The sequence below is a fragment of the Neolamprologus brichardi genome, chromosome 8 (assembly GCF_056152115.1).
Source record: "Neolamprologus brichardi isolate AB-2024 chromosome 8, ASM5615211v1, whole genome shotgun sequence".
In the NCBI taxonomy this organism is placed as follows: domain Eukaryota; kingdom Metazoa; phylum Chordata; class Actinopteri; order Cichliformes; family Cichlidae; genus Neolamprologus; species Neolamprologus brichardi.
Genome location: NC_142111.1, coordinates 27,419,675 through 27,487,069, shown reverse-complemented (window position 1 = coordinate 27,487,069; position 67,395 = coordinate 27,419,675). Strand labels below are relative to the sequence as shown.

The window sequence follows — 67,395 nt, the reverse complement described above, 5'->3', positions numbered from 1 at the left end:
GATTGATTGTTGCGCTTAAAAAATCCCAGTTTAGAGTTATTTTTTCGACCCCGCCCTCAGAGCATGGATACCCACCCTCGACTTGAATGTACGGTTCAGCCTGTTTGTTCGTGGCCGCCTGTGACGATCCAATCCCGTCTTTCAATCACTGTTGTTCTGAGCTGCTCCTGTGTGCTGTCCTGGTGTTAAAAAGAAGAAAATATATATAAATATATTAATCGCTGAGTGTTGAGCACGGAAACGGCCTCAGTCACTAAACAAAGACCACTAAAACCTTAAAACATGAAGTATTTTTATATTTTCAGGTTTAAAGACCAACTATTTTACCTGGAATGTGGATGACTAGTCGGAGCTGTATTTTGTTGGCATGAAGTAGTCTGTGGTGTTGTTTTTGTTTGTTTTAATCTTTGACTGAAGCTTTACGTCCAGTTTGTGCTCCCTTTCTTGTTCGGCATGATGATGTCAGGGAGTCGGTGGGTTTCGGTTTAGCCTTCGCCGCGTGGTCAGACCTGACGGTGTTTGTGCTGTGTTGACTTCTTGTTCAGCTTCTTCCACGATGGCGGTGTTTTCTCTTCTGTTTTTCTTTTTTACTTAAAACTTGCAGCAGCTCCATCTGTGTTATAGAGAAGTGATGTAGAGTGGAGAACGGATGCACAGATTCTTAACGTATGCACAGTATTTTAAAAGTGCATTTTTAACGTTTGCACATAGCGATTATGGAATTAAAGCTAATTAAATATTTGATTAAATTGGGCATTAACTCTGGCAGCTTCTACCACAGTGACTGTACAAAGGTTTAATGTCCTACAAAGGGTTGACGATAAAGCGTCAGTTTACAGGTTTGATTCTTTCTCCAGATGATCTTTAGTGATGTCTGAAGATTTCAGCTTTACAACCAGACGCGCAATAAATGTACCAACACATTCCTGCTGCAGCTGTCTCGTTAGCACAGCTCATGGTGTAGTTAAATCATATATTCGTTTTCATACTGAGAGTTACGGAGAAGATCGTTACCAAAATCATGTCCGTGCTAAAGGTTATCGCCAATATCTGAACGGAAGCTGAAGTCATTTAAAAATCAGATTATTGCGGTTTCTCGCGTGATGTCATGAACACGTCGTCTGCCGTGGACGAGATGCAACCACCATGGTTACTATGGAAATGTGTATTCCCGAACTGATTGGCCTTGGTTCCTGAGGTCTTTGGTTGAAATGGGTTGCCAAGACGGTGGAACACCAAAAACGTCTTAGCGATCACTTGTTGCTCACAGGTTGTCTGTAGTTTTTCACGTTTGCTAACTGTTAGCCCGGCTGTAGTAAAACCAGAAATGATGGAGAAGGTTTGTGTCATACTTTGGACGGTGTTTGTTTTCAGGTCTGTTTCTTCCATTCGGACTAAGACCGCAGCAACATGTTAGGAACCAAAGTCATCACAAGGAACTTTGGACAGTTGGAGAATGCACATTTTCCTTAGCAAGGGTTAGTTACCCCTGATCGGGCCGTAGACCTGCGTGGCTGACACTTTAGTAATCATTTACCCCTCGCAACTGGTCTGGGAATGATCAGGAAACAACCGGTGGACGGCAGATGGTTTCAGACTGGTCTCAAGTCTTATAATTTTCTACGCTGACTCCATGACTGTCATGTGTCTATAATGGTGAACCAGTCACATGGTTAAACCTCAGTAACCTGTCATTTCATAGACTAAAGTTCCCTAAAAAATCCAAAGAACGTCATGTTTATCTTTTGGCTCCACATGACGACAAAACGAACGTTAGCGCACTAGCTAGCATTAGCCAGAGGAAACACCAGTTTTATGTAACGAACATAGGTTAGCCAAACAGGAATATCAGACAATTTTACGATCTATCCACTATTTTAACGCAATTTAGTTACTTTAGCTAGCTAAACTAACTAGGACCGCTTGCCAATGTTATTGTGGGCAAAAACTGTGAATCCTAATTAGCCAGCTAGCAAAATTATCATTATTAAGTCTAAGATGATTGAGTTGAAGCAAAAGCATTAAATTAAAAGATGTGGTAACGTAGAGGGATTAAAGGCAGGGCGGTTAGCCAGCTAACTGTAACGTCACACCGGCTATTCAGTGGAGTTTAAACATTTACAGCATTTTCTGTCAGCACTAACAAAGGTTTCCTGGACCTGATAAACAAAAAGCCTGAAGTTCTGAAGCTCGACACGAGACATGATTTTGGTATCGAACATCTGACGGTCAGCATTAGGCTACGTCCTCATGTACATGGGTATTTTTTAAAGCCAGGATTTCTTTATGAAAAATATCAAAAGCATGCCAGCAGGTGGCGATATAAGCCTCCCTTATATCGCCACCTGCTGGTGGCAGCTCAAAAGAATAAACAATAATTGTTTACTTTGGGACCAAAAGGCCCAGAAAAAGTCACAGTAACTAAATGCCTGTGTACATGTGGACAGGACCTTAAGCTAAACCAGTTTATAACGATTTCAATTTTATTTTTGTACCTGTGGCCACATCTTCTGATTATGTACTAGCAAAATTAATAAAACCTGATCGTAGTCATTCGACCCGAAAATTCAACCCACCGCGTGTCGTACTGTGAATTTCGATAGTTCTACAAAATGTTTGTGTTTAGCTGTCGACGTTCACGTTAAACGGCTATTCTAGTTTTAGTTTCCTTGTGCACGAGTACAAGACGACGCCAGCTAACGTTACATTAGAAATGTCATTTCCATCCATGCAGCAAAACACAGCAAACAGGGAACGCCGTAAAAAGTTTCCGTCAACATTTTTTATTTGATGCTTGAAAACATGAAAGCTGGATGGAAACTTGGCTGATGACTACAAAGGTGTTGGCTACAGCTATGGAAATAAAAGTTGTAATAAACAGCAGGAAGGAGACAGTTTCAGCAGCCGGGTGACTCGCTCCACAGTAACTTGAGTTTATTGATTTTGAGGCTTTTATTCTGAAAGGCTGAACGCCTAAACTTTGTTTTTATTTATTTCACTCTGTCTTCATGTTTTCTTTCTGCTGTTTTCATCACGTCTGGTATTTTGTCGTGATGTGCGGACTCAGAAACGCCGAGTCGACCTTCTGTTTGTATATTTCTGGATCCATTTATCTAAAGATGCCTTTTGCGTTCACTTTAATGCCACTTTATTTATTTGCAGCAGACGTTGATGACGTGTTTTTTATGGACTGCTTTACAAAAAGTGTTCATGCATTTTGACATTTTGCAACCTCACAGGAATGGATGTATTTTACCAGCTGAAATAAACTCATGTTGATGTCGTGCACTTCAACCTGCCACCTGCTGTTTGTGAGGTTTGTGCGCCGTGCCTGTGGCATTCTGGGTAAACAACACTCTTTATTCCTCAGGTGGTGTGTTCAGTCGCAGCTTTGCTTCAGAAAGCTCGGGTTTAACGCAGGTCTGGTTTAATGCTGACTCTAAATCAGGTTTTATACTTCCATTAATGTAAGTGTAATTAAGTTTTTCAGTTGGGAATAATTTAGACGTGATAACAGCTTAATGTCAGCGTTCAATCTGAATTAAAGCTTAACTTTAAATCAGGTCTAATCTGAGCTTTAAGTATAAGTTTAATCCAGGCTCTAAACCACATTTAAAACTGGTTTTAAATCTTCATACAATCTTAAATTGGATTTAAGTGTCTTAAAGGAGGCTTTAATTCAGGTTTAATGTCAGCTTTTTCATTCTGGCTTCAAACTAGTTTCAGTTCAGGCTTCACTTCTGATTCATGTCTTGCTGTGAACCAGGTTTAGCTCTGCTTAGAAGGGATTTATTGTCTCTGCAAAATCTGAATCACAGGTCAGAACAAAGGAGTCTGTCACAGCGCGAGGAAGCATGAACACAGTTTCACGTTTCTGAGTCTTCAACTGTAGAGGGTTAAAGCCACCGAGCGTTACTGTGCACGCTGTCTGTGGTCGCTCAGAGGTCAGCCCGTAGGTGTTGGAGGAATCGGCCGAGCTCCTGAGCTGCACGCCAGGCGGCTGCGGTCACAGGACGCCGTGTGGGAGGGTGTGAACCAGCTGGAATCTCACACCACCGCTGCGAGGGAGTTTTCCAGCTGGAGCTCCCGGAGCATTCAGGAGCGTCGGTCCAAGCCACAGGATCACCGCTCTGCAGGCAGGACGGTCCAGCGGCTCAGACGGCGAGCTGAGCAGACGTCATTCAGTTTCACCACAGCTGCATGTTTCTGACAGCGGAGCAAAATGTTTCAGTGAAATTAGAGAAAGTGTCCGTTTCATCGCCTGCTGACGCTTGGTGGAAACGTTGTTATGGTCTGAAACAGGCGCCATGGAGGGACGGCGTCCTGTCCCGTCACTGACCAGTGTTTGAGGGCAAGATCACTAAAGGACGCCGATGCTTTGATATGCTATGATTCAATTTAGCTTTATTTATTTAACAGCTGTTCACAACAGGCCTGCAGGTGCAGTGATGACGCCACGCGCCTGCTGTAGTTTTAAATGACGGAGCAGGTCACTTTCAGCTCGTTCACTTCGAGTCACTGACGACTCTCCACGTAAACGCCCCCTGCTGCACTGCGGCTGAAGTGCAACCACTTCCTGTCCGACGGGGTTTACGGCGGCTCCGTCCTCGGCCTCTGATGCCGACCCTTGAGTACACTCGGTCCTCTTTAAGCCGCCTCTGTGATGTGGAAGTGGATTATTTTGTGTTTGAATCTGTTTTTCATTTCAAAGTCTCCGATACGAGCAGATGTTGCGGCTGATGTGAACGCGCTGTAACGATCCTTCTGCTTCCTGCTTTTCCATCAACTCTTCTGGAGTCTTCTCGTGTCCTCGAGGCTTTTGGGGTAAAAACATTACGTCAGCTTCTCGTTGACTTATCATCAAAAGCCTCGTCGTGCCATTAGCGTTCTCCATAGTTTCCATTTAGCCGCTGTGTTTCGTCTTTCCACTGCAGACAGATCCACATGTTCTGAATCACGGTTTCCTTTGATTTTCCGAAGCCGGGCTGCGATACGGCCCAGCGCAGTGGATCAGTGGGTTTGCAGCCTTCAGTCGGGACTCCTGCAGGTCCTAACGGCTCCTCTGATGTTCAAATATAACGTTAGCGTAATCTTAATAACGAATCAAAGGGCCTCCCAGGATGAGGAGAAACAGGCCGGCTGCTTCGTCCGTGACCCGGCCAGATAAAACCGGGAGCTGCTGTTTGTTGTTGAGTAACTCTGGCTTTGATGGCGAGATGACCAGGGCAATTTGGACGGTCCATTTGGGCGCGAAGGCTTCAAGGTGGCGGGATCAGTTCAAGCGCAAAAAAACAGACACGAAACGGACCGTTATCAGAGGTTTCAGCCCCGCCCTCCCACCGCCAGCATTATTGTTTCAAAGAAGCTGAACCCCGGAAACGAGTCAAAGCACAGACGTGCAAACAGATGTTTTTCTGATCACTTTAAACCAGAACACACTGAATAAATTTACCTGTTAAATCTCCTCAATTTCCCCAATAAATCCCGACTGATGCGTCAATGAAAGCACGAGTGCGTGTTTGGGCTTCAAAGTGAAAGCAGGAGGACGGACGCGGTCTCAAAGGTGCACGTTTCCACAATCACAGGGCTGTGAGGCCTGTTTAAGAGAAGACCAAGGACGCGACTCATCACGTCAGCAACAACAGCTCGAGCTGCAGAAGGAAAGCTGCTCTGCAGGATTCAAAGTTCAGGTTTTTACACCTGAGTTTAAAACAATCGAGTTTTTTTAGGTTCTTGAGGATGTTTGGCCTCCTTTATCCAAAAGGATAAAAATACAATCTCAGAGTCGTCACATCAACACCTAAACTCGTTTTATAGGGTAAAGACGCTTCAATCATACAGAGAAACTGTCAAACACTCGGCGACAGTGGGGAAGAAAAACTCGAGCACTGCTCAAAACATCAGCAGATACATGAGGAAGGATCTGGAGTTAAATCCTCCTCGTGCTGTGGGGCAGGTTAGCAGAGGTTCAGATGCTTGCACTGTGATGAGTTTAAAGAGGATTTCGTGATTTGAATCACGCTCTCAGCCATGAACGCTGAAGTCGCTGAGGGTTAGCCCCCTGAGCGCTGACGCCAGCATGACAGCCGACGCCACGACAAACCGTTTTACGGCGTTCTCGATCTGGACGCGTCAGTAATGCTCTCATTTGGGACGTGAAGGAGTGAAGCTGTCGTCTGAGCTGATGTTTGAACCTAATGTGTTTTTTCCCATATTTGGATGTGAAGCTCAGACAGTTCCTCGGAGCTCACTGGTGCCTCTCCCTCCGACCTGGAAGGTGCTTGAGGCGCATCCATCGCAGCTTGGACTCGAGTCCCCCGGGGCTCCTCTGTGGACCCGATGTGGAAGCGAGGGATCAAAGGTTTACAAAGAGAGGAAGTCTTATCTTATCTCACTGCCGCTGACTTCCTCCCCACATATGACAGTTTAATGGCGCCCGTCACACGCTGTCACCGGCCACAAAATTACCCAAAATTCAGCAGGAGCCGGAGGGGGGAGGACGGCAGGGGTCACAAAGAAAACCTCAACTGTTTAGGGAACCTTGCAGAGCTGGACGTGGATAAAAACCATAAATCAACATCTTTGTCATCCATCAGGATCTTCAGAGTCAGTTTGAACTGTGACGGGCGGTTCTGCATCTTTCCACATCAGGTTTATTCTGTCCACAGCGTCAGAGTGTTATACAGCAATCATTCGTGTGGTGTGAACCAGGGGCGATTCTAGAATCAGAGCTTTGGGGGTGCTGAGCACCCAGAGAGCTGCCCAGCCAGGCAAGATAAACCTGTCTCTGTCAGTCCCTGCATCCTTAAATGTTGTCCCGAGTTCTCTCTGACTGTCTCCTTGGTGCATTTAAACCTGTTCCTCCCTGTCCTCATCGTCTGTTGTATTCATCTCCATTATCAGTCATCATAATTTTACCATCTCTGTGTAAGTCTGCAAATTTCTTTATTAAATCATAAGATTCTTAAATTCATCAAGTCTCTCTGTGCCTGGGTCCTCGTCACAACATGACATCACTGTTTTGTACATTTTAACACAATTGAATCCCCACATTTGTGAAAGAAAAGCAAAACACTTTTTTGAAAAGTCTGTAACAAAACCATCAAATCTGATCAAGGTTATTTAAATGCTGCTAAAGAAGAATGGATTGGAATAAAAAAAATACATATCCTAACCTTAATTACTGGGTGAGAATAATGAATGATGCTCATAGTGAGTAAAAAGTAAACTGACTGCATTTTTTGGACAGAGATTCACATTTAATGTGTATGTATAATATAATACAGATACATAAAAAAACCTCCCGAAACAGAATAAATTGTTACAAATAAATTATTACATAATATTAATAAAAACTATAAAAATGGAGGCAACTTTGCCTGTGGTAGAATGTATACAATGTGTACAATGTATGCAGATACTAATTTTACTAATTTAATAATACTAATTTTCTGTTGTAAGATTTATGAGTTTCATGCTTTCATAGTGGTCCTTAGGAGAGCTTGACATTTTATCAGGTGGTCCACACTGTAAAAAGTTTGAGAAACACTGAGAAGTGTATGTGTGCTTTTGGAAAACATTTAAAGCTGCTGTACAGAATCTTTGAAACAAGCTTTTTAGAATATAAACAGAGCATCTGCTTCTCTTTACAGCTCCTCACTCCACCAGGGCTGTTTGGCACTTTCTGATAGTGCGCAAATGTGATGTACGTACTGTGGCAGTCATACAGACAACTGGACGGTCCAAAAGCTGGCCTACCTATTACTGGCTGAGGTTTCAGTAGAGTTGTGGCTGAACCACATAAAAATATATCATTAATTTTAATCTCCCCAATCAATTATAATGTTATGTTGGAATGTTGTTAAAGAGGGTCAAAATGTTTCAACCCAGTTTGTTTTGCAGATTCTGTATAACAGCTTTAATATAGGGAGAACACAACTTCCAGATTGTGTGAGTTTGTGTTGTGCCTGTCACTGTTTCCTGTCTGTTTTCTTACCTGGTTCTTCCTGACCTTGCCCTTTCTCCTCATGTTCCCCTCTTTCCTCTCTCCCTCTTTGGACTGACAATCATACACAAATAGATTGTATTAAATTAGATGAAAAATTACATTAATATGAAAAAATACTATTAAGATCACTAACAAAAAGTCCTCTCTCAGTGTACTTTCAACCAAAAGGCAAATAACCAAACCACATGAACATCTAATAAAAGATATAAATATTGAAACACTAATCCAACATTATTCTTGATTGACGGATCATTTGATTTTACACTTTTACCTGAATGTGGCTCCTTTTTTATGAAAAAACTTCCTCATATTCATTATGAACCTGGCTGTCTCTCTGTATGCACACACACACACACAACAGGAGTTATAAGGTTAATGGGCATTCAGTCAGTTAGCTAGTTAGTATCCATTTAAAACAGGACAGTGGTAACAACTTTAGGCTACGGAAAATTTAAAGTTTTAGATTTTTACATAGGCTGTATACATTTCAATGGGAGGAACAGGACGGTGAAATGTCGCTGAATTTACTACAGAGCAGGACGAATTGTAGGGTAGCAAACATTGTCGGGAAACACGTTTTCAACACTGCAGGTTACCTGGTGTAATGTTTTTCAGCTAAAAAGAAACATGGTCTGACTCCTACCTAACTATATAAAGAGTAACTGAAGGTTAAATGCAGCTAATATGTCCTGTTTTAAGTCAGACACTAACACCTCCGCTCCGCTGTGTCTCAGCCACCATCGCTCTGGCAGCAAGAGCGCTAGAGCCAGAGCAGGAGAGAGCTGGAACAAACCATTTTGGGAGGGGGGGTTATCTATACTTTTGTTGTTAAAATGTTACGTCTCAAACAAGTACAGTACTGTATGCTTTTTATATTTGTAGTAGTGTGTCACACAAACAGCAAATATTGTCAAAAAAAGTAAGAAATCTTTGGGGGTGCTTTGATTCATTTTGGGGGTGCTGAAGCACCCCCAAAAATGGGCTAAAATCGCCCCTGGTGTGAACGATCAGCTGTAAGACATTTATTTCTCTAAACACCTGATATGTACATGAGAATAATAACTTCATGAATTCAGAAATCACCTTTCAAAACAAAGTTTCTGAAGCTGGAGGTTCAGTGTCAGGTTTACAGAGTCGATGAAGCTGACAGCAGAAATCAAACAGGATGAAACACATTCATAGAAACACACCTGCTGCCTCGTCACAGCAGGTAAGGAGGCTGAAATAAACGGAGCGCTGATCTAAGCTGCGTTCATTAAAGAGGCGTGTCTGAAGACATGAGTCACAGCGAGCTGCTGGCTTACAGGTGTCCACGCTGCTTCCTGTTGGGAATCCTGGCAGGAAGCAGCGCTCCACGCTGCTTGACCTGAAGACTCCGTCAGGGTGGAGATCGCAGAGCTCTCACCGCACCTGATGTCCACTCTGACTCTGACCCTTCCTCACTTTTTCAGGCTGAGCTGAGGGTGACGAGGGTCTGCTGCACGTCGTCACCGGCAGTAATGAATGTGACATAAACATGAAGACATAAAGAAGATGTTAATCTGGATGAACCTTCTGGAACAAATGTCCTGCTTTATATAAACAACAGTAAAAACGGGGTTTCCTAAGGACGGCAGCAGGAGGTGCTGACTGAACAGGTTTGTGAGGAGACAGCGAGAGAAAAACTGATATCAACAGTGAGTTTACAGGTTTGGGACGGCTGCTGTTCTCTGTGTTATATTTATTATATTATTATTATATTATTATTATTTATTATATTTCTTAAATGCAAATCTGTTACTAAACAAGGTAAACAGTTGATTTAACAGGTAAATGTCAGAACGACATTTGACCCCTCGAGGTTCAGGTTGAGGGTGCAGATGAGTCCACATGTGCAGAGTCAGACATGTTTGTTTAGCTGCTCTGATCTGCAGAAACTACAGAAAGTAACCTCTAAAATATTTACATAGAAAATATTGGAGTGAAAGCAGAAAGTATCAGAGTAACTTACAGTAACTTACAGTAACTTACAGTAAAAGTACTGATTCCTTTCAAAGCTGGGGGGGCACCTCACATGGCGTTTGGTACTTCCACAGTACTCTGGAGTATTTGTACCACTCACGCTTTTACTTCATGTCTGTGCTGACTTTATGAGCTTTCATCACGCGTGGATTCCTCCTGGTGCTTTCCTCTCCTCCTGCTCACGGTCACGCGCTTGTGCGTGAACTTGGAGTTTTTTGGGAGGGGGTGGGCCCGGCGTGGATGACATCAGCACCCTGCATATCTGGCTGCAGCGAGCGGAGGCTTCACTCTGGCTTCGGGAGAACCAGCAGCAGCATGCGGACCGCGCGTGGAGTCCCGCGCGCCGTGGACCTGGACACGGACTGCGCGGACCCGCCTCTGCGCCCCGCGCGCTCTTAAGGTTGCTAAGGTCTTTCTGGATACCTGCGTGGGGGTGTGGCTCGTGGACATGGAGCCCTTTTCCCTCCTGGCCGTGTTTGCGCTCGTGCTCTCCGTGGGCTTTGGGACGGAGGAGGGGGCGTGCCAGCACTGCTTCCTGCTGCGGCCGGTCCCCGGGGACGGTCTGCCGGTGGAGGCTCTGCAGGAGGACCCGGACCCGGCGCTGGACCCCACGGAGCGGGACCTGAACGTCACGGAGCTGCGTGGGCTGCTGGGAGCCCGCTTCGACCCGCGCTTCATGTCCGCATCCCCGCCGCAGGAGCCCCCGGACTCCCCGGGGGTCCCGGAGCCGCCGCGCGGCCGGAAGCCGCGCCGCCGGCTGCAACAGTGGCTGTGGGCGCGTGCCGCGTGCCCGGTGCAGCACGCCTGGAGTGACCTGGGCGCGCGCTTCTGGCCGCGCTACGTGAAAGTGGGCAGCTGCTCCAACAAGCGCTCGTGCTCGGTGCCCGAGGGCATGCTGTGCACGCCCGCCAGAGCCGCGCACGTGACCCTGCTGCGGTGGCGCTGCCGGCGCAGGAACGCGCTCCGGTGCGCGTGGATCCCGGTGCAGTACCCACTCATATCTGAGTGCAAGTGCGCTTGCCCGAGCTGAGACTCTCCACTCACACCCGCATCACACCTGCACAGGTGTGACATCATCACAGGCGTGGACAGCAGAGAACTTTATTTATTCATCACGTCATCCTGTAAAATCACGTGTTTGACTTTGTCTTCAGTTCCAGAAACAGAAAAGTGTCAAATTTGTTTTTGCGAGAAATGTAAAATGTTTTCACAGCAGCCAAAACCCCGAACGCAGCGCGCGCCTGCGGGTCCACAGACCGGCGCGCGCCTGCGGGTCCACAGACCGGCGCGCGCCTGCGGGTCCACGTGGAGTCAGTCTGCTCAGGATCAGTGCAAAAGATCCAGAATCTGTTTTATGTCCTCAGAAAAGTACAGATGGGTGGAAACGAGCAGCACCGCAGGAACATTTGTCACATTCAGGCGACTTTATGTGTTTTTTCTGTTTGATTTTAAGGTGGAAAACCTGCAGATCAGGTTCCAGCTAAATGATGTAACCGAGAAAATTATTATCTTATTATCAGTGATTTATTCTTGTCATTTCTTTGGAGAAATAAACACATTTACCACAAGGTGGCAGCGTTTTAGCAGTTTTCTATCTGTGTTGTGTTTAAATGTTTGTGTTTAATAGAGACGCTGAACGTCGTTTCGGTACGAATGAGTTCAAACTAACATGAATAATGTGGGATCGTTATTTAAACCAGAGTTTCACAGACAGCAGGGAGGATGGAGGGGCGGTGGACGGCTCCGGCGGGCTCTCCTCTGCACGTATTCAGGTGGCGCGCACACCTGTGCCGCTGTTGCTGCTGAACATCTACAGATTTTCTTCATGTTCTTCCTGTAGGTTGAAGATTAATATTGAAAGATTAAATTCTATAAATCCAGCTGATTATTGTAGAAATACGTGCGCGACGTTCTCATCAGAATCACGTCACGCATTCAGCTTCGGTCTATCGTGAATATTTGATATAGTTTTATTGTTTGTTGTCTACAGACCTGAGTCTGCAAAATATTAGAAAACATCAAGTCTGAGTGGTTTACGTAGCGCAAAGACTAAACCAAGGAAATCTGTAAACATGTGAGAAACAGCATCAGTCCAGGAGCGCGCAGATCACTGAAGACCCACTGACACCATCAGTGACCCTGAGCTTTGAGACGTGCTCTTTCTCCTCGGGTGGTGCTTCATCTTGGCCCACGTGAGGAGCTCTACGGACCACAGCTAAACCACTGTGGAGAACTGAATCACATATTAAGTAAAATAAGGTCAAAATAATGTTCGTGAAACATTTCTGTCCGAAAGTGGCACAAAAACGTTTCAAATGATCAGTTGAACGTGAAAAACCTCCAACAGGAGCACGTCTGCAGCTCATCGTCCTCCCAACATGAGCTCAGTGAAACAAAGTGAAAGAATCTGCCATGTCTGACGCGTTTTCACGTAAATGATGAGCAGAGTTCACGCTGCGTCTGTGCAGCAGAGACTGGAAAACAGGCTGCAGGTGGGATGAGTGGGAGATGTCGGAGGTCACACCCACGTGCTTCAAGGGTTTCAATGCAGTGCGAGGAGACAGCCGGCATCTGTGGCCACCCACCCGGCTGCCCGGTCGCCGCCGGCGTCCCCGCCCACGCGTCATAAACCCCGGTGTTCAGAGGAGACTGCCAGGAGCCGACGCGTACACCGCAGTCCGCGCGCCGCGCTGGACTTCCTGTGGCGCAACAAACGTGTCAGTGCGTAAAACCTGTAAGCACAACATTAGTAACCAGAGACAGACGATGAGCAGCACACAAACACTCACGCTGTGGAAATATACTTTCATTTCTATATAAAAGGTCATAAACGTGCAGAGACTCTTTGTTTTAGAGTCGACACATTTTTTCCTCCATTTCTGGAATTTCCTGAATAGTTTTCCTGTTTCACAGCAGGCAGACGCTTCCTGCAGCACTTTATTCCACATCGAGTGTAGCCAAGAATATGTTTGTAGTTCCTCTACAGCAGCAGTTTACTGCGGTGAAGTGAGCCCTCACTTACAAAGTCACAGTCAAGCCAGCCGCACCGAAAATGTTGTTGCACTACTCTTACGCATATTACGGTATGGGTGGAGCCCGGCTTAGAAACGAAGTCTTTTGTGTCCTGACACTATTTCACTTCACAATCCACTCCCAGTTTTGGTTCATCTCCACTCTGCACCCTGTGATCCACAGCCAATATTACTGTATGATTCAGAGAAAATTAACAATAAAATTTACCCAGTTTACTCTACTGTACTTTTAATGTCCTCAACTTTGAGCTCAGATTACAGGAAAACTGTAAGAGGTGACGCAGATATCTCGCTGGATTCTGACTCCGGGTCAAATAAACCAGAAATGACATTTTTGACGACCAAAAAGAGACGGCCCAGGCACGAAGGACATTTGCACAGACAATACTTGAGGCCTCAGGTGTGTAATATCTTCTTCAAATGGACATATTTATTTGTGTCAAACTGATGAACACTAACATACATACATATACATATATATATATATATATATGTATATATGTATATATATATATATATATATATATATATATATATATATATATATATATATATATATATATATATATATTATGTTTTAGTATTTGACAGTGACAACAACTGTGCCATGTGTGCAACGGCAAAACCACCTAATCCAGGACCCTCCATCACTGACTGGGTATAGTGTTTTAAAAAATAGTTTTATGTTATCTACAACAAAGTATTTGACTCTGTGTCTTTAAGGATTGTAATTGATTAAAACATAGAGTTATTTACTTCATGTGTTTATGAAAGCTCATATGTTTTTGTGTACAGATCCAGTGTGATAACCGCTGGTTCCATTCTGAATGCCTGGACAAATGAAGAGCTCAGCAGTGCTCAGAGTGGAAGTGTGTGCTTTGTGTAACCTGATTCCACCTGCAGTGAAAGCTACTTGAATAATCTGCTTATAGTTGTTGTTTCTGTTTTGAGGAACACACGTGTAAAACACAATGTGTATAACATTCTTGCTTTGAGCACTTTAAGTATTTCCTTTTTGATTTTTTGGGTTGATTTGTGTGATGACAGATAAGGTTCAGCAGAGTAAACACAGTCAGGGTCTTCCAGTCAGAGGTCAGATCCTCGGGTCGTTGCTGGGTGATGCAGATGATTGCTGAAGGTCAGCTGCTGGATGTCTCACAGCAGCAGATGACAGTCTGGCTGTATTCGTGCAGGGAGACGCGTCCGTCTGCAGACACAGAGCTGCTGAAGTCTTTTTCAGGCTTTTATTCAACAATTATTATTTTTTTATTTCTAACATTTCTCATAACCCTTAATGTTATTCATGTAATATTACTTAATTTATTTATTTGATTTCTGACTAAACACAATGTGTCCAACGTTTAGAATAAATAACGCGCTCAGGTACAAATTTAATGAAAACTTCATATTTTTCATTTTCAGTTATTTGGATGCGACTGTAGCGTCAGGATTGGAAGAAACACACACAGCAGCCACGAGGGGGCAGTAGTGTGTAGCTGCCTGTGCTCCTCCATCAGTGAACCAACCGAGTCGTCAGGATAACAGCTGCATTACCAGGAGTCGGAGAGAAGCGGCGTCCTCCATCGCTGTAGGGGGGGGGTTACACCCAGCAGTTTACTCAAACATATTTTGGGAAAATTCCACCTCCCTGCTCGGCCCATAAATCACACACACACACACACACACACACACACAGCGACACATCAAGAAGAAACCGTTTCTTTATGGCTGCTGTGGCATCAACCTGACAACAGATTTGATTTCATTATTTATAGTTTCTGAAATCTCTTGAATGGTTTGCTTATTAAAATAAAAATTTACAAAAATCATTTTTAACTTTTATAATTTCAGTATTTTACTTTGTAATTGACTTTTTTTAATTATTAATCACATTCCCTGTTAATAATTATTATTAGATCACAATTAAGGCGGTTTTTTAAATTCTAATATTTATTCATGGTGTTTTATTTAAATCTTTTTAATATTGTTTTGAAAAATATTTTAATTATAATTTATTCATTTTAAATGTTTAAAATATTTTCTTTTTTATTTCAAACATATTTTTAAAACAATCAGTCTATTAATATGTAATTTTATTTACAGGTTAATTCATTTTTAACACAAGAAAAATCAATTCTGCGTTCATCACATTATTACAGGAGCTGATTTATTAACAGTGCTTTGTCTCAGTTGGACGCTCCGTCCATGTGACCTGATGATGTCACTGGTGTGACATCACGTGACCTACGTATGACCTGCAAACTTCCTGTTAACTGCATTCATTTAAAACTTTTCCTGGTCATCAACCCGTCAGCGAGCACCTGCATCCACTTCGCTCTCTGCGCAGCGCTGCCACCTGGTGGTGAAACACGGCAGCGCACAGACAGTTTCAGGTGCTTCTGGTTTATTTCCGGCTACAGGTGCGTGACGCCAAAATGAGCACCGCATAGATCATTACATATCACATGAAAAACATATTTACAAATATAAATTAACACATATTTCACCTCCAAAAGACACGGCGATGGTTTCAAATGGTACAAAACTGCTAAATATATATATGTACATATATAGAAGTGATTATGGGATGTCTCATGAGCTTATACTGCACGTAGTGCAAGAAACACTGTCGATACCACACTGAGAACGAGACACATTCGTAAGAGCTTTGGTCCAGAGAGAACTGAAAGACGACGGATGGAGGAAACTTTTAAACATGCTGCCCTGGAAGAAGCCGCGTACGTCCAACAAACACAAACATCCTACTGGAGCTAATCCTGCCAGCGGCGGGCCAACAGTCCTGCTGTGAGGGGGAACCTGAGGCGCTGTCTACGTCCACCTGTGCGTCCAGACCCCGTTTAGACACCGATCAGAGCTGCAGAGGAGGCGAGCACACAAAGCCTCCTGGAGGACCCAGAATAGTCGGACTGTGCTGGAAGCGGCGTAGCACCAAAACGCATCCGAGACGCGACCCGAGACGCTTCAGCGATGTGAGAAAAACCGAGCGGACGGTTTCCATCATCTTTTATTGGGCGACTGAACAAAAAGTATTTTCGGACGAGAAACAAACCAACTCATAGGGGCGTGGTTTCACGTCGCGCCAAGCGACCGCCGACACCTCGGAGCCGCTGTGACAGTCCGAGGGTCAGTGACAGCAGCTGTGGATGTGGGCGGCGTGTCGCGCAGAAACAATCGGATCAATAATTCTGTCTTTCAGGGTTTTTTGGCTGGTCTGTGTGGAAGCTTGAGCTGATCAGGAAGCTCCGAGGAGGACGTCACTTCCTTTTTAAGCAGAGGGTGCAGAAGCCTGCGCCAACCTTCTAGCCAATGAAATCAATGTGTTGATGTCATCCTCGTCATATTTACGACATCATCAAAGCCTCATCCTGACTTTGGTTTGGTCTCAGCTGCGTTGGGCCTGACCTACGTTCATACCTGAACACCTTCCTGACAAACACCTGACGCTCTGTGTTTAAGACAGAGAAACCAGAGGTGAGCCGGAGTGTTTATATGCAGACAATGAGCCGCTGTTTGTTTGCTCGCCCTGAGCATGCTCAGTACGAAACTTTAAACTGCGAGGACGACCCTGCAGGAACACACAGACTTTCCCTCCATGATGGCAGCAATCAGCTGTTCATTAGTGTGGAGTCAAACTGTGCTGCAAATCTTTTTAGAACTTTGTAAAGAAATGTTGTGTTTGTGCATCTATAGATGAGACTTTGTGTGTCTAAAAGTATTTACACAGGTTACACATTTTTTTGTTAAGGTTGCAGATCCGGAGCGTAAACCTCTCCACTCCCTCACTCTGTCACTTTCATCTTACAGGTACAAATTTTGACCCAATTTTTCTTCCTTCCAGCTGATTGGTCAATGTGTGAATCACAAATGTAACAATCCAATCAGAGAACAGATGGTTTGGCTGTCAGAGTGCAGCTTGACTGAGCTTCAGGTCCTGGAAGGGTGATACATTTTAAAGGAGGAGGACAAATTCTCATCTTTAGATACAAAAACGTTTTCACATAGTTTAGTTTAAAACTGTGTTTGTCGATCAGACGACTCAATATTTCTGAGCTTAATCTGAGCCCCGACATTAGCGCCCCCTCCTGGCAGCCGTAGTGTATTCTATCTCAGAGGAAGGGAACATTTTGTTATATTGACTTTTTTTAATACATTTTCCGTCCTAACAGGAAGGTAGGAAGGTCTAAAAAGGTATGAAAGTCGCCTGACCTCTGACCCTGTGAAGGTGACCTGTTTGCGGGTTAAAGGTCGGCGGACTGCAGCCTGATCACAGGTGTGAACGGGGTCTGAACGTCAGGGTTCCTACGACTGTGAGGAGCTTCCTGCTCGATCTCTCCACCGTGTTTTTGTGTCTTGGAACCGAAGGGTCGCCTGGAGGCGCCGGGAATGACTGAGTGTTGGATTTCCAGAGAGGTGTAGGAACCCTGAGCTGTTTTGGGAGGCGAGCGGACGCCGGCTCAGTGGTTCCGGGAGCTGAAGAAGCCCACGCTGGTTGGCGACTCCTTCACCGTCACCGTGATGAAGTTGGCTGTGACGTCTGTGACGAACACGTGTTCCAGGAGGCTCCGCGCCGGCCTCCAGTCCGTCTCCGTGTCAGAGTCGGTGGCGTTGTTGCCGCGGCTGGGTCTGCTGTTGCTAGGAAACAGAGCGTCTTCCGTCTCTGACTCGCTGGTGCTAGTCTCGTCGGAGTCGCCGGTGCTGAGCTCGTTCAGGTTCCTGTTCTGAGAGCCGAGCGCGTGTTTACGGCCGTCCTGCCTCACGCCACTACTCCCTCGAGCAGCGCCACCACCCGTCAGTTTGTCCTTGCCCTGCTCTGGAGCTCCGCCTCCAGCGCGAGCATCTTTCGCTCCTCCTTTTACGACCATCCCACTGCCACTACTCCGTGGGTTCGCTCTCGCTACCGCCACCCCGCTAGCGTTGCTTCCTTGAAGGCCGCTCGTGGGCGGCAGTTTGCCGACGCTCTGCAGGTTAAGGGCGCGGAGGCTCAGCGCCTGGCTGGCTCTGTCTCGGGGCGACGGCGATGCTGACGATGGCGGTTTGGACAAACTCGTGCTCAGATGCTTGTGTGGAGCCACCCCGCTCTGACCACCGCTGCCATCCTGCCTCCTCTGAGCCAGCAGGGGGCGCTGCACCACTGCGCCTCCTCCAAAGCTGCTGTGCAGTCCCAGCGACCCAGAGGCTCCGCCCTGCTTCAGAGGCGTCACCTTAAAGCCGTCCCCTCTGCCGATCTCCGGGACGGAGCGCTTCAGCTCTGACAGAGAGTTCTTATTCTGTGCGGTGGGCGTGGCTTTGTTTTGGGAGGTGGAGCCGGAGGACAGGGAGGAGGTTGCGAGCGAGCGATTGGTCCAAATGCAGCCGAGCCCACCGGGTTTGGAGGCCTGGGAGAAGGAGGCGGAGGAGGTCTGGGAGGCGGAGCCGGCCTCCTCTCTGGAGCTCCGGCTCAGGCCGGTGTAGGTGAAGCTGGCCGGCTGTAGCGGCTTCTTCACGCTGGCCCGCGGCTCGTCTCTGGGCAGCTGGTGGTGGCGTGGACCGGGTGGAGACGGCGGCGGGGGAGGGCGGCTCTTTGCCTGCCTCAGAGCCCTCAGGTCGGGGTGCAGCGGCTTCCTCCCTCGCTTCTTCTTTCGGGGGGTGTCGGGTTTGGCGAGCAGGATCTGAGGCCTCTTCTGAGGGACGGGGTGGACGCGGGGGGCGGGCTTCACCTTCTTTGTGTGCTCTTCATCCTCTGAGGAAGACGAGGAGGCGGTTGATGACAGGCCAGAGGAAGAGGAGGACGAGGAGCGGTCGTCCTTCGTGACGGTGGGCGCCGGCTGCAGAACACAAACAGAACGGGATGAGCAAGAGGGGTCAGAGGTCATGAGACAGAATCAGGAGGCGGGGTCAGCGTGTTTCACCTGAATCTTTCGAGGTCGTCCTCTCGGCCTCTTTCCCTTCTTCTGAAACAGAAGCTCGCGCTCCTGCTCTCTGGAACAGATCGAGACAAACTTTATTTAAACACGCAGACAGGAAGTGCAAACATTCAACACGTCGTCTTTTGTAAAAACAAGCGTGAACTGACGCGCGTCACATTTGACAAACATCTGTCAGTTTGTTCTTTGATTCTGCTGCTTTCCAGTCATTAAAATCAGAAATATGAAATTAAATAGTTACATGTTTATATATTTATATTCAGTCAGAGGGGGAGGGGCCACAGACCTGGGCGCCTGCTCACCCATCGATATGAAATTACATATCGAATATATATTTATTACATGTCCACATAATATAATTATTAAATTGTAATTTTATTATTAAATACATTCAATATACATCATTCTCTTATAATATTTGTTATTATTACTATTAGTGTTTAATACATATTAATTCTTTTATATATTATTTACATATATTTCTGTTTGAATACTAGAATAATAATTTATTAACATATAATATGTAACATATTTAAAATACATAACATATAATAACATCCATCCATCTGCTTCTCCTTTTCAGGGGCGCTGGAGCCTATCCCAGCTGTCATAGGGCGAGAGGCGGGTCCATCCTGGACAGGTCGCCAGTCTGTCGCAGGGCCAACACACAGACAACCAATCGCTCTCACGTTCACACCTATGGGCAATTTGGATTAATCAATTAACCTGTCCCCACTAACTGCATATCTTTGGACTGTGGGAGGAAGCCGGAGTACCCGGGGAGAACGCGCAAACACGGGGAGAACGCGCAAACACGGGGAGAACATGCAAACTCCACACAGAGACACCTTCTTGCTGTGCAGCAACAGTGCTAACCACCGTGCTGCAGAATATAATAACATATTTCTATATTTTTAATAATAAATTAAATGTATTAATTACATTATATAAACATGTAAAGTATGTAATAAACATATTTTTAGTCTTTTAATCATTTATTATTTATTGACGCCATCATTAACTTTTTAAAATATATATCTATACATTTATCTTACTGTGACAGTAAAGTTTACTTATAATGAAATGTATTATTTCATTAATTACATTTATTTAATATGTAATTAATTCATATGTATATTAGAGACAAAACACATTTTTATATTATTTTTTAAATCTTTTTGATACTAACAATAGACTTTTTATTTCAGTAATTATAACTATCAGTAAAATTAAATATATAATTTATAAACTCTGATATGACGTGTTTATATTTTTATAAATGTTAAATAATATTAAATAAATTTTGTTACTCTACAACCTTTCTTAACAAAGTTACTTTTAACTGCTTATTTAAATTATGATTAAAAACATTACAAATATTAAGGTGTTTAACTGAACGAGCGGCTGGGAGGAGCTCCCTGACTGCGCCCTGACTTCAGGTGAGCTTCCACGCAGGTGTTCGTGGAGCACACCTGCGTTTACCTGCAGTCTGGGGACAAACTGACCTCTTGTGAAAGGCTGCCAGCAGCCGGGGGTCCAGAATGTTCTCCTCGGGCTCCCAGCTGTTGTGCCTGAAAACACGACAAACATTTCACATTCAGGACGGACACGAGCGGGTTTTCTGTGTGGAGCCATCACGGAGGCCCACGCACAGCTGCCAGCGTTATCCACAAATACAAAACATGTCAGCAAATCAACATCAGGCTGCTCGGTGGCGCAGGACCGGCCGAGCCTCAGCCGCTGCGGCCCTGGAGCTGGACGTGTCCGCCGGCAGGCCGTGGATCGACGCCGGGCGCCGATGGGTCGGTACCGGCCGTGCTTCTCCCCCCGTGTGCCGCGGTAGGAGCCCCGGTGGCGGCGCGAACCGAGCCGCGGCCCGGCTTTGTTATGACCGTTAGCTGTTAGCAGCTAGCGAGCTACTTACTTGGAGGACCATCCTCTCCACTTCACCAGGTACTCGAACTTTCCCTGCGGAGACAGAACAGTCACAGCGGGCCGGGCCGAGCGGAACCACACCACACCCGGGCCACCGGCGCTGAGCTTACCTTCCTGGGCCGCTTACTGAGGATACACTCCGCGTCAAACACCTGGCCGACGGTGACCCCCTCCATGGCTGCAGCTCCCCGCACTACCAGCGCGTTTCTTCCTGCCGGCCACCGTACTTCCCCTCACAGCGTCAGCGACCGGAGCCAGGCTAGCCGGTGAATCGGCCTCCAGATTACTACTACTAATAAAGATAGCATTATAATTATAATATACTGTAATAATTTATATTATTGTTGTATATATTTAAGAGCGCTAATTAGAAAATACAAATACATATGAACATAAAAGTATATTTACATTTTTGTACATAATAAAAACACAGAAATGTAGATGAACATGTGCTTTTAACCTGGTGTAACCTGCAGCGGCTGAAAGGAGAGAAAAACTCAGAGGTTTCAAGAATGACTTTCTAACATCTTAAACTTCAAGCATCATTTCAGCTCAGAGAAAACAGCTGCGTTTCTCCTGATCCCCTGACGCATCATTAATGTGTAAATTCAGGATCCACTCCTGCCCCCTGCTACACCAGTTAGCGGCTACAAACCAGCTGATCCTGATGGGAGAAGCAGGAAATGCAAACATGTACAGGCAGAGGTGGAGCCTGTACATGTTTGCAATTTAGTTCAATGTCATTTTCCATCAGTGAAAGTAAACGTGTGAGGGAGCAGAGCTGCAGCTGCGTCCTCTTTGTCTCTGAAAGAAGATTCAGCCGAGTCCATCAGGTTTCTCTGAGCAGCAGTGCAGCTGATCGCTCTGTTCATCACAGTCACATTGGCTCAATAGAAATGTGCTCATACAGCCACAGATCCACTGTAGAAACATGGAGCTGCTGTTTAAAGGGTCTATGTGGCACTGCTCAGGACTTTGGAATAAACCTCTGGGTGTCCACAAGTACCTCCTATCTCATGTTCCTAACCTGCTTTCCTTGACCTCGATGAAAACACTGAGGTCAAGGAAAAGTTGGTAGGAGATATGATAAGGACGACTAGAAGACTAGAAAACGCTGATATTACTTAAACGGGTTAGGACACATGTTCCAACGTGCCGGTGTTTTATGGAGGTCAAACCAAACAAAAACCTAACAAAGAGGCTCAGAGTCCGTTTGTGAGTAAAAATTGTGAGCAGAGGTATTTTTGTAGCTGGCGTTACAGCCTGTGTGTTTGTAGGAGTTTCACTTTCAGGAGGACATTTAAATGAGTCATACAAAAATTTATTTGTATGACATTAAGTTTACAGCCAACTGCACAAAACCTATACCTGTTGTAGTTATGATATTTGCTGCTAGGAGAGTTTATTTTCAGGAGCGGTGTCATCAGAACAAATCATAATCAGCTCAAAGCTGTTATCATAGTGTTCAAACTAAAACAATCCATTTTCATGACTGCTGATCAAATTCAGGGTGCCAGATGAAACTGGGCGAGAGGCGGGTACACCCTGGACAGGTCCGACTGTGCCATTTGAGCACACACTAATAAAAAACTTCGCAATGCAAAAGACTACTTTTACAATTTTTTTTATAATATTAAATTCAATTAAATTTTATTCATACAGCTCAAATCACAACAACAGTCGCTTCATATTGTAAGGTAGACCCTAAAAAAATACATACAGAGAACAACTCAACATTCATAGTGCTTTGGTGACAGTGGGAAGGAAAAACTCCCTTTTAACAGGAAGAAACCTCCAGCAGAACCAGGCTCAGGGAGGGGCGGGGCCATCTGCTGTGATTGGTTGGGGTGAGAGAAGGAAGACAGGATAAAGACATGCTGTGGAAGAGAGACAGAGGTTAATAACAGATATGATTCAATGCAGAGAGGTCTGTTAACACATAGTGAGTGAAGAAGAAACACCCAGTGCATCATGGGAATCCTCCAGCAGCCTACGTCTATTGCTGCATAACTAAGAGAGGATTTAACAGGATTTAACTTAATTTAACTTAGGTTAAATTAAGTTAAATATTAAATTATTAAATTAAGTTATTTATTTCACTTAAATAACAGGCACTTTAAGTTATTTAAGCCAGAGAGTCGATCAACAGGAAGGAAAATATTATACTGAGACCTCAGTGTGGTCTCTGGACTGTCGCGCTGGGAAATGGAAATGAGTACAGCGCTAGTGCAGGTCTGTCAGGCTTTAAATATCAGGGGTGATTTCAGACAGAAGGAGCACAGCAAGAGTGAAAGAGATAGTTTAGAGATTGTTGGAGGCCAAGCTGAAGATGTTCCTAATTTGCATATTTTGGCTGTTTTCCTTAAAATCACATTTTAAATGTCAAATCTAGTTTATTTCTGTCTAATTTTCTCTTTTGTTCTTTAAAAATATTTATTTATTTATTAACTTATATATATTTTAGGTGCTTTTAATGAAAACCAATTAACTACAAACGACTCCTGTTATTCGGGTATTTTTACAGTGAAGTTTGTGTTAAACAACATTTCTCAGCGGATAAATTCAGTCACGTGATCCGTTACCCTGCGGAACTCCGCCGGCGGAACGCTTCGCTTGTTGCTAGGGGGCGGAGCGGACCACATTGTGTGTTACACCGAAGTGTTTCCGGAATCATGTTTGGTAACTGAGCAGAGGTGAATGCCGAAGAAACTCCACAGGTAACTAAACCATGAAGCTCCCACTGAGCGTCTGTAGTTAGTCCACAGTTAGAGTTTAACAACAGGTGAGTGAGCCGCGTGACGTGTGCAGTCAGCCGCTGCAGGTAGGTGTGTGTGTCAGGTGTCGTGTTTGCTGTCAGATCGCTTTATTTAAAATCAGATTTATTGAGTGCAGATCTGTGAAGCCGATGATCCCCGATAACGTTTCTGCTCTTTGTGGTTAAATCAGCGTCAAACCTCCAACTAAAAGTCGTTACATTCAGACTGGGCTCTGTTTTACGACGCGGACTCACACAGCAAAAGATCAGAGACACGTTTTCATGATTATCAGTGTCCGTGGAAATATTCGGCAAAGGATGCTTTTGAAAGGCTGAATAAAAGCAGAAAAAATCTGTTTCCTGTTGCGATGATCGGCTGGAAGAGAAGGTCATCGATACTTTCGACTCGGTTACGTTTAAGGAGTCGATGCTTGTCAAGTGTCACATTGGCCGAATTGAAGAGTGACTGTTTCTCTCGCAGGATGTGTATTTATTAAATATGTGTTTATTTTTACATTTGTTTGTAAGACAAGTGTCTTAAAAGTGAACCTTTTGTAAATGTAGTTTGGGGGTCAGTGCACTGCTTCCACACTAACACAGTGTGTAATGTGCGGAATTAAAGGGTCACTTTTAAAAATGTGGAAAAGCTGTTTGATAAACTTTTAGCACATAAAGAACTTTTGTTACCGGGCAAAGTTTCTAAATGTGCACATTTCTGAAGCAGAGTGCAGGTGAATATAAAATAACAGCTCAGTTTACAGACTGTGATGTGTCAACATAAAGTCACCAACATTCAAATTATTCTGTGAATAATAGTCGGTGCAGTTTGGCGTGGTGGCGTAAAATCGTGTAGTTTTTGAATGGAGTTTGGTTCATTGTGGTTTTCACCTGACGAGTTAAACATGTGGAGAACGTCTTCCTGTTTATTCCACACTAACACTCTGATTGTCGTGCAGGTGAGTCTCAGGTGTGACTGACTGCAGCCATGTTGCTGCCTCTGCTGCTGCAGCCGCCCCTCTGCCTTCCTCAGGCCTCGGTGGTATTAACGCGATGCGTCCGGACGCTTCGCTGTGGCGCTCCGAGGGGGCTGCGCTCTCAGGCTAAGAACTTCCTGTGGCGGTGGCGTCCTCAGCGCCTCCACAGTCGGGGGCGGAGCAGGAAGACCCAGAGTCAGGAGGAGGAGTGGAGGAACAGGAACAAGACTGCGCTGACCTACATCGCCGCAGCCGGCGTGGGAATGATCGGCCTGGCATACGCCGCAGTGCCGCTGTATCGACTCTACTGCCAGGTGAGCGCGTGCACACACACACACACACGCACGCGCACACGCGCACGCACACACACGCGCACACACACACACACACACGCGCGCACACACGCGCGCACGCACACACGCGCGCACACACACGCACACGCACACACACGCACACGCGCACACACACGCACACACACGCACACACACGCACACACGCACGCACGCACACACACGCGCACACACGCACACACACGCGCACACACGCGCACACACACACACACAGCTGCTGAGAGCTCGTTTGAACGCTCAGCTTCTGTCGCCAGGCAACAGGGCTCGGCGGCACGGCGGTGGCCGGACACGACGTGGAGCAGGTGGCGACGATGACGCCGGTGAAGGAGCGCGTCATCAAGGTGACGTTCAACGCCGACACGCACGCCAGCATGCAGTGGAACTTCAGGCCGCAGCAGACGGAGATCTTCGTAAGACTTCGCACTTTGTCTCCATCCTTCATCACTTCCTCCTCCTCCTCTTCCTCACGCACACGCTCTGTCCTCAGGTGGTTCCCGGGGAGACGGCGCTGGCGTTCTACAGAGCCAAGAACCCCACAGACAAACCGATCATCGGCATCTCCACCTACAACGTGGTGCCCTTTGACGCCGGACAGTACTTCAACAAGATCCAGGTAATCAATAATCAGTCACATGATCAATCACAACACTCGCCACACTGGACAGGTGAGCAGGAGGTTGAGAGGCGGGGCACACCTGGACAGGTGGCCTGTGTGTCGCACACACACACTAGATTCACACCTGCATGGATGTGTTTGGACTGTGGGAGCGAGCCCTACACGGAGACGCTCCGAGTCGGCGCGTAAAGCCGTGGCGTTGGCGGGTGATCCGAGCTGGTCGCTATCACACGTGTGACACGTGATCTCTGCTCGTGTGTCTGCAGTGTTTCTGCTTCGAGGAGCAGCGCCTGAACCCTCACGAGGAGGTGGACATGCCCGTCTTCTTCTACATCGACCCCGAGTTCGACAACGACCCGCGGATGGCGCGAGTGGACACCATCACGCTGTCCTACACCTTCTTCGAGGCCAAAGAGGGTCAGATGCTTCCTCTGCCCGGATACAGCTACAGCTGAGCGAGGGCTCCGCCTTTCTCCAAGGAAACAAAGGAAAAAACTGTTCGGATAATCGAGACTCTTCACTCTGTCGGACGTCGCGTTAAAAGTCTGATCATCAAACGTCCCGACGGAGGAGCTCTGTGCGCCGGAGGGTCGAAGCATTTCCAGGAAGTTGCAACATGAAAATGTACAAGGAAAACATTTCTGTCAAAAATAAGAATCACAGATGTTGGAGAAACATTAATTGTACATGATAAAAAACAAAAAGAAATAAAACATTTACAAGTGTAAAAAAGTGTGAAAAATATGAAAAGTTATAAAAAAGAAAAACCAGAAGAGATCAAAGAAAATCAAATTTATGGAAAAACTTTAAACCTGAAACAAACACGTGAAACTTACCTTCATGTGTTCATTAACAGATGCACCACTAATCTTTATTATTCTGATGATATTTATTAATTTATTTCTTACTCTTTGTTTTCCTGGTTTGTGTCCCACATCCTGTTTACCAAAGTTTCCTTTCAGCTCTTCATCAGTTCTCGAACATTTAGGGAACATTTAGGGAAGAAGAAGTGAAGTAAATGAAGTGAAGAAGAGTAGAAGTGCTTGTGCACATATACACATTTAAACCTGTAACGATATAAATATTTAATAAATGTGGTTGGAAATGAAGTCAAATTAAAGCGTCGTGGTGAATATATGCAGTACGGCTTCACTTTTACTCTTCTGTGTATCTAACACGTTGTCCTGTTTTTACTTTTGTTATTTAAAGATGACTGAGAGTTTCACAGCTGAGTATTCTCGCAGGATGTTTCCTGTCAGTCGAATCAAGTAAAAACATGCACAGTTTGAACACCAGGGGGCAGCAGAGGAAGAGACCTGCTCAGAGGTCTTTTTACTGCTTTGTGTCAGACTGAACTTACATTTAACTGCAGAACAAAAGAGTTGATTTCACTTTATGTACGTTCAAAGAAGATGCTCTGACACGTCTAAGCTTTGATATATTTTAGGACCTGATAAAAATCGTCTGGTTGTTAAATTATGCAAATACAGCCTGGGATCAACAACAGATGAATTATTTATCATCTAACATTTATTTAACTAAAACTGCAGCAGCAGTGTGAGTTAAACAGACTCCACCCAGCAGCAGCTTCAGAGCGTGAAACTGCACTCAAGGATTTTAAACTGATGCCTGCATGAAGTGAAGTCATTTATTCACCACAAGAACATACAATCAACAACCTGAGAAAACTCGAACTAAATTAAAGAATTTAATAAAACTTTTTCTAGTGCAAAGAAAAATTTGTTGCTAACCAGTTAAAACTAAACAAAGAAAAAATATTTATTCTATAAAGGGTTGAACTGAAAGCATAACTCATGAGCCACAACAAAGAAGTCTTTGACGACTTTAACGAAGCTTCATGTCACAGATTCATCCATCGATGCAGATAATGAATTTCTCAACTATCTAAATCTACCAAAACTAAAGGACGAGCAGGTTGTGGTTCTGGATTCTCCTTTTTTTCTTTTCTTTTTTAAATTATTTTGGATTTTCAAAATATAAAGCAAAAACAAACCCAAAAACAAGCAGGCTCAGATGTGTTGCAGTAAAAACAGTTAATTCAGACAAACATGCACATCGCAAAACACACAAGACAGAACACCAAAAGCTGGAATAGAGTTTACAGATCTGGGCCCAGTTTAGCCCAGTCCGGCCTCCACAAAGTGTTCCAGACATTCAAAAGAGTCTTTACAGTCTTTGCTGATCTCTTCCATTTGTATTATGGACATCATGTCTGTTACTGCCAGCTGAAAGGAAGGAGGAGTGGGGACTCCCTCAGGATTAGTCTCTGGGCACCAATCAGACCTAACGACGGCTGCTGCACTGTAGCCGGGAGCAGCTCTGAGCAAGCTGTAGGGCTTCATATATGCGCTGGAATACCAGTGAAATATATTAGACCAAGCGCCTGTGGATGAGGGACAAGACCAAAAAGCATGAAACAACGTCTGCCAACCTTGGAAAGAGCTTGGAAAGAAAAACGTCTGGACTTCTTTAAGTTTCCTTGAAGACGTTTCATCTGAAAAGCTTCTAAGCGCAACTGCTGTAGAGTCCTAGATTTTAAGTCCTGTGGGAGTGTCCCCCCAAGAGGATCTATTCATCCTCTATCTAACCACATGAGCCGAGGTGTGAAAACAAGTGGGGGTCACAATGAGCCAAGGTTTTGGGTGAACCCATTGTGAAACTTAGCCCCACTCTATCATGTGATTGACTGAGGTCAATTTGGGACTTTCCACCAGTTGCTCTTAGAACTGAAGAAGCTTCTCGGATGAAATGTCTTCAATGAAACTTAGTCCAGGCGAATTTCGTTCCAAGCTGCTTAGACTACAATGACCTGGATGACTGAGAACCTTCACAGACATTATTCTTACCATATTCTTACCTATAAGGCACACTTAAAAGCCTTTCATCTTCTCAAAAATCGACAGTGCGCCTTATGCATGAGTTCTGGTTGTGCTTACTGACCTTGAAACGGTTTTATGTGCTACATGGCGCTCAAAAATCTGTCAAATCATGTTTTAGTACAACTTTGGTAGCTACGAAGCCGCACCGCTGATCAATTGAAAGAAAGAAAGTGTACTTTATTGATCCCCGTGGGGAAATTCCTCTCTGCATTTAACCCATTCACTCAGTGAAGCAGTGGGCAGCCATTGGGCGCCCGGGGAGCAGTGTGTGGGGACGGTACCTTGCTCAGGGGTACCTCAGGGTAGCTGTTCAGGGGAATTGAACCCCCAACCTTCCGATCATGGGGCCACCACTCTACCTACTGAGCTATCCCTTGCCGGAGCATTGTGGCTACAGTAGTCAGAAGTCTCGGTCTTCAGGTCCCAAAATCACACAAACACTGCGGTATCACTGAGAGTTAAAAACTGTCTAAATTCTTTCATCTTTAATAAAAATGATCAGCGTTGCTGCTTTACCAGGTGTAACAATGAAGTTTAACATCCAGGCATCCATGAAAACAGAAGTTATTAAATTTAACGGAGTTAGAAGTTAGCAGGAAGTTAGCTCGCTAGCTTCCAGCTAAACATGATATAGCATGTTCTGACTGAGAGGTTTCTGAAAAAATCAAGCGTACAGCTCTGCTGTCACTTCCTACATAAATGAAGACAAAGATACTAAACAGCAGTGACGTTTGTAGGGTTACTGAAGTTGGGCTAGCTGCTATATAATGACGTGCTACGTGATTGCTAGCGACACAGCTATGACATAAATGGTAAATGGCCTGTATTTGTATAGCGCTTTTACTAGTCCCCCCTAGGGACCCCAAAGCGCTTTACACACCCAGTCATCCACCCATTGGTGCAGGCAAGCTACAGTTGTAGCCACAGCTGCCCTGGGGCGCACTGACAGAGGCGAGGCTGCCATATTGCACCATCGGCCCTTCTGGCCATCACCAGTAGGCATAGGTGAAGTGTATTGCCCAAGGACACAACGACCGAGACTGTCCGAGCCGGGGCTCGAACCGGCAACCTTCCGATTACAAGACGAACTCCCAACTCTTGAGCCACGATCGCCACATAAACACAGTAAAGTTGGAGGATGAACGCTAAGTTTCTCCCACTCAATAAAAGTTACCGTGAGGGTTCCCGATGGTTCGAGACAAATGCAATCGCATGGCAGGATGCTGTAAACGGATGCTGTAACTTCAGTCAGGAGAACAACTGAGATAATCCATCCACAATACGAGGTTAGTCATTAATATACTGCAACAACATGGGAATAGAGCAGCTGCAGAGAATTCAGCATTAATAAATCAATGTTATGGAGGGGTTAGAGAATCAATGAATCATTGTTTTTCACGAGGCGGGTCTGGGCCCGCTTGAGAGTCGGCGCAGTGGCAGGATGGCTGCTGTGTTGCCTGGGATTACTCCTCACCCCCTACCCAACCCTGTTGCTGGTCACGTGCTCTATAATGTTGTGCTGTGGACAAATGTGGACAAACTCCTCTGCACAGAAAGCACATATTTATGTGCTTTCTGTGCAGAGGAGTTTTTTTGTTTCCTGTTCTCGTGCTGTCCTCTATAGCCCAGCATGGGCAGAGCATGTCTGTGTTGTGTGTGTAAGGTCGGGGGCGGGTTAATTCCACTGCAGGGCAACCTGCCACTGCATGTGGCGAATAAAATTTGAACTTGAACTTGAAGTGGAGGAAGCAAGAAGAATAAGCTGAGTAAAGTTTGACTTATCTGACTGTTTTGTTTCGCTTAATGCGCCTTATAATCCGAAAAATACAGTACTTCTTGATTGCTTGTGAACATCACAGCAACATGATGTATATGACATGAAATCACCATTAAAGGCTTGTGTAGAGTATATCAGTATAATCTCATTCAACTGTTATTGACAAAATAAGAGAAAAATCTTAAGTTTACTCTGATGCTTCACACTTAATAATTAATAATTATCTTCCATTATTATAGCTTCTGTTAATTAGGGGGACTTTGGGTATCAGTGAGCTACGTAACGCTAGAATCATTTTCTTTTTAAAAATATTCTTGAGGATCAGTTAATCTCTTGAAAGAATGGCTGTGATGTAGTGATGGTTGTTGGTTGTTGTTTCAGTAAAGCATTTATTATAATTTTTCTCACGTGTTCCCATCAACAGCTGTTAACGTGACAAACCTAAAATACTGTATGTGTGAAATTTACTGTATATGAACATCAAAGTGATGCAACAAACAAATGTCAGGCAGTTTGGTGTGACACTGACACCTGCTGGATGTCATCAATAAAGCTGAATCCGGAGTTGAACACTGTGTGCTGCTTCCTGTTTGTTGGATACCGAAGTCAGGAGTTAAACTTTATTTAAAAATAACAAAGGAGAAAAGATAAATTCAAAGCTTTAAAGTCTGACCTCAAACAGTCCTGACAGGTTGAAAGGATGTTTTCATATTTACATTTGTCACTAATTTATATCTGCTGTTGCTGTTATTGTGCCTCGGCCTCGGGGAAACCAGAGCACAACACAAAAAAAGATAACTCCCCCCTCCCTGCTCCCGGGGAGGACCAACCCTGCCAGTTTGTGGTTTTACAGCAACCAAATATGTCATTCATCGTTGTCAGGGTGGGCACGGCCAAAACAGCCAAAACATGTTGTTGAGGTGACTGCTGTTGTGAGTTGGTGCTGTATAAATAACATTGTCACGCTTCTTCCTTTGACTGCATTAAGACATTTCCGACAGTCACTGCTTCACAAAACTCAGAGAGACGCAGATGGACATCATGAAATATCTCCTGCAAATGTAACCTCAGTCTGCTCCGAGTGCTGCACTTGTTGATCTGAACATCAGCCTCATCAAACCCGGACTGCTGTCTGCCTGAAGGCTCATCTCTAGACTCTTCCTGTGTAAAGCATCTCTTCCGCCCAGCCGCTGTCATGCTTTTATTTTCTCAATCCAAACAGGAAATTGTTGCCTTTTCTATTTCTGTTCAGCTTGACGTCACTTAGTAAGCCAATCGCACAGCTTGTCCCTCTCGCTGATGGACGTCTCCAACGTCCAATCCTGACTCAAGGTTGCCCTAGCAACTCGAACGATTACCCAATCGAACCGAGATAAACACCCTCCCTCACCTCCTCAGCTGGAGCAGGGAGGGGGGAGGCCAGAGATCCATGAGTTGCTCCTCAGTCCGGGAGCAGACCTGGACCTGAACCGTCGTGCGTAAAAGCGCGCCGATGGCACAGCTGGACGCGCTCCGAGCAGCTCCTGAACACGCTCCAGTCTGAGTGCGGGGTCCTGGGGGGGAGGAGAGGTGGAAGCCTGCTCTCATCTCAGGATGGGACACCACAGCCGTCACCCGCCGCGAGCATGAGCCACAGAAGCAGCCCGGCGCGCGCCTACGACTTTCTGCTCAAGTTCCTGCTGGTGGGCGACAGCGACGTGGGGAAGGGCGAGATCCTGGCCAGCCTGCAGGACGGAGCCACCGAGTCCCCGTACGGCTACAACATGGGTGAGTGGGGGGAGTAGGGTCAGCTGTCCGGTGATCTCTGTGGAGGCTGCTGACACCGAGTCCTCCATCAGGAGTCTGACTTCATGTTCACTCAAACTTTAAGCGCCTCCATCAGAGCTCCACAGCAGCCTCTCTGACGTCAAAGCTTTATGAAAAGAAAAGAATGATGTTATTATTAGTTATAGAATAAAATAATAGAATAAAATCTTTTCATAAGGACTAATATTAGTCCTTATGAAAAGATTTTATTCTGAGTTGAAAAATGAAAGTTAGTGATTAAAGTTTACAAGAAAAAGCTGTTTTTGTGAAACAAGTTTATTCTTAAAAATAAACAAATGTATTCACGTTTACTTTAATAAACAGCTGAGTGTATTTTATTATTGAAAGCATTTTAACGGGTTCACAAGTTTTACTCTTTCAAAATAAGAGCCATAGTTGTTAAGATATGCATTGTTCTCTGGTGAGCAGAAACCATCCAACTAACTGATGGTTTGGATCCACTGCGTATAAAAACTGGACATAATCACTGTGATGTCACTCAACAGTGGTGATTGGCTGGTTTTAGAGCCTGCCCCCTGTGGACGTCAGAGGAACTGCAGTGAAGTATTGCTTTGTTCTGGGAAGCATTAGAAGCTCCACACACGTTTTAGTTTGTAATATACACACGTGTGTGTGTGTGTGTGTGTCTGTGTGTGTGTGTGTGTGTGTGTGTGTGTGTGTGTCTCTGTGTGTGTGTGTGTGTGTGTGTGTGTGTGTGTCTGTGTGTCTGTGTGTGTGGCGCTGGCAGCTGCTCATGACTCATGCTCGGCCTGCAGGAGGGTGACAGGACGAGTTGAAGCTCCAAGTTCACGCGCTGACACACGATGTAACACGCTGTGCTCACGAGTCACATGACCACACGCTCAACCTGCTGTCATAAAAACTGATTTCATATTTAAATATGTAACGTCCTGCACACGGCTGTCATCTCCCTGCAGAAAAGTCCAAACTGAGCTTTTAGGACAGTTTCATAGATGATCTGAGCTCCACCGTGGTCAGACGTGACGTGCAGCAGCAGCAGGTGATGTTACTCACCTGTTTACAGCAGACTCGTGTTTTCATGTTTTATACTTGGACACAAAACGATTTAGCAGCAGAGAACAGTCTGCTGGCTCAGGAGATGAGTCCTCACACGCCAAAAAATCTCCCCCGCACATAAAAAGGCCTGCTGACATCACCAGCCACAGCCTGCAGTGAGGAGGTCAAAGGTCACAGATGACAGGCCAGCACCATGCTTTGTGGATGCAGAAAAACACCCACGTGGTCTCTGAATCATCCTGGAGGAAGGAAGGCTGTACTCTCATGTCTAATTCTGAAGTGAAAGAAGTAAATTCAAAAAATAGAAAATGTATAAAAATCTGTAGTAAGTTTTATCCAATCATCCTGTTTTTAAAATATCGCACACAGATACACCATCAGTAATATTTGTGTCTCCTAACAGTGAAATGACATCCAGTGATAATAATCAACTCAGCCTACGTTCATTAATCACAGTGAGACCAAAGCTCAGATCTAAACACTCAGTTTACACCAGTTTTTTATGGCGTTGGCTTTGTATGATGTCATAGGGAGGTTATATCCTTATACGGTCAATCTCAGGCACAGAAGCCCCGCCCACTTGCTATTTAAACCTTCTGTGGTGAGGGGCAGCCAGTCTCCGTATGAGATGAAGGATTATTCTGAACTGTGAGTCAAGCAAAGAATTACAATATGGAGCAAAATCATTACTCAAAAAAGTAATCTATTACACATTACTCATTACTTTGCTTAAAAGTGATGCGCTGCGTTACTTAATTACGCTGAAGAAAGTTTTTTGTTCCATTGCTTTCTCATTACTCCGTAAATTGTCCTGATGAGGACACAGGTACGCTCTTTCTTTAATTGTTCAGGTATGAACAAAAAGCAAAGATGGAAACCAGCACAAAGACACTTCGGAGTGGTCACCACGGTGATTCTGGACAGGTAGGAACAGGCTGACTGCTCATCAGTTTGTTACCTGTTGATGTTCAGGCTCTGGCTGCTGGGCCGGGGTCTGCATACACCCAGCTTCACCATCAGTCTGGGTTCTTGGCTAGCTAAGTGTTAGCATGCTACCTGTGCAGATGTTAGCACTATAATGCAGCTGCTTCTGTACTGGGCGCAGTTTGCACCATGCTGTTGGGTCCTTTCATGCAGTAAATTGGTTTTGAACACACATCCTGGGTTCTGAGAAACTGTGGAAACTGTAGGATAAAGTGTTCATTGATACAGTAACAGGGAAACTAGAGATCTGTGGTTTTCTGGAGGAACTACGTTGGACATGTTGATCTGAATGTTTGCTGAACCTCAGCTGTGACACTGCTGATGAACAGAAATCAGTTTTTGTTTAGTAACTTTTTGTCTTTGGTCTCTCAGACGTGGATTGGGTGGATTAGTCAGTAGCAGCGACATCAGCAGAGGCCTCGAGTCGTGCCGTTTCTGGGTTTTCCTTGGTGTGAGGACGGTTTCAGGCTGATGGAAAACCGCTGGTTTCTGCTGTTTCTGGGTCATCTCCTCTAACGGGAGGCATGACGGCACACAGACATAGCTGTGGTGAAACTGTGGGACTGGCTCTCAGGTCCAGGAGGGGGCTTTGCTCTCCCGCCGAGTCCAGAGAAGAGCTGGCTGCAGTGCAAAGCTGAGCCAAACCACATGGGGAAGCCTTGATTAGCATTGACGCGAGCTCGGAAAAATGCACACAAACAGCTTGCTAGTTTATTCTCTGTGCTTTTATGAGCCGTTGATAATTACTCCCAAATGAGACACGCGGAGACGGGCCAAGCGCTTGTTTACGGTCTGATCGGCTCTTTTATAACATCCTTCTGAGTGTTGTGTAACTCCACAAAAACACTCCACTCTCCCATCTACTCCAAACGTGCACTGTGAGAGTGTTTGTGTGGTTGTGGTGCTGCTGTGAGCTGCTCGTGGGGGTATAATGATGCTGCTGCTGCTGCCAGGAGAGGCTGACTCATTCCTCCGGTGTGAACCGGCTCTTAGGCCGACCTTCACTATACATGAAGAATACTGTCAGAGATGATGTGTTTGTTTGGGTTTGAACTGATTGTGACGACTTCTTTACAGATGGCACACAAAGATGTAAGTGGTCACATTTCCGTGCAGCAGCACGACAGAACCTCTGACATCATTAACCATTTGTGAGTCCAGATCTCCCCTCAGTTCCCAAACAGAGGTACTAACAGTCTGATAAATGATGGCTGCTCGCCCAGGTGTTACAATAAAACTTAAAGAGGGGTAATCGGTACCATAATACTGCCTGTTTTATTATTCAGACTCAATTATAACTCAGAGCTAACACAAGAAGGGCCACTCTAACATCAGGCTGTGAAGTAGGGCTGGGTATCGTCACTGATTTCTAGAATCGATTCAATTCAGTTCGATTTAAATCTGGGAAATTTTGCCTCAGACAGTCAGAAATACTATAACTCAGATCAGTGCATTTACATATTTTTGTATCTATAAAAAGGAAGCTGACACTTGTGAGACTTTATCAAAGGTGTGAGCATCACAGCAGAGGCCTTTGTGTCAAAGTAACTGAGGATAAAACACAGAAAAACATGAAGGAGATTTTCCTGTTCTGGATGTTATAAAAATATTCTGCAGTAGATCAAAAACAAAAGAAAACCATTAATCAACTTATGAACATCACCTCTGAAGTTACAGAGGTTTTATTACAGACACGGCGTTTTGCAATTTTGCATAATTTAAAAAAGTTTAAATTTGCTCAGAAGAGTGTTGAACGGCAAAAATTAGGTTTTCTTTTCGGAAGTAATTAAAAGGGAAAAAAAACGCGTCCGACAGCCTGTAAACAGCGGTAGACCTGTGCGTAACAAGCAAACGAATAATGCAGAAAACAGATTTTTAGACGGGAAACTGAGAGAGAGAGAGAGCTGTGCATGAAGTGAGATTTTATCGTGTTGGAAGCAAAACAGCAAAAGTCAGAGTGAATTCATGACGATGTTTATGTGAAGCGTAGTTTGGATCTTCTTTTGCTGGTTCAGTCAGTATTGTTTGGAGAGAGATCAAACTAACAGCTCTAGAATCAGCGCATAAAGGACGTGAACACAAAGCTCGACCCGCCGACACATCAGAATCAGCGAGCTGTCGGCTTTCAGCTCGTGTCCGTGCCGTCGGGTGAGAAAGTCACATCTCACTGATTCTGATGCGTCGGCAGGTCGCGCTTTGTGTTTACGTCTTTGTGCAGAATCCGTGTTCCTGCTCTCATTTACTGTTTTAGCTGTTTGGTGGTTGTTGAAATGTTGTGAGGTTTAACCTGAGATTCTGGCGTTTTGGGCAAAATAAATTTCTATTAAAAAATCGATTCAGGATTTTAATGAATCGATATCACGCTATCCAAGCCAGAATCGATTTTAATCGATAAATCGATCATCAAAACCCACCCCTACTGTGAAGCTAACACAATGCTAATGTGGCTAAGTTATCAATTCTTAGTTAATGGGACACAAAGCTATCAGATAGCGTGTTAATGTGACATTAGTTTAGCTAAGGTAAACCTTAAATAGGCTAACAGCAGTAAATGAAGCTAGAGCAACATAAGAAGATGATTTTCTCGACTAACGTCAGCTAGCGTATCGTCGTGTTAGCGTATCGTCGTGTTAGCGTGGCTAATATCTGAGAGCAGGACATGAAGCTAATGTAAGAAGCTGCTTATTATTTTTGTGCACAGGCTGTTTTAACTGTAGTGTTGCTAAGCTACAAACAACCGCTAATCAGAGTTTTACAGTTTTATATTTTTAAATTCAATTTTATTTCTAATTAAGTTTATTTGTTATTGTTGGAACATGTTTACTGTTTGCTTTGTTTGATTCCAGTGTTTGTTTTATTCTTCTTATTTATTTGTTTATACAATAAAAACAGAACTTTGTGAAATCAGTTGACTCACACTCTTGTACACAAGTCTCAGTAACGCCTCCTGTACTGTGCAACTGTTATTGTGTCACACTGAAAGAACAAAGATGAATCAGTTTGTGCAGATTTGAATAAAGGAATCTTGTTTCGTGGACTCGGGCCTGCTGGTGTTTAAACTGAATCATGGAGCTCTTATTGTCACCCTGCAGCAGCTACGTTTCCCAGCGCTCTGCTGTTTAGACGTCTGTCAGCAGACCTTTCTGTTATGCCTGTTATGTAACTCCACTTTCCCTTCATGCATCGCGCACACCAGCGTGTGTGTGTGCAATAACTTGGACTCAGCGTGTGTCGGCGGGGCTTATGTCTCCCAGAATAACTCCTACGTTATATCACGTCTTGTTCTCTCAGGATATTCTCCCGCAGATATTTTCATACGTGTTCGATACGAGGAGCTGTTCGTTGCTAATGGCACATTATTAATTTATAGTCAGTTATCAGGGAGCCCTCTTTCTGTTCGTTGAGCAGTTGAATTCTTATAATTATTAACTCATCTTTCTGTGCAGGGATTGGCTGGGATTCAACCTGCATGGACACAGGAATCAGTATTCATAATTTAGTATTGTGTGTTTTTGCTTTTATGCTTTTGTCAAAACTAGTAAATGAATAAACAAATGACTTAAGATTCAAATCTTAAGTCTTTAATCTTAATCTTAATCTTAAAAATTCAAATTCAAATCCTCGCAAATTCATTCATCACAGTCAAAGTCAGTCTTTTCTGATTTGATGTTACTTGTGATCAGTAGTGGTTTTTGATATGGGCGACACGGGCGGTTGCCCGGGGCGGCATCACGGGCATCGTACTCATGCTGCTGCGACGCCATGCCAGCGCATATTGGGGATGGCATAGGCACCGATCGGTTTTCTGATGCCCATCTGCTGGGCCCAGGGCGCCAAACAGGCTCGGACCGCCGCTGTTTGTGATGCATGTTTGAGATGTTTGGCACGTTGAATCTAAAACTGCTGCTCGTTGGTTTGATCTGAATCTTTCCTTCTGCTGTTTTTCAGGAATCGACTACAAGACGACCACCATCCTCCTGGACGGGAGAAGAGTGAAGCTGCAGCTCTGGTACGAACACGCCGTCGTTCACACGGCTGCCTTCGTCTCACGTTATCAGTCTGTGTAGAAAGAAAGCAGAGGACAACCAACATATACAGGAGGCCTGTTTGAGCCAATAAAAAGCTTTTTCAGGTAGCTGCTGAGCTTCATCAGCTTCAGCCTGACGGGTGTTAAAGGCTCGCTTCACTCAGTGAAAATATTCCTTCAGTTTTAGTTTGACGTTTCAGTTTTATGTCCAAAGAAACTGAGAGGAACGGAGCTGACAGCACAGCCTGAGCGTGTGTGGTGGATATTAAAAGCCTTAATGTGACAGCAGGGCTGATAAAACCTCCTCTGATGCTGCAGCTGACAGGATGTCGTCATCAGAGGCCGAACGCCGTAAAAGCTTAACCACGCAAGACGTGTGTGACCCGCCCTGCTGGACACGTCACACCAACTAACCTGGAAGTGACCAGGACTTTTATTTTGAAGGACCAGTCCAGGATGATGATGTCATCGTAAGAGCGTCTGCAGCACTGATGCTTTTACTTTGGCATAAAAGAATGATGTCATTGGATGAAATCAGCGGAGCTGTACTCGAGTAAATCTACTCAGTTTGTTTCTGTGACGACGGTTTGCTGCTCCGCACGAACTCGTGTTTCAGCCGAGGCGCCGTCACATGTTCAGTCTGCAGCTGTGATGTTTAAGCGGACGCGCCGCTGTGTGTGTGTGATCCTGTCTGGATCTGCCGCTCTGACTTTGATAACTGGCGGCCATCTTTTCCCCGCCCGCGTGCTCATGAGCCAAGCAAACCCCTGCTGTGGCGTTTCTTACTGTGGACAGGAACAACAAACCCACAGGGCGCGCTACGTTTGCAGGAAGAGGCGGAGACAAGCGTCTGTGCACATGTTCATCACCACAGTCAGGACGCTGCTGTGCAAAAGTCTTGAGCCCCCTTTCATGTCAGCCTCAGCTGAAATCAGCAGTAAATACGACTGCGTGCTTAAAAAGCAGGTTTTTCACAGGAGTTTGAGACACTGGGCAGCTCTGAGTCTCTGAATCCAGTCAAACACAACAACACAAAGAAACCACGACTCTGCCTGAACTAGAGGAAGCACTGACCTTTCACAATAAGAGTGAGGGGAGAACCCAGCCCACCATGTCTGTGCACACTTCCTCCAGAGCCTCGGGAACACTTCAATCCTAATCTGTCCACGACTTCATGACAGAACCCTTAAAACCAGGACGCACTGTCACCGGCTTCCTGTGTTTGGACCTTTTTCCATAATTAGAACAAGTTTTCACGTTCAGGCAGCTGAAGTCGGCCCCGTGAGACGGCGTTCCAAAGTAAAGCTGGGAGTTTGTTTTTCCTCGGACAACGGGAGAGCTCATCCCAGTCTGACCTTCAGCTTCACAGTCATTAGTTAAGACTCTGAGTAATGTTTGATTGGAGGCGTGAGCGTCGCCACGGTGACCTTTAACCTCTCCCGGTCTGTGTTGTTTCAGGGACACGTCGGGGCAGGGCCGGTTCTGCACCATATTCCGATCTTATTCCAGAGGAGCACAGGTGAGCACCGAGTGCACTGCTGCAGACAAACACAGGGGGGCGCTCACTGAACCTGGGGGTGAGTTCTCCATTCTCCTAATGACCTTTGACCTTCACTGAATGTAAATGAACCCCTCGGCTGCTGTGAAGCAGTAACGGTTCTGTCATCAGAAGGATCAACATGAGTTCATCTTATTTTCTGAACAAATAACATTTTTAGTTTCAAACGTGCTCTGGAGCGCTGTGTTAGACGCGTTTTGGGGGTTCGAGGCTGAAGATGCTGATGCTGACCAGCTGTGAGTGCTGCTCTCTGATTGGACATGGAGCCATGTGACGCAGGCCGTGGCAGGAAGTGTGAGAAAACACGTTTCCCTGAATGTAGCTGTTCTGTTGTAGTCGCTCATCAGGGCTATTAGAGGACATGTAACCATGGAAACGGTGTCACTGTTGCCACGGCGAGGCTAAAAGTTGATCTCGAATCTGTAGTTTCAGTCACGGCGAGCAGGTAACGGCCTGCTGGCCCGAGAGCAGGGCGCTCGCACCTGTCAGTCAAAGAGGCCACGCCCCCAGCGATGCAGCCTTTAAGCTTTAATTTGAACAGGTGACGTAATGACGGTGAGATTATCTGCAGAGGCTGTAAACACGTTGATGAGAGTTTGTTTGTTTGTTTTCAGGGGGTCATCCTGGTGTATGACATCACCAACCGCTGGTCGTTTGACGGCATCGACAGGTGGATCAAAGAGATCGACGAGGTGAGCCATCGCTCTCCTGTTATCTAACAGCTGACCGGTGATGTCACAAACTCTCTGACTGAGTCAAAACGGCGCCCACGCCCGCTGAGGCAGCGCCTCTTTAGGTCGCCGTACTTCAAACGGTTCCCTTTGCTTTAAGCTGCCTCCTCCCACCTGACACACCTGACACACCTGTAACACTGAGTGTGCTTAACGACCCACATCCCCCTTTCTGTTCCCCGTTTACCCAGCATGCCCCAGGAGTTCCTAAGATCCTCGTTGGCAACCGTCTGCACCTGGCCTACAAGCGTCAAGTGACCACGGAGCAGGCGCAGGTGTACGCCGAGAAACTGGGCGTCACCTTCTTCGAGGTCAGCCCGCTGTGCAACTTCAATATCACCGAGTCGTTCACGGAGCTCGCCCGAATCGTGCTGATGAGACACGGCATGGAGCGCCTGTGGAGGCCCAGTAAAGGTGTGCCATTAGCTCCGCCCCCTGCAGGTCTTTGATGCAGCTTTAAAGTGGGACGTTCAGCTCTGCGCTGCCCCCTGCTGGAGGCTCCGCCTCACTGAGGATTCACTCATCCCAACATCATCCTGCTTCCACTCTTTCCTGAAAAAACACTTTTTATTCCTGAAATATTCCAACTTTGTTTTTATTCGTCGCTTTATTAACACAACATTTATGTTTTTATTCATTTATTGCTAAATTAATGTTCTTGGAATATTTTACAACTTTATTCCTAAATTTTTATGACTTTAGTCCTAAAAAATTAGGAAATGTATCCAAAAACATGTTATTGTGCAAATACATGATTCCATATTCAATGTTTCAATTTCCTAAACTTTTATAACTTTATTGATAAAGTGTTTTTTCATGAAATACAATAAATTTATAATGATTCTGTTTTGATTGGTTCTTCTCTGTGAGCGCTGTAATCTGATTGGTTCTCTGTGTGTCAGTGCTCAGTCTGCAGGACCTCTGCTGTCGCTCCATCGTTTCCTGCACGCCGGTCCACCTGGTCGACAAGTTGCCCCTCCCACTGGCTCTGAAGTCTCACCTAAAGTCCTTCTCTATGGCCAACGGCCTCAACGCTCGCATGATGCACGGACGCTCCTACTCCGTCACCGCCAGCGCCCACTACGGCGCCACCAAGAGGACTGGGGGGGCGCTGCTGAAAAAGCCCAAACTGATCCGGGCGCCGCCCCTCAGCCCGTCGGCTCAGAGCTGCAGAAACAGCTGTAAAATCTCCTAACGACAGTTACGGCACCGCCTGCTCCAACATTTGAAGATGGCGTTTGGAAGTGAAGAATTCCTCACCAGAACCTGAACCGCGCTTCAGACTTCCTGTTTGGTGACGTTGGCTTTGCCACCTGTGAGCTGCAGGCGTCCAGTCATAGGTGAGGTGACATCACATGGTTGGAAAACGACAGTGTCAGGAAAAACGCTCGAGCACGTCAGCCCGAAGTCTGAAAGCGTGACGTAAAGCTGCTCGATGCTCAGAAGACTGAGCGCGTTCAGCAGCCAATCAGAGCTGCAGACGCTGATCTATTCTTCCGGCTTTCTTCTGGTTTTTGTTACTTTTTTTATTTTTGAAACAGACTTTTTTTATTTACAGATTTTATAATAAAAACTTCAGTCAGATTTGTAAAATTCAGATTTCCTCCTTGAATCGTTCAGATGTGATTGGATCTGCAGGTGGGACAGTTTTCCACTCTGGGACTTCATTCTTGGAATTCTTCGGAGCCTCTGATTTCAGACTTCATGTTTGTTGATGAACTGAAACCGTGACCTTTGACACTTCCTGCGCTACATTTCCACCTCAGCGCTGAGGTTGTTTCCTCACCTGTACACAGAAGCACCTTGAAGCTGTGCTTTTGCACATCATTCTTCTTCACAAACGTTTTGTGTGCGATATTTGTACGTGTTGTAAATACGCCTGTTTGATATGAAGCTGAGGATGATGATGGTGATGATGAAGGAGGTGACTGTTAACCGTCAGTGTTTCAATAAAGTTGTCCACGTCACAGCGTGCACTTCCTGCTTCACGTGTTTTGTTTGTGTTGTGACATTAAAACGATGTTTGGAAGTTGTGTGTCTGTGTTGTTGCACACGCTTCTTTCTGGTTTTGTCTCGTAATCATTGTTTTCATCCAGTTTTGGTACTTTGTGCCATGTTGTTGCCTCACAGTTTATCATATGGTGAATTTGTGCGTTTCTGATTGTGTTTTTTTTGTCACCTTGTGTTAATGTTGGGTCTGTTGTGCTCACTCTTCATCTCACTGATCACATTTCATTTTATCTGCTCGTCTTTGTGTGTTTGCTGGTTGTGCTGCTGTGTTTGGTTTGTGTCTCTGTGATGATAATCACATGCATGTCTGACGTCACAGAGGAGTAAATGAACGCGCTGGTGGCTCTGACGTCATCATCAGATGAAAATCAGACGCTAATTTGTTTTTGATTAAAATTGAATATTACTTAAACTCTCTTAAATTAACCTCCAATAAAAAAGGTTTATCATTGATTGAAATTCATTCAGAAATGTTTAACGAATGAATCACAACTTTCAAGTACAAAGTTGTTATGAAGTCTGTCACATTCCCCCCTTTATTTGTTTATCCTTCTTATTTCATTGTGCTGTATATTGTTACTCTTATTTGCCCTGTGTGTCTACTGTACAAACTGAACTGGAATGACTGACTGTTCCCTTTATAATTTCAATAAAGTTTGGGGAAAAAAAGATGAAAATCAGACGCAGGGCGCCTCCAGTCCAGCAGGGGGCGGGGCGGAGCCGCGGCGCCGTCGTCAGAGGAAGAGGAGGAGGTTTGTGTTGCCAGCCTGGCTGTGAGGATCGCTGAGACGAGGCTGCGCCTGAAGCTGAAGCTGTTCTCGGACACAAACTCGGTGAGAGCAGAAACCCTCCGGTCCTCACCGGAAGCTGACAGAGGCGACGGTTCCGGTTATCCAGAAACTTCTACGGTTCAGACTCTTTACTCTGACCTGAACAGAGACAGTCTGTCAGCGAGACTGCGCACAGGTGAGCCCAGCACAGGTGAGTCACAGTAAAGGGGGCTTCGGTGGGTTTGTGTGGTCGTAAAAGTGACGTGACCGGCCTCACTTCCGGTCACGTACTGTCTCAGAGCTGCTCCAAACACTCAGTTTAGACAGCCTTCTCCACTCTGGACCTGTGTGACGTCACAAAGCTGCACCGCTGCAGGTGTGTCAGGTGTTCAGCGAGCTGAGACTCAGTCAAAGAAGGCTGACTGTGAGTCTGAATCATGCAAAGCTGCTTCCGCCTCGTTCAGGGTCTCACCCTCGCCTTCCAGAGACTTCCTGGTGACCTTTGGCCCCCAGCTGCAGAGCCCTGCAGGTGAACTTTGACCTGTTGAGAGGCGCAGATGGAGCTCTTTAAGCAGAAGCGTCCAGTCACAGGAAGTGGCGTCTGGTTTCTTGGCTGTCTGCTGGTTTGGGACTTCCTGTCACTGGGCCAGAGTGTGTGTGTGTGTGTGTGTGCGTGTGTGTGTGTGTGTGTGTGTGTTTCATGCTCTTCAGCACGAGCTCAGCACTCCTCTTTGTCCTCTCCTGGCTCCGCTTGTGTAACTCACAGGATGACGGCTTCCTCCTCAGCAGCACCGACGCCACGTTTCAGACACGTCGCTGCTTCAACCTGTGACGTGTGGGCGTGTCTTGATGTGTTTGTGTGCTGAGCGCTCTGACTTCAGTATCAGTACCTGTAACGCTTCAACATGGCGTTGGTGTGATGTCAGCACTGACGCCTGGTTTCTGCCCGTGTGTGCAGGTACGATGGCGCTCTGTGGGTGGTGGTTAATCCACTTCCTCGTCTTCACTTCCTGCTCAGCTCACGACTTCTTCACCTCCATCGGTGAGTTTAGCCGCTCTGTATCGTAGCGTGGAGGTCCCGCTGAGCGCGTGTGAGCGGTGGTTTCTTTTTCGCAGGTCACATGACGGACCTGCTGTTCACGGAGAAGGACCTGGTCACCTCGCTGAAGGACTACATCCGAGCGGAGGAGAGCAAACTGGAGCAGATCAAAAAGTGAGTGTCGCCGCTCGCCGTTAAACACTCCGCCTCCTAGGTTTACTTTGCTGTCATGATCTGCGACACACTCTCACCTGTGCAGGTGTGTAAGCATGCCGTGTGTGTTCAGGTGGGCAGACAAACTGGACGTCCTCTCGGCAGCTGCCACTCAGGACCCCGAGGGCTTCCTGGGTCACCCGGTGAACGCCTTCAAGCTGATGAAGAGGCTGAACACGGAGTGGGCGGAGCTGGAGAGCCTGGTGCTCACCGACGTGTCCGATGGTGCGACGCAGAAATCCGATCATTCAGCTGCTGGACGTTAGGACAGAATCGTTTTCATTGTCCTCCTCCTTCTTCTTCTGTGGTGTTTCAGTGTTCATCTCCAACCTCACCATCCAGAGGCAGTACTTCCCCAACGACGACGACCAGACCGGCGCTGCCAAAGCTCTGATGAGACTGCAGGACACCTACCAGCTGGACACCAACGCCATCTCCACCGGCGAGCTCCCAGGTGTGTGAACCACCTGCTCTGCCTCACAGGACAGAGCGGGCGGTCCGAGTTCAGAGAAGACGCTCAGGAGGAGAATAAATGTTTCTGAGCTCTCGTCGTGTCTGAAAGTCAAATTCACCCGTGCAGCTTCAATAACAGGAACATGAGTGTAAATGCTCCTGCTCTCTCTCGCCTCCTCAGGCTCCTCCTCCACCTCCTCCGCCTGGAGCACTCTGACCGTGGACGACTGCTACGACCTCGGGAAGGTGGCGTACTCGGAGGCGGATTACTACCACACCGAGCTGTGGATGGCTCAGGCCCTGAGGCAGCTGGACCAGGGCGAGACGTCCCGCGCCATGGACGCCGTCACCGTCCTCGACTACCTGAGCTACTCCGTGTACCAGCAGGGGGAGCTGGAGAGAGCGCTGGAGTTCACCAGGAGGCTGCTGGACCTGGGTTGGTACCTGCAGACGGCGCTTTAGTTCAGTCAGACACGCTGCTGTCGTTTTAAAGAGTTAGAAAAGGAGCAAAGCTGAGTTTCTTCTCACATCTTCAGACAAATGTGCAGATTTGGTTATCTCGTTGTTTTCCTGCCCGTTAGATCCGACGCACCAGCGAGCCAACGGGAACCTGAAATACTTTGAGTACCAGCTGGCCAAGCAGAAGAAGGTGGAGAAGGTGGAGGAGAAGGAGGAGGACAGCAAGGTGAGGCAGAGGAGGGAGAGCAAAGACGACTACCTGACTGAGAGGAAGAAGTACGAGCAGCTGTGCCGCGGCCAAGGCGTCAAGCTGGTGAGGCGAGCGAAACAAGCGCACCTCTGACAGTCGTTCATCGGCGTCACTTCAACCTCTGCTTCCTGTCAGACTCCCCGCAGGCAGAGCCGCCTCTACTGCCGCTACTATGACAACAACCGGCACCCGCGGTACGTGATTGGCCCGGTGAAGCAGGAGGACGAGTGGGACAGCCCGCACATCGTGCGCTACCACGACATCGTGTCGGAGAAAGACTTGGAGAAGGTGAAAGAGCTGGCCAAGCCCAGGGTGAGTCCGAGCGCCTTTAACTCACGCGCTGCTGCGGAGCGTATCCGGGGTCGGACGCCATTAGTGCTTTACCAACGCGAGGGGCGGGGCTAAATGTCAGTATTCAGAAATATCGCTCCCCGTTAAGTCGCTGTATATTACAGTTTTTATGGAAACATGTTTATGATTACTTCCCTCGTCCAGTAGGCGGAGCTTCAACTGTCAGTTTTTGTGGCTGAATGTCGTCGCGGTTACGCCTGCTTGCTGCTCGGTAACCGCGATCGGTCGTGTTGTTGTTCACGGTTTACAGTGAAGAAGAGCCGCGCGAGCAGAAACTCAGGTCAATGTTTCTGTCGTGTGGATGCACAAAATTTACCTCGGCAACAGTGAATGCTGTTATCTGATTGGCTGTCGTTAAGCCGCGATGAGCTCTGTAGAGAAATGAAATAATTATATTGAGATTAGAAAGAACCCCCGTCCACACCTCAGTGCAGCTTTCAAACATCCATCATCACAAACTGCTTCCTGTTGGCCGGCGGCGCCCGTCAGCGAGCGGCGGCTGTCTGTGACCCAAGTGCTCATTTTTAACTTGTAACCCCGTGACACGGGTGCTGTCAATCATTAATCTATGCCCCGCCCCTACCTCTTGATACACGCCCACAAAATCAGGATCAAACGTCTAAAACTGAAAAAATTAATTTAAAGCCAAAACTGTAGTTTGAGCCTCGTCAGTGAGCGATGAAGAACGGTGACGGGCGGGCGGTGGGTGGAGAGGATCACGAGGTCGTCCGTTGTGCGGCTGTGTGGTGCGGCTCCTCCGTCGGTGTCGGTCGGCGTTAGTCGGTGCTTCGGGCGTCGCTCTGTGTCTGCCTGTAACTGTCGGCCGATTGGCTCCACAGCTCCGTCGAGCCACCATCTCTAACCCCGTCACCGGCGTGCTGGAGACGGCCCACTACCGCATCAGTAAGAGGTAAGAGCTGCCGGGGCAGGAGGCGGCGTCCGCGGGGTGGACCTCACCTCTCTGCCCCCAACACCACCCTGTCCTCCCCCCTCTGTGATGGCGGCCGTCCCGGTGAGAGCAGAAAAGGCAACGAGTCGCTTCAAACAAACGAATAAATAAAATGTTCCTTCCTCCAAAGTGGAATTTAAACGTCACAGAAGGAAGAATCGGGATTATTATTACAGACTTACAGCCTCCAACCGTCACAGCTGACGCTCCCCAACAATCTGAAACATAAAAGACTTCAGTTTTATAAAATCCAGTAAAACAGCTGGTTTTACCTCTGTCCTCCCACCAGGGGGCGCTGCAGCACAGAGAGACAGGCTCGGCTGTAACTGTCATCAGCTCAATCAGTCCCACCTGGGCAGGTGTAAAAGGCCACATCAGAGTAGATACCAGAAGGTCCTGTAACGCTGAAGGAACAGTTAATGCGTCTGCTTTCAGGCTCTGGCTCTGCTCTCGCCGGGATTCGAGCCTCCGCTTGTTTCCTTTGCTCATTCGGGGACAGGAAGTCAAACATTTAAGACTCTCGATGTCGCTTTAACGTTTTCGTGGAGGCAGCAGGAGGATTCGTGTCTCATACCTGTGCTTCTCACTGTTACCTGCACATTGTTATGTAAAATAACAAGCGTCTGCAAACCTTTCAAAATAAAGTTCTGAAGTCAGACAGTATGTTGACCTGTCAGTGCGTCAGCTTCGCAGAAATACTTTCTAAAGTAGTTACTGTAAAACTACGGCAGGTACTGCAGTATTACTGCGTGTTTTGTGTATGACGCTGGTGTAGTTACTTCATAAGTAAAACATCAACTTGAGGTTGAGATTATTTTCAGATTCAATTATGGCAGAATATCGATCCCATAACCTTCTGTTTGTGAGGGGCAGCCAATCAGAGGAAAGTTGTCTGAAGGTGGGAGGAGCTAAAGCAGCTTGTCAAACATCCTGAAGGTTGACCACGTGCACTCCATGTCCTCTTCACCTTGTTGGCGCTCTTTAACTTCACGTGTACCTAATGAAGTGGCCTTATGTGGCGTTTGAAACTCGTGCTGCCTCCCTGACTGCAGCGTGTGGATAGTGACCGTCCTCTCTCTGTCCTCTCTCTGTCTCTCTGTCTCTCTCTGTCCTCTCTCTGTCTCTCTGTCCTCTCTCTGTCCTCTCTGTCTCTCTGTCCTCTCTCTGTCTCTCTCTGTCCTCTCTCTGTCCTCTCTCTGTCTCTCTGTCTCTCTCTGTCCTCTCTCTGTCTCTCTCTGTCCTCTCTGTCCTCTCTCTGTCTCTCTCTGTCCTCTCTCTGTCTCTCTCTGTCCTCTCTCTGTCCTCTCTCTGTCTCTCTCTCTGTCCTCTCTGTCCTCTCTCTGTCTCTCTCTGTCTCTCTGTCCTCTCTCTGTCCTCTCTCTGTCTCTCTCTCTGTCCTCTCTCTGTCTCTCTCTGTCCTCTCTCTGTCTCTCTCTGTCCTCTCTCTGTCCTCTCTGTCCTCTCTCTGTCTCTCTCTGTCTCTCTGTCCTCTCTCTGTCCTCTCTCTGTCTCTCTCTCTGTCCTCTCTCTGTCTCTCTCTGTCCTCTCTCTGTCTCTCTCTGTCCTCTCTGTCTCTCTGTCCTCTCTCTGTCTCTCTGTCTCTCTCTGTCCTCTCTCTGTCTCTCTGTCTCTCTCTGTCCTCTCTCTGTCCTCTCTCTGTCTCTCTGTCTCTCTCTGTCCTCTCTCTGTCTCTCTGTCTCTCTGTCTCTCTCTGTCCTCTCTCTGTCTCTCTGTCTCTCTCTGTCTCTCTCTGTCCTCTCTGTCCTCTCTCTGTCTCTCTCTGTCCTCTCTGTCCTCTCTCTGTCTCTCTCTGTCCTCTGTCTGTCTTCTCTCTGTCCTCTCTTTGTCCTCTCTGTCCTCTCTCTGTCTCTCTCTGTCCTCTCTCTGTCTCTCTCTGTCCTCTGTCTGTCCTCTCTCTGTCTCTCTCTGTCCTCTCTTTGTCCTCTCTGTCCTCTCTCTGTCTCTCTCTGTCCTCTCTCTGTCTCTCTCTGTCCTCTGTCTGTCTTCTCTCTGTCCTCTCTCTGTCTCTCTCTGTCCTCTCTTTGTCCTCTCTGTCCTCTCTCTGTCTCTCTCTGTCCTCTCTCTGTCTCTCTCTGTCCTCTGTCTGTCTTCTCTCTGTCCTGTCTTTTTCCTCTCTGTCTCTCTCTGTCCTCTCTCTGTCTCTCTCTGTCCTCCTTCTGTCTTCTCTCTGTCCTCTCTTTGTCCTATCTGTCCTCTCTCTGTCCTCTCTCTGTCTCTCTCTGTCCTCTCTCTGTCTCTCTCTGTCCTCTCTCTGTCCTCTCTCTGTCCTCTCTCTGTCTCTCTGTCTCTCTCTGTCCTCTCTCTGTCTCTCTGTCTCTCTGTCTCTCTCTGTCCTCTCTCTGTCTCTCTGTCTCTCTCTGTCCTCTCTGTCCTCTCTGTCCTCTCTCTGTCTCTCTCTGTCCTCTCTCTGTCCTCTCTCTGTCCTCTCTCTGTCTCTCTCTCTGTCCTCTCTCTGTCTCTCTCTGTCTCTCTGTCTCTCTCTGTCCTCTCTCTGTCCTCTCTCTGTCTCTCTCTGTCCTCTCTCTGTCCTCTCTCTGTCTCTCTCTCTGTCCTCTCTGTCCTCTCTCTGTCTCTCTCTGTCCTCTCTCTGTCTCTCTCTCTGTCCTCTCTCTGTCTCTCTCTGTCCTCTGTCTGTCTTCTCTCTGTCCTCTCTTTGTCCTCTCTGTCCTCTCTCTGTCTCTCTCTGTCCTCTCTCTGTCTCTCTCTGTCCTCTCTCTGTCTCTCTCTGTCCTCTGTCTGTCTTCTCTCTGTCCTGTCTTTTTCCTCTCTGTCTCTCTCTGTCCTCTCTCTGTCTCTCTTTGTCCTATCTGTCCTCTCTCTTTCCTCTCTCTGTCCTCTCTCTGTCCTCTCTCTGTCCTCTCTCTGTCTCTCTCTGTCCTCTCTCTGTCCTCTCTGTCCTCTCTCTGTCTCTCTCTGTCTCTCTGTCCTCTCTCTGTCCTCTCTCTGTCTCTCTCTCTGTCCTCTCTCTGTCTCTCTCTGTCCTCTCTCTGTCTCTCTCTGTCCTCTCTGTCTCTCTGTCCTCTCTCTGTCTCTCTGTCTCTCTCTGTCCTCTCTCTGTCTCTCTGTCTCTCTCTGTCCTCTCTCTGTCCTCTCTCTGTCTCTCTGTCTCTCTCTGTCCTCTCTCTGTCTCTCTGTCTCTCTGTCTCTCTCTGTCCTCTCTCTGTCTCTCTGTCTCTCTCTGTCTCTCTCTGTCCTCTCTGTCCTCTCTCTGTCTCTCTCTGTCCTCTCTGTCCTCTCTCTGTCTCTCTCTGTCCTCTCTCTGTCCTCTCTCTGTCTCTCTCTCTGTCCTCTCTGTCCTCTCTCTGTCCTCTCTCTGTCTCTCTCTGTCCTCTGTCTGTCTTCTCTCTGTCCTCTCTTTGTCCTCTCTGTCCTCTCTCTGTCTCTCTCTGTCCTCTCTCTGTCTCTCTCTGTCCTCTGTCTGTCCTCTCTCTGTCTCTCTCTGTCCTCTCTTTGTCCTCTCTGTCCTCTCTCTGTCTCTCTCTGTCCTCTCTCTGTCTCTCTCTGTCCTCTCTCTGTCTCTCTCTGTCCTCTCTCTGTCCTCTGTCTGTCCTCTCTCTGTCTCTCTCTGTCCTCTGTCTGTCTCTCTCTGTCCTCTGTCTGTCCTCTCTCTGTCCTCTGTCTGTCCTCTCTCTTTCCTCTGTCTTCTCTCTGTCCTCTCTTTGTCCTCTCTGTCTCTCTCTGTCTTCTCTCTGTCCTCTCTCTGTCCTCTCTCTGTCCTCTGTCTGTCTCTCTCTGTCTCTCTCTGTCCTCTCTTTGTCCTCTCTGTCCTCTCTGTCCTCTCTCTGTCTCTCTCTGTCTCTCTCTGTCCTCTCTTTCCTCTCTGTCCTCTCTCTGTCCTCTCTCTGTCCTCTGTCTGTCTTCTCTCTGTCCTCTCTTTGTCCTCTCTGTCTCTCTCTGTCTTCTCTCTGTCCTCTCTTTGTCCTCTCTCTGTCCTCTCTCTGTCCTCTGTCTGTCTCTCTCTGTCTCTCTCTGTCTCTCTCTGTCCTCTCTTTGTCCTCTCTGTCCTCTCTCTGTCTCTCTCTGTCCTCTCTCTGTCCTCTCTCTGTCTCTCTCTGTCCTCTCTCTGTCCTCTGTCTGTCCTCTCTCTGTCTCTCTCTGTCCTCTGTCTGTCTTCTCTCTGTCCTGTCTTTTTCCTCTCTGTCTCTCTCTGTCCTCTCTCTGTCTCTCTTTGTCCTATCTGTCCTCTCTCTTTCCTCTCTCTGTCTCTCTCTGTCCTCTCTCTGTCCTCTCTCTGTCCTCTCTCTGTCTCTCTTTGTCCTCTCTCTGTCCTCTCTCTGTCCTCTCTCTGTCCTCTGTCTGTCTTCTCTCTGTCCTCTCTTTGTCCTCTCTGTCTCTCTCTGTCCTCTCTCTGTCCTCTATCTGTCCTCTCTCTGTCTCTCTCTGTCTCTCTCTGTCCTCTCTTTGTCCTCTCTGTCCTCTCTCTGTCTCTCTCTGTCCTCTCTTTCCTCTCTGTCCTCTCTCTGTCTTCTCTCTGTCCTCTGTCTGTCTTCTCTCTGTCCTCTCTTTGTCCTCTCTGTCTCTCTCTGTCTTCTCTCTGTCCTCTCTTTGTCCTCTCTCTGTCCTCTCTCTGTCCTCTGTCTGTCTCTCTCTGTCTCTCTCTGTCCTCTCTTTGTCCTCTCTGTCCTCTCTCTGTCTCTCTCTGTCCTCTCTCTGTCCTCTCTCTGTCTCTCTCTGTCCTCTCTCTGTCCTCTGTCTGTCCTCTGTCTGTCCTCTCTCTGTCTCTCTCTGTCCTCTGTCTGTCCTCTGTCTGTCCTCTGTCTGTCCTCTGTCTGTCCTCTCTCTGTCCTCTGTCTGTCCTCTCTCTTTCCTCTGTCTTCTCTCTGTCCTTTCTGTCTCTCTCTGTCTCTCTCTGTCCTCTCTCTGTCCTCTCTTTGTCCTCTCTCTGTCTCTCTCTGTCCTCTGTCTGTCTCTCTCTGTCTCTCTCTGTCTCTCTCTGTCCTCTCTTTCCTCTCTGTCCTCTCTCTGTCCTCTCTCTGTCCTCTGTCTGTCTTCTCTCTGTCCTCTCTTTGTCCTCTCTGTCTCTCTCTGTCTTCTCTCTGTCCTCTCTTTGTCCTCTCTCTGTCCTCTCTCTGTCCTCTGTCTGTCTCTCTCTGTCTCTCTCTGTCCTCTCTTTGTCCTCTCTGTCCTCTCTCTGTCTCTCTCTGTCCTCTCTCTGTCCTCTCTCTGTCTCTCTCTGTCCTCTCTCTGTCCTCTGTCTGTCCTCTCTCTGTCTCTCTCTGTCTTCTGTCTGTCTCTCTCTGTCCTCTGTCTGTCCTCTCTCTTTCCTCTGTCTTCTCTCTGTCCTTTCTGTCTCTCTCTGTCTCTCTCTGTCCTCTCTCTGTCTCTCTCTGTCCTCTCTCTGTCTCTCTCTGTCCTCTCTTTGTCCTCTCTGTCCTCTCTCTGTCTCTCTCTGTCCTCTCTCTGTCTTCTCTCTGTCCTCTCTTTGTCCTCTCTGTCTCTCTCTGTCCTCTCTTTGTCCTCTCTCTGTCCTCTCTCTGTCCTCTGTCTGTCTCTCTCTGTCTCTCTCTGTCCTCTCTTTGTCCTCTCTGTCCTCTCTTTGTCCTCTCTGTCCTCTCTCTGTCTCTCTCTGTCTCTCTCTGTCCTCTCTTTCCTCTCTGTCCTCTCTCTGTCCTCTCTCTGTCCTCTGTCTGTCTTCTCTCTGTCCTCTCTCTGTCCTCTCTTTGTCCTCTCTGTCTCTCTCTGTCTTCTCTCTGTCCTCTCTCTGTCCTCTCTCTGTCCTCTGTCTGTCTCTCTCTGTCTCTCTCTGTCTCTCTCTGTCCTCTCTTTGTCCTCTCTGTCCTCTCTGTCCTCTCTCTGTCTCTCTCTGTCTCTCTCTGTCCTCTCTTTCCTCTCTGTCCTCTCTCTGTCCTCTCTCTGTCCTCTGTCTGTCTTCTCTCTGTCCTCTCTTTGTCCTCTCTGTCTCTCTCTGTCTTCTCTCTGTCCTCTCTTTGTCCTCTCTCTGTCCTCTCTCTGTCCTCTGTCTGTCTCTCTCTGTCTCTCTCTGTCTCTCTCTGTCCTCTCTTTGTCCTCTCTGTCCTCTCTCTGTCTCTCTCTGTCCTCTCTCTGTCCTCTCTCTGTCTCTCTCTGTCCTCTCTCTGTCCTCTGTCTGTCCTCTCTCTGTCTCTCTCTGTCCTCTGTCTGTCCTCTCTCTGTCCTCTGTCTGTCCTCTCTCTGTCCTCTGTCTGTCCTCTCTCTTTCCTCTGTCTTCTCTCTGTCCTTTCTGTCTCTGTCTGTCTCTCTCTGTCCTCTCTCTGTCTCTCTCTGTCCTCTCTCTGTCTCTCTCTGTCCTCTCTCTGTCTCTCTCTGTCTCTCTCTGTCCTCAGTCTGTCCTCTCTCTTTCCTCTGTCTTCTCTCTGTCCTTTCTGTCTCTCTCTGTCTCTCTCTGTCCTCTGTCTGTCTCTCTCTGTCCTCTGTCTGTCCTCTCTCTGTCCTCTGTCTGTCCTCTCTCTTTCCTCTGTCTTCTCTCTGTCCTTTCTGTCTCTCTCTGTCTCTCTCTGTCCTCTCTTTCCTCTCTTTCCTCTCTGTCCTCTCTCTGTCCTCTCTCTGTCCTCTGTCTGTCTTCTCTCTGTCCTCTCTTTGTCCTCTCTGTCTCTCTCTGTCTTCTCTCTGTCCTCTCTTTGTCCTCTCTCTGTCCTCTCTCTGTCCTCTGTCTGTCTCTCTCTGTCTCTCTCTGTCCTCTCTTTGTCCTCTCTGTCCTCTCTCTGTCTCTCTCTGTCCTCTCTCTGTCCTCTCTCTGTCTCTCTCTGTCCTCTCTCTGTCCTCTGTCTGTCCTCTCTCTGTCTCTCTCTGTCCTCTGTCTGTCCTCTGTCTGTCCTCTGTCTGTCCTCTCTCTGTCCTCTGTCTGTCCTCTCTCTTTCCTCTGTCTTCTCTCTGTCCTTTCTGTCTCTGTCTGTCTCTCTCTGTCCTCTCTTTGTCCTCTCTGTCCTCTCTCTGTCTCTCTCTGTCCTCTCTCTGTCCTCTCTCTGTCTCTCTCTGTCCTCTCTCTGTCCTCTGTCTGTCCTCTCTCTGTCTCTCTCTGTCTTCTGTCTGTCTCTCTCTGTCCTCTGTCTGTCCTCTCTCTTTCCTCTGTCTTCTCTCTGTCCTTTCTGTCTCTCTCTGTCTCTCTCTGTCCTCTCTCTGTCTCTCTCTGTCCTCTCTCTGTCTCTCTCTGTCCTCTCTTTGTCCTCTCTGTCCTCTCTCTGTCTCTCTCTGTCCTCTCTCTGTCTTCTCTCTGTCCTCTCTTTGTCCTCTCTGTCTCTCTCTGTCCTCTCTTTGTCCTCTCTCTGTCCTCTCTCTGTCCTCTGTCTGTCTCTCTCTGTCTCTCTCTGTCCTCTCTTTGTCCTCTCTGTCCTCTCTTTGTCCTCTCTGTCCTCTCTCTGTCTCTCTCTGTCTCTCTCTGTCCTCTCTTTCCTCTCTGTCCTCTCTCTGTCCTCTCTCTGTCCTCTGTCTGTCTTCTCTCTGTCCTCTCTCTGTCCTCTCTTTGTCCTCTCTGTCTCTCTCTGTCTTCTCTCTGTCCTCTCTCTGTCCTCTCTCTGTCCTCTGTCTGTCTCTCTCTGTCTCTCTCTGTCTCTCTCTGTCCTCTCTTTGTCCTCTCTGTCCTCTCTGTCCTCTCTCTGTCTCTCTCTGTCTCTCTCTGTCCTCTCTTTCCTCTCTGTCCTCTCTCTGTCCTCTCTCTGTCCTCTGTCTGTCTTCTCTCTGTCCTCTCTTTGTCCTCTCTGTCTCTCTCTGTCTTCTCTCTGTCCTCTCTTTGTCCTCTCTCTGTCCTCTCTCTGTCCTCTGTCTGTCTCTCTCTGTCTCTCTCTGTCTCTCTCTGTCCTCTCTTTGTCCTCTCTGTCCTCTCTCTGTCTCTCTCTGTCCTCTCTCTGTCCTCTCTCTGTCTCTCTCTGTCCTCTCTCTGTCCTCTGTCTGTCCTCTCTCTGTCTCTCTCTGTCCTCTGTCTGTCCTCTCTCTGTCCTCTGTCTGTCCTCTCTCTGTCCTCTGTCTGTCCTCTCTCTTTCCTCTGTCTTCTCTCTGTCCTTTCTGTCTCTGTCTGTCTCTCTCTGTCCTCTCTCTGTCTCTCTCTGTCCTCTCTCTGTCTCTCTCTGTCCTCTCTCTGTCTCTCTCTGTCTCTCTCTGTCCTCAGTCTGTCCTCTCTCTTTCCTCTGTCTTCTCTCTGTCCTTTCTGTCTCTCTCTGTCTCTCTCTGTCCTCTGTCTGTCTCTCTCTGTCCTCTGTCTGTCCTCTCTCTGTCCTCTGTCTGTCCTCTCTCTTTCCTCTGTCTTCTCTCTGTCCTTTCTGTCTCTCTCTGTCTCTCTCTGTCCTCTCTTTCCTCTCTTTCCTCTCTGTCCTCTCTCTGTCCTCTCTCTGTCCTCTGTCTGTCTTCTCTCTGTCCTCTCTTTGTCCTCTCTGTCTCTCTCTGTCTTCTCTCTGTCCTCTCTTTGTCCTCTCTCTGTCCTCTCTCTGTCCTCTGTCTGTCTCTCTCTGTCTCTCTCTGTCCTCTCTTTGTCCTCTCTGTCCTCTCTCTGTCTCTCTCTGTCCTCTCTCTGTCCTCTCTCTGTCTCTCTCTGTCCTCTCTCTGTCCTCTGTCTGTCCTCTCTCTGTCTCTCTCTGTCCTCTGTCTGTCCTCTGTCTGTCCTCTGTCTGTCCTCTCTCTGTCCTCTGTCTGTCCTCTCTCTTTCCTCTGTCTTCTCTCTGTCCTTTCTGTCTCTGTCTGTCTCTCTCTGTCCTCTCTCTGTCTCTCTCTGTCCTCTCTCTGTCTCTCTCTGTCCTCTCTCTGTCTCTCTCTGTCTCTCTCTGTCCTCTCTTTGTCCTCTCTCTGTCCTCTCTCTGTCTCTCTCTGTCTTCTCTCTGTCCTCTCTTTGTCCTCTCTGTCTCTCTCTGTCTTCTCTCTGTCCTCTCTTTGTCCTCTCTCTGTCCTCTCTCTGTCCTCTGTCTGTCCTCTGTCTGTCCTCTCTCTGTCCTCTGTCTGTCCTCTCTCTGTCCTTTCTCTGTCTCTCTCTGCCCTCTCTCTGTCCTCTGTCTGTCCTCTCTCTTTCCTCTGTCTTCTCTCTGTCCTTTCTGTCTCTCTCTGTCTCTCTCTGTCCTCTCTCTGTCTCTCTCTGTCCTCTGTCTGTCTTCTCTCTGTCCTCTCTCTGTCCTCTGTCTGTCCTCTCTCTGTCTCTCTCTGCCCTCTCTTTCTCTCTCTGCCCTCTCTTCCTCTCTCTGCCCTCTCTGTCTCTCTCTGTCCTCTGTCTGTCCTCTCTGTCCTCTCTCTGTCTCTCTCTGTCCTCTGTCTGTCCTCTCTCTGTCTCTCTCTGTCCTCTGTCTGTCCTCTCTCTGTCTCTCTCTGCCCTCTCTTTCTCTCTCTGCCCTCTCTGTCTCTCTCTGTCCTCTGTCTGTCCTCTGTCTGTCCTCTCTCTGTCTCTCTCTGTCTGTCCTCTGTCTGTCCTCTCTCTGTCTCTCTCTGTCCTCTGTCTGTCCTCTGTCTGTCCTCTCTCTGTCTCTCTCTGTCCTCTCTGTCCTCTGTCTGTCCTCTCTCTGTCTCTCTCTGTCCTCTCTCTGTCCTCTCTGTCCTCTGTCTGTCCTCTCTGTCCTCTTTCTGTCTCTCTGATTAACCTATAATTGGGAGTAGCTCAGACGTGCCACGGTGCATGTCCCTCACACAGGCAAACTGACCACGGCCCATTACCGAGTCTCCAAGAGGTAAGAGCTGGACGCCACTCGCTTCAGGGCCAGGCGGAGCACAGGCTGTTTGTAACGATGGACGCCGCACGTGCAGCGCTACGGACGGCTTTGTCACAAGCGACCAATCACAAGCCGACTTGTAAAGCCGCGTTTGAACTCCTGGATCCATCAGTGAGCGTGCGAGTTTCAGCTTCAGCTTTTATTGAAGTCATGATATAAATGTTTTTGGGGCGTCCATCTTTATTTACAGCCTGTGGTCACCACCGTCTCGGGGGCGGAGTCTCCTCCTTCATGCTTTTCTAACGTTCAGCTGGCTGTAACGACACAAACGTCAGCGGTGAAGCTCTGTAAATGTCATTTTTTTTCATAGAGGAGCTGCTTTAGAAACTGTCTGTCGTTTCCCCGCCCTCCTCGTTTCCGTCTCCTCGCTGTGCGCCAGTTTGTGCCGTTTTCGTGACCTCGGCGGTGACTCTGTGTCTTCTCTGTCCTCTCAGCGCCTGGCTCGGAGCGTACGAGCATCCCGTGGTGGACAAGATCAACCAGCTGATCGAGGACGTCACGGGGCTGAACGTGAAGACGGCCGAGGACCTGCAGGTAACGCCTCACCTGAGTCCAAACGCCGCTAACCGTCTGGCGCCTCTGATGTTTTAAGCGCTGTGTTTGATGCAGGTGGCTAACTACGGCCTGGGGGGACAGTACGAGCCGCACTTCGACTTCGGACGGGTAAATAAAACCAGATACATGAGAATCTGTTTCTGTCGCATTTATTTCTACTGAAAGATGGAAAACGATCAATTAATAACAGATATGATCCATGTTGGACACATTTCATTAAAATCAACTAAAGAAATAGATCCAATCTGTGTATTTGTATTGTAGATTTATTTATTTTAACTTTTAACAAAGTTCAGTTTTTTAAAATGAGTGAATGAATTTCTCTGACCGCCGTGTACTTCCTGTTTCAGAAAGACGAGCCGGACGCGTTCGAGGAGCTGGGCACGGGGAACCGGATCGCCACGTGGCTGCTTTACGTCAGTGCTGCTGTTTGTGTGTGTGTGTGTGCGTGTGTGTGTTGCTGCCGCTCACGCTCTCCTCCTTCCCGCTGCAGATGACCGACGTGCAGGCAGGGGGCGCCACCGTCTTCACTGACATCGGAGCTGCTGTGAAACCCAAAAAGGTTCAACTACTCACTTTCTTCATCATCATCATCATCACAGAAACAGACAAGGTAATCTGATGCGCTGTCATGTGACACGTCATGTGACCGTGTTTCTCCAGGGGACGGCGGTGTTCTGGTACAACCTGTATCCAAGCGGAGAAGGAGACTATCGGACCCGACACGCCGCCTGCCCCGTGCTGCTGGGAAACAAGTGGGGTGAGGTCATCGCGCCATATTCACACACGTGCACAGTAAAAAATAAATACACACAAAATCATCATAAAGTAAAAATACTTTCAGATTTTCACGCCTGGTGATGATTGACAAAAAAAAATTTCTTTTAAAAATGATTTTCTAAAAATAAGTAAAATAAAAGAAGAAATCGCCAATTTTGAATAAATCCAAACTTCCTGTCAGTTATATAAAACTATTTTGGGTCATTTAAAAACTTTGTTATTATGTTCGAGTTGATTTATTTTAAATGTTTGTGTTTATTGATGAATATTTGATGTTTTCTGGGTGTGTTTGCAGCAGTTCACGTTACTGCTGGAGGGATTTTTGGTGTTTGATGGTTTCAGATGAAACAAACTTGACTGAGCTTCATGAAAAGCTTCAGATTTGATGAGAAACAGAAACGAGTAAAGACGGAGAAACCTTCACGCTGCTCAGACTCGTGCCGTTTGTCGAGGCTCTGATGAAACTCTTTCTTCCTGCAGTATCGAACAAATGGATCCACGAGCGAGGGCAGGAGTTCAGGCGGCGCTGCAGCCTCAACGAGACCGACTGACGACCGACCTTCCTCCTCCATCTCAGCCGTCTTCCTCCTCTGCTTCCTGCCTGCAGGCGCAGAGTGTGACTGCACATGTGATCCAACACGCTTATTTTTCTCTACAGCGTGTGTGTGTGTGCGTGTGTGTGTGTGTGTGTGTGTGTTTGACTCGTTTCTCCTTTAACGAGAATCACGCTGACGTTCAGACGTCCGTACCTGTCCAGGTGTTCAGCCTGAGAGCTAAAGCTTCTCGAGAACAAAGAACGCTGCACAAGAGGTTCGTTTAAAGACGAATAAAGTTTTTGGGTTTTTTTTGGATCCAGAATGTTTGAAATCTCGTGAGCTTTGACTTAAAAGCAGAAAATCTGATTGATTTAATTCTGTTCCATCGACGGTTCTGCCGATTAAACCAGCGAGTGGAACGAAGGAGCGCTAAATGTGACAAATTTTGAATGGAGTTTGGCCCGAGGTCGCTAACACGAGCTCTGAACTCTAAACCGACGCCCGTCCGTTTCAGCGTTCTTTGTTCTTCCGATGAGCCAGACACTACAGACCGAGAAACGCTCCGTCACCCGTGTCACTCCCTGACCTTCATGACTGTTACAAAGACGGCGAGGAATCAGATTACTCTCGTCATCACGGGAACCAACCAGAAGCAAGAACCGATCGAATCTGAACCGACGATCGATCGTGAGGTTCTGTGAGACAATCATAGCTGAAACTGAGCTGCGTATTTATTGATTTCTGACAGGATTCGTGTGAATGCCTCTTCACTGTTTTTCATCTGCGTTTTAAAAATTCCTCTTTTAAAAGTTTTAAATGTTTGCACGTTTTTTTTCTGTTTCCTGTTTCTTTTTGAAGTCTGAAACGTGTCGCGAGCTCCTGATCTGATTCATGTTACCTCAGCCGTGACAAAGTGGGTTTTATTTTGGAAACTTCCACGCTTCAGCTGCCATGCTTTTATTCTGAAAAGCAGAACACCTGAGGCTCTTTGATCTACAAATTCAGTCCAAGTGGATTTTTCTGCGCTGTCCACCCGTCGTCATGGTTACACCCCCGTTTCCACCAATAGCGTGAGCGTTCGAGGTGGTTTAAGGTCGTTCAGATGCTGCAGGTCAAACTCCAGATAAGCAAAGCACGCCGCCTCCTCTTTAACCCTGTTAGCTTATATCTGAGCACAGTTACTAATTTCTGCTCCACGCCGTTTCCGTGACAACCCTCACTCCTGTTTGTGTGTGTCTGTTGTGTGTTGGATGATGTCCTGTGCAGTGACCTGATGTAAGACACGTTTCTTATCAGAATAAAATGCTGCTGCAACCCAGGAGAAGTAAGAAAATGGCGTCTGTCGTTATTCTCTGGCGGCAGCATTGCCTCAGCAGCGTGCTGCTGCGTTTTAAAGATGGCGACCATTTATCGTGTTTAAAAAAAGAAACAAACACTCTTCAAACGTATAAATTTAATAATCAAAAACAAAACGATCGATCAGCTGATCAGCGATGGACTACCCCACCCACAGGAAGACAACATCTTTGGTTCAAGGCAGAAAACAGCAGGAATTGTGGGCTTGTAGTTTTGCAGGGAGAACTCCGATTGGCCCTTTGGGCTGGTGTCGTGCGGCACGGTCAGAGAGGCCTGCGTTAAGGCTCGGGGAGGCGGTAATCTGGCAGGTGATTTCCCTCGCGTACGCGTCCGAAGCAGCCGAGCAGCAGATCGATGGCGGTGCTGACGGTGGAGCGGACGTCCTCCTCAGTCTGGCCCCTCAGAGGGTTCACCTCCACCAGGTCCACCGCCGACAGCAGACCTGCAGAGAGACAAAGAGCGCATTTGTGGTAACTTCCTGGTTATGTGAGGGCGAGTGTGGCACGTGGGGGTAATGAGCTGGTCTTCATATTGTGGATTTTGGAGTTAATTCAGTTTGAAAATGAGGCAGCGTCACGGACAGGAAGCTTCAGCATCATGTGACCACACAGTTCCTCTGATCATTTTATAGGCGCATAAAGACTTTAACGTGAGTGAGGAAGTTCTTCGGCTGGTCGGGTGCTGCAGTCACTCCCCAAAGGCTGCGTCTGTAGACCATCCAGGTCTTTATGTCTTTAAGACATTCCTGCAGTTTAACTAATTGGTGTGTGTTATCTGGCTTCATGGACAGATAGAGCTGGGTGTCATCTGCATAGCAGTGTAAATGTATGCTATGTCTTCTAATGATGCTGCCTAGGGGAAGCATGTATAATGTAAACAGAATTGGTCCTAGCACTGAACCCTGTGGAACTCCATAATTAACCTCAGTGTGTGAAGAGGACTCTCCATTTACATGCACAAACTGGAGTCTATTAGATAGATATGATACAAACCACTGCAGCACAGTACCTGTAATACCTACAGCATGTTCTAATCGCTCTAATAGGATATTATGGTCAACAGTATCGAATGCTGCACTAAGGTCTAGCAGGACAAGCACAGAGATGAGTCCACTGTCAGAGGCCATAAGAAGATCATTTGTAACCTTCACTAAAGCTGTTTCTGTCCTCTCTCTGTCTCTCTGAACCTGGGGTTCTTATTTTCTTCAACCAGTGACAAATAGTCACAGCTGGGGTGGACAATGTTAAGCATCAGGCTTTCAAATGAATTAAAAGTCTGTCTTGGTCTTTCATTAATTAATAGACTGGTGTGAAAAATTGCTGCCACACCGCCCCCTCGGCCTGTGCTTCGAGGTTTCTGGTAGTTAGAATGACTCGGGGGTGTTGATTCATTTAAACTAACATAATCATCCTGCTGCAACCAGGTTTCTGTAAGGCAGAGTAAATCGATTTGTTGATCAATTATTAAGTCATGTACTAACAGAGACTTGGAGGAGAGAGACCTAATATTTAATAATCCACATTTCACTGTTTTACTCTTTGGTTCAGATGTGGATACTGTATTGTTCTTTCTTTGTAAATGTTTAAGTTGTTTGTTGCTGGTTTTTAGTTTGTTTTTTGTCTGTTTAGGAGCTGACACAGTCTCTGTGGAGATGGGTTTTTGGGGGGGGTAGCAGGAGGAGAGAAGCGACACAGCTATGTTAGCATAAACAGTGAAGCTGGAGGATGAACGCTAACTTTTTCCACTCGATAAAAGTTAACGTGAAGGTTCCTGATGGTTAGAGACAAATACAATCGCATGGCAGGATGCTGTAAACGGACCAAACTTCAGTCAGGAGAACAACTGAGATAATCCATCCACAATACGAGGTTAGTCATTAATATACTGCTGCTGGAGTTACATCGTAAGGGTTTAAACACTGAGCTGTAAAATGTGCTGCTGAAAGGCGGTAATAACAACCAGAGAGGCTGACAGTGATAACTGACTTTTTAGGGGTTTGTTCAGATTAAATAGAACAAGATACAAACTGTTAAAACATGTGAAACACACAACAGCCTTAATAAACACAGAGTTTGGACCCAGAAGCACGGTTCACACGTCATCACTGAACACCAGGATAGTGTTGCCAACTTTTTAACTGTCAAATAAGAGACACTAAAACGGGACAGTGTCAGCCCTAATCCCCAAAGACAGAGTGAGTGAATACTGTGAATATACACCGATTGGCTAAACCAGTGTGCGTTGGAACAGGAACAGGAAGTGATACCGCAGCGAGAGCCAACACCAAGCGACAGCTGTTGTGTTTACTGTAAGCAGCTAATGTGGCTGCTTACAGTAAACACGTTTCTACTGTGAAGAGCAGGGTTTGTTTTCCCCTGAGTTTCTGACTCGTACCTGTCTGACACAGGTGCTCTGTAATGTAGACGCCCTCTCTGTAGGTGAGTCCTCCAACTACAGGCGTCCCGGTTGCTGGGGCAACAGAGGGGTCGATGGCATCGATGTCATAGCTGAGGTGAATCGGTTTCTTCCCTCTGTTCAAGGACACAAAGCATCTTTAACATTCGCTCAGACTATCACACCTTGATGGCTTCATGCAGGCATCACCTGGCGGACAGGTAATCACACGTTTCCTCCATGACACGGGCCACGCCGAGCTGATCCACCTCACTCATGGAGAAGGTCTTCACCCCCAGCATCTTCAGGATGTAGCTGAGGAGGAGAAAACCTCAGGATTAGAGCCTGCTGGTGGGTACACTCAGGTACACGCAGGTAAAACACTTCTGGTGACCCTCAGACCAGAGCGAGGTCGCTGACCTTTCAGAGCTTTTTGCTTCTTTGAATTTTTATTGAGATTTCATTTCAATCATCTCCAAAATGCTTCGGGACGAGCTGATTGGTCAGAGGGGCGTCAGAAATAGGTGAGTCTCTGCATGGACTCAGGTGCACTCACTGCTCTGCTGGATCCACGTCTCTCAGCCCGATGAAGACCACGTCGGCGGCGGACACACACGGCTTCAGCCAGGAGAAGTTCGGTAAGACGGGAACCTGGTGAGGAAGGGGAGGGGTTAGTGATTCTGTGTGACGGCGTGATGCTGATCTCTGTCGCTGAGATCACCTTTGAGCGCAGCTCGTGGAGCAGGTAGGACACCGGCTGCCCGTGGATGCTCCCCGTGCACGTGGTCAGTGGCGTGTTGATGTCGGCGTGAGCATCCACCCACACGATGCTCAGCTCCCCAACCGCCGCAGAGTGCCCGTGGATGGAACCGATCGCCAGGCTGAGGATGGAAAACACAAACAGGAAGTGAGTCGATGGAGAGCCGACACCTGGAACCTACGTCCTGACTTCCTGTTCCTGTGTGGACTGACCTGTGGTCTCCGCCCAGCACCACCGCCGTGTGCCCGTCCTCCTTCACCGCTCGCACCGCCTGTGACAGCTTCTGGTTGGCGGCACCCACCGCCCTCACGCTCTTCAGCAAGCCCAGGGGCTCGTCGCGGGACATGTCCTCGAACGTCAGGTTCCCATAATCCTTCACTGCACAGCCTGCACACACACACGATCATTGCAGGTTTCCTCGTACCGACTGTCCAACATTACCAGCTGAGGCGCTTCCCAGCACGCTCTCTGTGTGAACATTAACAGCGAGACGTTCAGGGAAGAACATGGCAGTGTAATGAGGCGTTCACTGACCCACGTGGACCTGTAAACACTAACTGTTTGCTGTTCGTGGATAAAGGTCAGCGCTTTTCCAGTAATGAAACTGAGCGTGTGCACAGTGACCTCCTCTGAGGACGTTACACTCCCTGAACTCACTGCATCAGTGAACCTGTTACCTGCGTGCTCGCAATCAGCTGAAGGAAAAATCACCAAACTCTGATTTTTACGGAGCTTTTTAAACGGGGCGTTACGTGACTCAGACTTTAAACACTTTGTCTGAATTTGAAGGTCAGCTTTTCTGGATTCAAACTGTGCTGAAGGTTGATGTTTTACCGACGTCACAGATTCATTCAGAGGAATTGTTGAAAGTGGAAACGCCGGCGTGCTCCGCCTCCAGTTTGTTTCGATTCGATGGTTTCTGAATATTAAAAATCAGACACTGTCGCTGTTACTGAGCTGCACAGCTGTTTGAATCTAACTGTAAACTTTGTAGTTGATTAAACCCATCATAAAGACATATTTTCTACTTTTATTCTATTTTATTTTGACTATCTGAGCTTCTTTATTTTATTTTTATCGTCTCTGTTTGTTCGGGATCTTGTGTCATTTTGATTTTTTGAGCTGTTGTACTTTATTTATGGACCGTGTTTAATTTGTTGGCCACAGGAGGATGATCTGATCCTCTGTGTAGGAGGAAATCAGTGACTGCTCTCAATAATCAGCAGAAACATTTTAAAGCTTCATTTTGTCTCTTTGATGGACGGGGTTAAAATACCCTGGTGCAGACCGCGCTCATGTATTAATCAAACGTTTGTACCCAGAAGAGTCTTCTGGATCTCCTCATCACTGATTACTCGGCTCTGGATGAACATTAACTGACAAACGGAGAAACTCAGGAAGTTTCTGAACGACCAACACGGATAACTAACTGGGCCGGCTGCGCTCCACTTAACATCAGCCTTTCTTATCCCGGGAAAAAGCCCTGACAGCAGAAACATCTGTCCAGATGCTGCAGAGGCAAACTGCCACTCTGGTGATGATTTTTAACAGCTGCAGGAGGAGCTTCCTGATGTGTGAACAGGTGAGAACACCTGTGGAGTCCATCTCAGCTGCCTCAGGCTGAGAGGCGGGGCACAGAGACACAGCTGTGAGTGGGAGCTGATCTGTCCCCACTCACAGCATGTCTGTGGACGTGCTCCACGGCCCTTGTTGCTGTGAGGCACCGTGGTAACCACGGTGATGCTCACAGGGGGCTCATCATTCAAATGTTAACTTCCGGTCAGTTTTACCTGCTGTCATTACATTTGCTGCTGCATGAAGGTGATTCTGTATGAAAGCACAAAAATAAACGTCATCAGCTGTTGGAGTCTCCCGGTGACGTCACCGGACCCGCTGCCGTGCTCACCCAGCTCCTGCAGCCGCCTCTGCAGGCCCGCGGCTCGGATCCGCTCCGGTCCGTCCTCCACGCCTCCTCGGGACTGCAGCGGACAGAGAAGAAGAAGCTGGAGGATTACACGCGCACAAGTGCACGCGGAGCCTGTCCTCGCGCTCTCACCTGTCCCTTGGAGAAAGGAGCTCCGACGATCCCCGCGGAGCGCGCAGGAGGATGCTGGTGATGAAGGCTCCGCTGCACCGTCACGGCCACCTGGACCTGCCGCAGCGTCCTCGCGCTCCTCATGCTGATACACGCGCGCGCACACCGTCTCTGAGCCACTGACCGGCGCGAGTCTCCTAAAGACTCCACGTGACGTCAGGGGGAGGCACCGCGTGGAGCCGTGACGTCATGAAGCTTGTTTAAACACTTTGAAGTGATGAAGGTCAGACAGTGGGCTGGTGTACGGAGGCTCATTCATGCCAACAACAAAAAAACACAGACGCTGAAGTTTATGATTTTTATTTTATTTAGAAATTTTAGTTTCCAGTTTTATTGTTTTTGTTTTGAAAAGGTTTTGTTCATTTTAGTTTCAGTTATTGAGTGCGGTGGGTGATATTAGTGATGTGTGGCAGCGATATTAAGTTTACAGTTACCCAAAATATGTTTCAGCCCAGTTTCAGGTTTATAATAAAGCCATAAATCCAGACAGCACGCTCCGTCCCTCGAGCGTTTCAGAGGAATGTCAGTAAATTGTGCTTCATCCAGCATGGTGCAGCGACGTATCACTGAAATATATGTGCTGTGTGGCTGAAGGTAGCACCAACGTAGTGGAACCGTGTTTGCTCATTGGTAAGAAGTCGTTTTTACGCAGCGTATCTTTGACTTTCCAACTCTGCACGACCTGCTCAGAGAGGGATGTGCTGGCGTTAATGTAGTTTGCTTGGGACAACGTCGCCAACCTCCGCTTCACTGAAGCTTTCTCTCTTTGTGCGACTCTACCTGGGTAGCATATTCGCTGCGTCTATGAGGAAGGTTACAGGTAGTCAGAATCTTATTGATGAGTAACCACATGTCTCTGCTACATAGTGCCTCGCACTACAGCAGATACACATCAGCAATATCAGTGAGCTGTATGGGTCACAATGCCAATCTAATCAGTGGTAATAAGTTTAAAACAGGCACTTACATGAAATTTAGTGTTTGTGTCAACTAGAATATTTGTTCAGCCCACTTTCAGTTCAGTTAACTACAATAACGCTCTGTAATACCCAGAAAGTATTAAAGATGTACAAATCCTTCAGTGGTTGGTTTTAATGTTAGCATATCCACTCAGTGTTACATTAGCTAACTTGCTAGTTAGCTAACTTACAGCTAGCTGGCTATGATGGTTAATTCATAGCTGTACTTTCCTGTGGCCTCACAAAGAGAAAGCTCACAGCTCTGCAGACCCTTTTTACCAACCTAACATCAACGATGGAGTTTATCTGAAAATCTGTCCCAAACTGAGTAAAACACTTAAACGAGTCAGTGAAAGTGACGACTGATTGTGGATTGACTGATTAGGATTCAAAAATAATTTTTAAAATTATGATTTAAAAATTCAGTTTTCAGATGCAGTCAGAAGCTAAATGACATTTGAAGGGTCATACAGACGTTTCCAGCACGCCGACCATCTGTAAACACGAGGGCTCAGCGCTGGATGCAGGTGAACTCACCTGAAAACACACTGTGTTTTGAAGAAATGCAAACAGTGTCTTTGTTCTCTAAGAACTTAACGTCGTTGGTGTGAGTCAGGATTCTCCGAAGTACAAAACTATTTCCGGCATTCGTCCTAAATCTGCAGTTCCAGGAAGAAACTTTGTAGAACTGCGTTAACGGCAGATGTTAAAGTCACGGAGACCTGATGTTATAGACTCAACCACACCGCGCTGTTTACCAACTGGTTATCTGTTATTCTAGCACCTTCAGAATTCACCTAAAGGTGCTTTTTACTGTAAGATAAACAGTGCTGGGGGACGGAATACATGTACCGCCGTTACGTATTTAAAATACAAAATATGAGTAACTGTATTCCGTTACAGTTACCGTTTAAAAAGGTGGTATTTAGAATACAGTTACTTTGTTGAAATAAATGGATTACACGGCGGTACTTCCCTGTTTCATATTGTGGCGGGTCAGGACTGTTTGGGTTTTGTTTGACAGCTACGTTCTGTTGTTCCAGGCGGCGTTACGGTTGTCATGGTTACAGGGTGACGCTCTCTCTGCGTGTTTCCTGGGTGAGAGAGCGCCTGTTGTTGTTGTGCTAAGCTAACAGGCAGAATGCTACAGGTATAGCCAGTGGCGGTCCTAGCCTGTTTGGCGCCCTGGGCAAACACTCCCTCTGGCGCCCCCCCCCCCCCCCCCCCCCCCCACACACACACAAAACATATTAAGGATTGTACATTAACATAAAACTGTTGTACACACACATATGAAGAGAGAGAGAGTATGCATAGTATGCAAACGGCTACCAAACAGCATCATAATTCGTCATACAATGAGAACTGGA

At 47.0% G+C, this 67,395-nt stretch overlaps 7 protein-coding genes across 16 annotated transcripts in view; 5 read left to right on the top strand and 2 right to left on the bottom strand.

Moving 5' to 3' along the window:
* ankfn1a (ankyrin repeat and fibronectin type III domain containing 1a) overlaps positions 1-3,294 on the top strand; it is a 116,885-nt gene extending 113,591 nt beyond the window's left edge. For all 6 annotated transcript variants that reach the window (XM_087845046.1, XM_087845047.1, XM_087845045.1 and 3 more), the window contains one exon: positions 1-3,294. This exon is cut by the window's left edge and continues 230 nt beyond it. The gene's annotated coding sequence lies outside the window, so the exon portion shown is untranslated.
* A 7,038-nt stretch (positions 3,295-10,332) lies between these two features.
* On the top strand, positions 10,333-11,195 carry nog3 (noggin 3). Its single transcript, XM_087845161.1, has one exon. It carries the CDS (start codon positions 10,458-10,460, stop codon positions 11,037-11,039), a length of 582 nt encoding a protein of 193 aa, XP_087701287.1. The 5' UTR covers positions 10,333-10,457; the 3' UTR covers positions 11,040-11,195.
* Positions 11,196-15,117: 3,922 nt separating this feature from the next.
* On the bottom strand, positions 15,118-21,119 carry LOC102797064 (chromobox protein homolog 2-like). Its single transcript, XM_006793303.3, has 5 exons — positions 21,011-21,119; positions 20,890-20,933; positions 20,471-20,536; positions 18,951-19,020; positions 15,118-18,866 (listed from the first exon to the last, which is right to left on the bottom strand). Exons 1-5 carry the CDS (start codon positions 21,074-21,076, stop codon positions 17,517-17,519), a joined length of 1,596 nt encoding a protein of 531 aa, XP_006793366.2. The 5' UTR covers positions 21,077-21,119; the 3' UTR covers positions 15,118-17,516.
* A 2,198-nt stretch (positions 21,120-23,317) lies between these two features.
* On the top strand, positions 23,318-26,592 carry cox11 (cytochrome c oxidase assembly homolog 11 (yeast)). Of its 3 annotated transcripts, none has more exons than XM_006793301.3 (5): positions 23,318-23,682; positions 24,612-24,943; positions 25,234-25,389; positions 25,467-25,592; positions 25,862-26,592. In XM_006793301.3, exons 2-5 carry the CDS (start codon positions 24,641-24,643, stop codon positions 26,048-26,050), a joined length of 774 nt encoding a protein of 257 aa, XP_006793364.2. In that variant the 5' UTR covers positions 23,318-23,682; positions 24,612-24,640; the 3' UTR covers positions 26,051-26,592. The 3 variants fall into 3 exon arrangements, with proteins under 3 accessions (XP_006793364.2, XP_035764739.2, XP_006793363.2); XM_035908846.2 differs by having other exon boundaries at positions 23,318-23,721; XM_006793300.3 differs by having other exon boundaries at positions 23,320-23,617.
* Positions 26,593-31,697: 5,105 nt separating this feature from the next.
* rab40b (RAB40B, member RAS oncogene family) lies at positions 31,698-43,060 on the top strand. The gene is made up of 6 exons (XM_087845043.1): positions 31,698-32,039; positions 38,049-38,109; positions 39,586-39,646; positions 40,300-40,377; positions 40,608-40,830; positions 41,319-43,060. Exons 1-6 carry the CDS (start codon positions 31,898-31,900, stop codon positions 41,609-41,611), a joined length of 858 nt encoding a protein of 285 aa, XP_087701169.1. The 5' UTR covers positions 31,698-31,897; the 3' UTR covers positions 41,612-43,060.
* Positions 43,061-43,161: 101 nt separating this feature from the next.
* On the top strand, positions 43,162-59,794 carry LOC102795770 (prolyl 4-hydroxylase subunit alpha-1-like). Of its 3 annotated transcripts, none has more exons than XM_087845040.1 (15): positions 43,162-43,392; positions 44,155-44,238; positions 44,313-44,409; positions 44,495-44,673; positions 44,765-44,902; positions 45,083-45,337; positions 45,483-45,673; positions 45,746-45,922; positions 46,801-46,871; positions 57,025-57,124; positions 57,200-57,253; positions 57,496-57,561; positions 57,639-57,707; positions 57,809-57,905; positions 58,406-59,794. In XM_087845040.1, exons 2-15 carry the CDS (start codon positions 44,160-44,162, stop codon positions 58,474-58,476), a joined length of 1,644 nt encoding a protein of 547 aa, XP_087701166.1. In that variant the 5' UTR covers positions 43,162-43,392; positions 44,155-44,159; the 3' UTR covers positions 58,477-59,794. The 3 variants fall into 3 exon arrangements, with proteins under 3 accessions (XP_087701166.1, XP_087701168.1, XP_087701167.1); XM_087845042.1 differs by having other exon boundaries at positions 43,162-43,407; XM_087845041.1 differs by having other exon boundaries at positions 43,163-43,407; positions 44,522-44,673.
* A 101-nt stretch (positions 59,795-59,895) lies between these two features.
* Positions 59,896-65,208, bottom strand: arg1 (arginase 1). The gene is made up of 8 exons (XM_006793297.3): positions 65,028-65,208; positions 64,878-64,950; positions 63,184-63,358; positions 62,933-63,092; positions 62,768-62,862; positions 62,422-62,526; positions 62,212-62,348; positions 59,896-60,259 (listed from the first exon to the last, which is right to left on the bottom strand). Exons 1-8 carry the CDS (start codon positions 65,148-65,150, stop codon positions 60,096-60,098), a joined length of 1,032 nt encoding a protein of 343 aa, XP_006793360.2. The 5' UTR covers positions 65,151-65,208; the 3' UTR covers positions 59,896-60,095.
* Positions 65,209-67,395: the final 2,187 nt, after the last annotated feature.

Bases quoted from the DNA above. Each gene is read 5' to 3' on its own strand.
- nog3 (XM_087845161.1), top strand. From the start codon at position 10,458: ATGGAGCCCTTTTCCCTCCTGGCCGTGTTTGCGCTCGTGCTCTCCGTG.
- LOC102797064 (XM_006793303.3), bottom strand. From the start codon at position 21,076: ATGGAGGGGGTCACCGTCGGCCAGGTGTTTGACGCGGAGTGTATCCTC. The intron at 20,934-21,010 runs GTAAGCTCAGCG...CTGTCTCCGCAG, and splicing joins TCAGTAAGCGGCCCAGGAAG to GGAAAGTTCGAGTACCTGGT. The intron at 19,021-20,470 runs GTCAGTTTGTCC...GATCTGTTCCAG, and splicing joins CTGGCAGCCTTTCACAAGAG to AGAGCAGGAGCGCGAGCTTC.
- cox11 (XM_006793301.3), top strand. From the start codon at position 24,641: ATGTTGCTGCCTCTGCTGCTGCAGCCGCCCCTCTGCCTTCCTCAGGCC. The intron at 24,944-25,233 runs GTGAGCGCGTGC...TTCTGTCGCCAG, and splicing joins TGTATCGACTCTACTGCCAG to GCAACAGGGCTCGGCGGCAC. The intron at 25,390-25,466 runs GTAAGACTTCGC...CTCTGTCCTCAG, and splicing joins CGCAGCAGACGGAGATCTTC to GTGGTTCCCGGGGAGACGGC.
- rab40b (XM_087845043.1), top strand. From the start codon at position 31,898: ATGAGCCACAGAAGCAGCCCGGCGCGCGCCTACGACTTTCTGCTCAAG. The intron at 32,040-38,048 runs GTGAGTGGGGGG...GCTGTTTTTCAG, and splicing joins CCCGTACGGCTACAACATGG to GAATCGACTACAAGACGACC. The intron at 40,378-40,607 runs GTGAGCCATCGC...CCGTTTACCCAG, and splicing joins GGATCAAAGAGATCGACGAG to CATGCCCCAGGAGTTCCTAA.
- LOC102795770 (XM_087845040.1), top strand. From the start codon at position 44,160: ATGGCGCTCTGTGGGTGGTGGTTAATCCACTTCCTCGTCTTCACTTCC. The intron at 46,872-57,024 runs GTAAGAGCTGCC...CTGTCCTCTCAG, and splicing joins CACTACCGCATCAGTAAGAG to CGCCTGGCTCGGAGCGTACG. The intron at 57,906-58,405 runs GTGAGGTCATCG...TTCTTCCTGCAG, and splicing joins GCTGCTGGGAAACAAGTGGG to TATCGAACAAATGGATCCAC.
- arg1 (XM_006793297.3), bottom strand. From the start codon at position 65,150: ATGAGGAGCGCGAGGACGCTGCGGCAGGTCCAGGTGGCCGTGACGGTG. The intron at 63,359-64,877 runs GTGAGCACGGCA...GTGTGTGTGCAG, and splicing joins GAGGCGGCTGCAGGAGCTGG to GCTGTGCAGTGAAGGATTAT. The intron at 60,260-62,211 runs GTACGAGTCAGA...GTCTCTCTGCAG, and splicing joins AGAGCACCTGTGTCAGACAG to GTCTGCTGTCGGCGGTGGAC.